The following is a 71,070-nucleotide window of genomic DNA, read 5'->3' as shown; positions in this document are numbered from 1 at the left end:
AAATTAAATCTCTATAATACTGATTGATAATTTGATAAAAAAAATTATTAATCTATTATCATAAATTAAACTATAATAATAATTTAAGAGAAATATTTACACTAGGGGTGTACATGGACCGGGTTGGTTCGAATTTTTTAAATACCAAATCAAACCAATTGCGTCGGGTTTTTAAATTTATACACCAAACCAAATCAATAAAATTCAGGTTTTTCAACCTCGGGTTTTCTAAGGTTATTCGGTTTTCTCGGGTTTTTCGGATTTTTTTTCGGAATAGTCTTGATACAAAACATATAACTTTTACTTCAAATATTTCTTTAGTCCTAGTGAGATACAACTATATAATTAAAGTGTTTCTTAAAAAAAATAACACATAATATGAGAAGAGTGATGACATTGTATTAAAATATTCAACAAAAGCTAATAAAATCGGTTAAAATAAATATTGCTAATTAACAAGCCATAAAGAAAATGACCATAATCTAAAAATACTAAGTCATGCTGAATAAGTACGACTAATAAGTATTAATTACATGACAAAGGAAAAAAACTTAAGTTATGTATTTTAAAAAAACTTAAGTTATGTATTTTCACTCTCCAAATCAATTATGCAAAATTAAAGAATAGATATCCAACATTATTGTCATTCCTAGTGACAAATTGAATTTCTTTTATTAGCATTAGTGTTGAGTTGGTTTTGATTCGGACTTTATTTGCGTTACTAACATCCATAGGATATAAAACTTATTGACATTCAAAATTCTAAGTTCAAGCTTGAATAATATGATAATAAATAAAAAACTACAAAAAAATTTAAGAAATATTTATAAATTACATTACAAATAAATATTTTTATGTATAAAATATTTTAAAAATTGAATACATGTAATGTCGGGTTGGTTTAGTTAAGTTTGACTTTTTTTAGTTAAAACCAAACCAAACCTATTATGATCGGGATTTTTTTTTTTCACCACCAAACCAAGTCAAACCAAACTACTAGTCGGTTTTTTTCTCAATTTGACTCGATTTATCGATTTGGTGCGGTTTGTCAGTTTACTTTGTACACCCCTAATTTACACTATCAAATCCTAATTCTTTTGTCCAACGACCTTATCCCACCCATGTGTAATTGTCTTCAGTTTCGTATCAAATTGAGTCACATACGCCAATATTACACAGGTATTTCCCACAAGAGTTGCGTCTATAAAAATATCACCATCATTGAACTTTCAATTCACCTTTCCTTTTCTAGGTTTTGTTGCGTAAAATTTGTATTCAAGAACCAAACTTCAGAAAAATTATGCAGCTTTCTTCTTATTGGACTTTATCAGTTTAAGGAGAGTCAAAGACACATAAATTCTCCTAATTGATAATGACTTTTGTGTGGTAAAAAAATTAATTTCCTATGTCCACTTATAATTTGAAAAAAAAAAAAGTTCCTATAACGATTTTTATGTTTTATTTACAAATTTCTGAATTATTTTTACTGATCTCCTATGAAAAAAGTTTAAGTACAATATAACAAAATAGCATTTGTAATGGAGCATGCGGTGTTTTATTCTTTTATTTTTTGTTTAAGAGTGGTGGAAGCCCAGATTAGAATTTAGATCTTGTAACCTTATCTTTGATCAAATCTCATCTTGTCACTTCAACAAATAATTCAAAGCAACTCAATCATTTTCAAGGATCTTGTCAGCTATACCCAAAATTTAAAATAATCACTCTCAAATCTACCTATTTGGCTTAACATGGAGTACTATAATTATGGATTAATTCAGTTACGTCTAGACATCTAGTTATATAGCTAGTGCGTATTACTTGGTTAAGAACTAATTTCGTATTAATTGTGTATGATCAATAAGAGGCCACGTTAAAAGTTTTTCGCACATAGGAACAAGATAGGAATCAAACACAGTACAATGATGGAAGTAAATTATCGATTTCCCACACTTGTAATAACGATCCTTATCTTATACATGTACTCCTATTTAACGTTTCTTTTCACGTAATGTGACTAATGCCATGATTTTACCCTAGATGTTCTACTCATTCTCCAAAATCATCAAGTACATGGAATCCTATAAGCGGATATACTATTTATGGTACGATCCAAAGTTTATACTCCCTCCATTCGCTTTTACTTGTCCAGTATTTCAAAAATAAATTTTCACTTTTACTTATCACTTTTAGCATATCAAGAGAAGATAATGTTATAATTTTTCTGTTTTACCCATAGTATTAATTATTAACTTCAAATCATTTTCAAATCCAATAAAAATATGCTCTAATTAATATGGGCACATTGGTAAATTATGCACTTCATTTATTATTTCTTAAACAGAGGGAAAAGTCCAAAGTGAACAAGTAAAAGTGAATGGAGGGAGTAATTGTTTTAAAAGTTCATTTAATATGTACTTATAATTATAAATTTTAGAACTCAATAACTTCAAAGCTCTAGAATCCATAATTTATAAATTTCAAATCATGGATCCACCTCCAAGAGCGGATGTACCATTAAAAGTACGGGTTCGACCGAACCTACTACTAATAACTTTGACTCACGCTCTATATGTGTTAAACATCAATCTACCATGTATGTACAACTATTAAATTTTGAACCCAATAACTTGAATGATCCATTAATTTACTAACATGCTAAACCTATAACATTTAAATCGTGAATCCGCCTCGGTCCTACTCCTCTAATTCTACAAGTGAGTCCATCTGTAACTGAAGTGCCAATTTACTTCAGAAAATTGCTTGGCATTGTTCACTTGTCAATTGCAGCATTATGATACATGTCTTGTGGAAGGCCCCAAAAGAGAGAATGCCAGTAAACAAGGAAAGGGAATATTTTCTCTTATTGGTGTTTAATCAAATATGCAAAAGGGGATTTCCCAGTTATTGGCAAGAAAAGCACATAGTTTCTTACTTAATTAATGACGATTTCCAAGTAATAACTGATCCTTTTTTGGACAATTAGAATGCTTGAAAGTTTTCTGCAAAACGTGACTGTTTTTCTACTTTGGTTGTGACAATGACATAAGATTGGTGTTACCGTTATAATAGATATGATAACAACATAATGATAATTCGTTCTCTTCATCAAACATGTATCAACAACATGGCGGATGCACCATAGGTTAAACGGTGTCACGAGACACCGCTTCATTTGAAATTTTATTTTTATATATAAGATGCAAATAAAAATATTAGAATATATAAAAACAATTATGACATCGTTTAAACATAGTACTTCACAATGTAGTGGTTCAACCTGTCCCTTCCCTTGGAGGTCGGCTGATTGTGCTCTGATTTACCATCAATTTGCAATTTTTTATTCATCAATCAATTTATGTCATTTTTCAAAAGAATAGTTTCAGGTAGGGATTGAACGGGGAACCTCAAATGAAGAACGGCAAAGACAAATAATAGTCGACTAAAGCGTATATTCATGTTTAATTACAGTTGCAATCATTATATTTAGCTCGATGAATTATTTAATTATCACTAATTCAGTAAAATAAAAAAATAAAAAAAATCGAGAAAGAGATGTTAGTAGAATATTAGTATACTTGAATTATGTTTTATAAATATGATTTAAGTATTATATTTTTCAAATAAAATGTTACTATTTGATCTTTCCTAACTTCTTAAAATAATAATACTGCTAACGAATTTTTTTACATAAGCTATTAATCAGTTCATGCATTATCGTCATGAGCATCACTTCACTGTGATGAAATAATTTGTTATCTCGATGTATATAAAAAGGGCAACTCGGTGTACTAAGCTTTCGCTATGTTTAGGGTTCGGGAAAAGTTTGTACCATAATTGTACGCAACCTTATTCTGCATTCTACAAGAGGCAGTTTTCACGGCTCGAACCCGTGACCTTCTAGTCTGCAACTTTACCAGTTACGCTAATTTGGTGAATATCTTTAAATACCTAGGCGTAAACATAAGCGAAACATTTCAAACTTTCGGACCAACTATTCACGCAAGCTGATAGAAAACTAAAATCTTTCTCACGGAATATTTATTTCCTGCGAAGTAAGTATTAATTAAGCATTTTCTTAACTTGAATAAGAATTTTAGTCACTCTGACTATCAGCAATCAAAGTTTCAAAATTAAGAGTGATTGTCTTGACTTTTCTTTTCTTTTCATTTTGTTCTTTTTTTGGGTTTTGAAAAGGAATTAAAAATGAACTTACCTTGCTCTTAACACATTCTTGACCAGTCTTTGTTCTTTTAGAATTGTACCATCAATTTATGGGGGAGTCCAGACCCATGAATTGTCTTAGTTGATAAAGGGTTTTCCATGCCTTATCCTGATATTTTATTCCTTTTTTTTTATTATTAAATGAATCTTGAGTAGTGGAAGCCCCACTATTTAAAAGTTTAGATCTTTGTCCCCTTTTTATCCATCTATAACTGGTCCTCTCACATTCATCAAAAAATTTCAAACAACTCAATCATTTTCAAACATCTTATCTACTAACCAATATTTGAAAAATGCATCTAAAAGTTTGGCTTACCATGATGAGTATTATCATTAAGTGCAAATGTAACTAATGCATCTTAGTTCTACCCTCACTTAAAAACCGATTGTTTTATGCAGTGACAGTGTGCTATCAAATTAAGATAATCTACAATAACATATATAGAGAGAGTCTGTTTCGATGAGCTTATAACAATGGCTTATAAACATAAGCCATAAGTTCATAACTTATGCTTTTGGCTTATTTTTGTTATTTAACTTAAAAATAAGTACTTAACAATACTTTTTTTTAATCTTACCTACACTACAAAAGTACGTAAAAGCTATTTTGACTTAAAATTACCTAAAATAAGCCAATTCAAAATTGGTTCATAGTTGTTTGTCATATATAATTTTGATATATTAAGTAGAAAAAAGAAGTAATAACTTGAAATAGCCATAGTTAAATTACACCATACGTAAAAGAAATTCTTTTATTGTCAATGTACGTTCGTCTCTAAATTAAATCATCTACTCGTGAAGTGTCAATTTCCTTTTGGAATGTTGTTAGGATCCAACGAAGCTACAAGGAGTAATAACAAATAGACAGAGCAATGTGCACAGGCTTTATTAGTTCGGTATTGTTCAGTCGTACTCATCCTCAAGAGGGTAACATTAACAAATAACCACTTTTATGCCTTTGTAGTTGAAAAATAATCACTCATGTAATTTTAAATATTATGGGTAAAACTCTAGGACATTATATAGAGTTTCACCATGTGGAATTTAAAATTTTATGGCAGTGATTATCTTTTAAAAACATAACTAAGAAGTGGCAATGGATGTTATTCCATCTTCAAGATAATGTGTCCTAGATTTTCATGTGAGGAATTTGAAATTATATGATAGTGATTGTTTTCCAAAAACTGGTCAATGGGCACTATTTCATTACCATAATAATATCTTGGAAACTCACATGTGAAATAATAAAATTCTATGATATTGACTATTTTTTTAAAATGCGGGACAAAAATGTGTCCAATAAACGTAATTCATCACCAAGATTGTAGCATATGCAGTAAATAATGGCCCAAAAGAGAGGAAACTGGACACTCACTAAAACTTACATATATGAGATGAGACATGAAAGGACACATTTTTCTCTCTTATTGATGTCTGATTTAATAATGCAAAAGGGGGTTGATCAATTTCCACATTATTGGAAAGAAGAGCACATGATGGGGTTTCTCTGTTTGGCTTAGACAATTGTAACACTTGAAGTTTTTAACGAAAGGAAATCTTCCTTTTTCCCCTATTTGGTTTATGAAAATGATATAATATAAAAGGGTAGCCCGGTGCACTAAGCTCCTGCTATGTGCGGGATCCGGGGAAGGGCCGGACCACAAGGGTCTATTATACGCAGTCTTACCTTGCATTTCTGTAGTATATAACATATGTAGTATAAAAAACTATTAAATATAAATATGGAAAAATATTTGCTAAAAATGTGGGAAAAGAATAATATAATTATCCCTTCTCATCATTAAGCATAATATTTATTCTCTTTATGAGATAGGCCAAACATAAATAAGGATCTATTGCAGTATATAGAATTTGTATTTAAGCTTTGTGTACCCTTTGTCCCTTTTTTTTTTTTTACTTCCTGAAAAAACGTTGAATAGATTGGACACCTTATATCTATTTATCTACTAGATTGACAAATTTATGAGGGAAGCTATTTTTCCACTTTGGATAGGAAATAACTTTTCCACTGGGATTATACTAGTATGTTGTTGTTGAATAGGAAATATTTTCCTTATAAAATATATTTTATATACAATTAAACACCATCAAATCACTTATTTTTCAAAACTACATTCTCCAAATAATATTATAAAACATAGTAAAATTGCGACATTGAAATGAAACATAAGCTTGTGGGGTCCAGTCCCCTATCCCATATTTTAAGGAAGGAAGATTTTTCTTCCTTTGACAAAATCACATTGGTAGAAATTGTGGAATTGGTCAACAAGTCAATTCTTTTGTTCACATTTTCGTGATGTAAGCGCTTACCTCATCATAGGAAATTCATTCCTATAAATAGGCAGCTTATGGTTCATTTGTAACACACCAAAAAAAAATCTCAGACAATACATCGGAGTGAGAGCAAAGTGAGGTATTCCATAAACTGTAAGAAAAAAGTCTGTGAAGAAAAATAGAGTGTGAGTGATATTGTAGTGAGGTGGGAAAATCAAAAGAGTGTTTTTTCCTTTTGAGGGTGTAGTGGTCTTTGGAGTATTTGTACTCGTTACTACACAGTGTAAAATTCCTCTATAGTGATATCAGCTGCTCCTCTTGGCCGTGGTTTTTCCCTTATTCAGAAGGGTTTCCACGTAAAATCTTGGTGTCATTATTGCTGCATTTTATTCTTGCTGATTTAACCATAAGTTAGTGTTCCGCGTTTATCACTAATATCGTGAATATTATTTTTGCAGGTCTATTTTATTCCCAACAAAGCTAGTTTAAATGGGAAACTTGAGATTTGGTAGAGTGTAGATTTTTAAGTAAAATTGCGACATTGAAATGAAACATAAGCTACTTTAAATTGGAAACTCGAGATTTGGTAGAATGTAGATTTCTAGACATAAAAGGACTAAAACAAAACCTGCAGGTAGCAAATTCAAAGGCATGGTAATAACACATAGGAAAAAACTAAACGGAAGCAAATGGTAGGTACAATCTAGTTAAAGGTGGAAACAACACCCATAAACAAATGAAAACCAATGGTGTAATGCTCACCAATATCTTTTATGATACTTAAACTAACCATTTTCTTGTTCGACGGTCAGATATTAGCATTTATATATTTGTCCTTTTTCAACTTTGTTTAGGTGGTTGGCCTATGAATATTGTGTAATGGGAATGAGTTTAAGCTATAGAATCGATTTTATTATCTAAAAAATAAAAAAGTTAGCTGTCTAAAACATATAAAGTTTTCATAATGGTGCAAAAACTATTATTAGACTGTACTGAAATCTCATCATATACTCTAACTCGTTTTGGGACTGAGGTATAGTTATTGTTATAATTTGGTTAGCGCTCTTTGTTTATCAAGATTAAATTTGATCAATTTTTAGAGTTAAATGGGACAGACAAAAGGAGTTAATTTGATAGAGAAAATTAGGGTTCAAAACCTAATCAATGGGCTATAAGCAAACTTTTAATCACATGGCTACATGGCAAGTGAAATTGAAGTGTTCCCTTTTCAAATGATAGCACAAGTTTAAAAATAGGCAAACGTCCTAATAAAGAATTAGGTGGGGAAATTTTTCTGGTTGTTACCAAGATTCGAAAGGACAAACACTTTTCGCCGCCATATATGTGAGCATTAATTCTTAGCATAATGTAACCCGTATATTTAGGTCAACAGAGAGATAGTGATGAACCATACTTTTAATTGATGATTTATTGATTTCTGTTACACCTTTTGTATGTTGGCTGGCTAGGTAGGTACAGGTACACTGACGTGCACATAGATTTTAACCAGCACACAGTTTTGGATTGTGATTATTGTTGTACTGGTTGACTTTACTCCACAAGAAATTTTCCCACAAAAAAGATTCAAAATTTACTCTATTTCGTATCGAGTAGGTTACTAAGGACTAGGGTGTACAAAGAAAATCGATAAACCGTACCAACTCGATAAATCGAGAAAAAAATTGGATTAGTTGTTTGGTGTTGAAAAAAAAAAAACAGACCATAATTGGTTTGGTTTGGTTTTAGTTAAAAAAAGTCAAATCGAACCAAACCAACCCGACATTACATGTATTCAATTTTTAAAGTATTTATTTGCAATGTAATTTATAAATACTTCTTAAATTTTTTCATTATTTTTTGTCTTTTATCATATTATTTGAAGCTTGAATTTAGAATTTTGAATGTCAATAAGTTTTATATCTCATGGATGTTAATAACTCAAATAAAGTTCAAACCAAAATCATCTCAACACTAATGCTAACAAAAGAATTTCAACTCTAACACTAGGAATGACAATAATGTTCGATATCTATTCTTTAGTTTTGCATAATTGGTTTAGAGAGTGAAAATACATAACTTAATTTATTTTCTTTGTCATGTAATTAATACTTATTAGCGGTACTTGTTTTAGCATGACTTAGTATTTTGGATTATCATCATTTTCTAGGCTTATTAATCAGCAATATTTATTTTAATCGATATTTTTTTTATTGAATATTTTAATACAATGTCATCACTCATATCACATTTTGTGTTATTTTCTTAAGAAAATCCTTAATTATATAGTCGTATCTTACTAGGACTAAAGAAATATTTGAAGTAAATGTTATATGTTTTGTATGAAGACTTTTTCGGAAAAAAAGCCCAAAAAACCCAAGAAAATCGAAAAACCTAAGGAAAAAACGAAGTTGAAAAATCCGAATTTTATTGGTTTGGTATTTGAAAAATTCGAATCAACCCAGTCCATGTACACCTCTACTAAGAGGTAAGTATTTCTTATTGAACTGTCTCTATTTTCAAAGTTCGAATTCAAAAATACTAGTTGAGGGTAAAAAACCTCCAATCATATTGTCACCAAAGGCGGATCCAAGATTTTGACTGCACCAATAACTATGCCTTAATATAGATATGCCAATTGTTACTGCAAAGTTTAATGTGCAACTTTTTAAATCTTAATAATTATGATAAGTTATTAGTAAAGTATAAAATATAACTTCAAAAATGGAAGAAGAAAACTCGGTTTAGAATGGTATTTTTCTTTCTTTTTTTATATGTACGTCGGAGGAGAAAAATTGAATTTGGGCCTTTTTTTCTATTGGGGTTTGGTTAGGGGAGGGGGATTGAGGCAAGACTAAAGAATTGAAAAGGCAAGTATGTGCACTTGTTAATTTATTTGTAGAGGATCCATAGAACAGACTCAACAAAAAAAGAAATTGAAGTGCTGCAAGCAAGACTCAAACTCAGGTATCATGCAAGAGCCTAAGGGGCAAAAGAAACAATTACACCAAATCAGTAGATATCTCTCGGGGGTCCTTTTGATTATATAACTGTTATTTTGAGGTATATACACTATATACATATTGGATTTTCCCGAGGTTAGCGGGGTCACCCTCTTAATATACATAGGTATTCTCCCTTTCCCCCGTTGTGTGTTCTTGGTTTCGTGATTATATTTTTCTAATTATCAATGGTGTCGAGTCTGGCAAACACCTCATTTGTGTAGCGCAGTACATTCATATTAGTTTTTATGCTCACAAATATCATATGTTGCTGAATTAAATAGAGACTAACTTGGATAGTAAATCTGAAGAGTCTCAAGGCTAAAATCTTTTACATTTATGTTTTATTTGTATTGTTAGATTAGTTTCAATAAAGTATGTTTATAGATATATTTTCTATGTGAAATACTTTATGAATCAAAAAATATTCAGAACCAACCGATCAAAAAATCATAGCCCAAGTCCAATTTGGTTGCTTACAACTGACGAAAACTGTTCATATTGTAAGAAATTAATCGCTAGATTCGAATTAAACAAGCTTGCATAATCATATTTTGTTAAAGAACTTATATAATGTAAATCAAATTTCATTTAAATATTCATTGGAACATACAGCTTCAGATTCAAGTCTATGTCAAACTAAAGTAATACAAGCTCGCGTATGATAGATTTTGCTTAACTTGATATATATGAATATTGTATACTCCAGTATACTGTTAGGTACATATTGTATATGGTGTTCTAACTTTATATAGTATATGAGTGATATAATATATGCATAGTCCGGGTATTCATGCACATATAGGCATAGCTATATGTATGTTGCAGATTTGTCACCGATATAGGACTTAGCATCTCTACCAGAAAGTTAAGGTCATCTATTTTCATTTCAACTAGGTTTATAGCCAGCTATGATTTGATTATATGCCAAGTCTGTAGTTTGGACAACCATAGTAATCTGCCTCCCAAATTGATTTTGTTTTTTTCTGCTTTTAGTTTGTGAGTCCGGAGCCAAAATGGCATATTTTTACACCAATTAAACCAAAATAGGCTGTTTTTTTTTTTTATACCCAAATGGGTATTTCGTTGATCATTCAACGAAATACCCCAGTTACTGTTCATAGCAGCAACTCTTTTTTTTTTTTTTTTTTTTTTTTTGCTATTTCGTGGATTGTTCCACGAAATAGCTTTTTTTTTAATTTTTTTTTGCATTTCGTGGAACAATCCACGAAATAGCTTTTTTTTTTTTTTTTTTTTTTTTTTTTAATTTCGTGAAAAAAATGATAGATGTTTTTTTATTTTATTTCGTGAATAAAAAAAGAAATAGAAAATTATAATTTTTTTTTTTATTTTTGCATTTCGTGTATTAAAAAACGAAATAGGATAAATTTTTTTCTAATTTCGTTCGTATAAAAAGGAAATTGGAAAATATATATATATATATATATATATATATATATATATATATTATTTCGTGTATTAATGAAGGAAATTGATTTGTTTTTTTATTTTTTTTGCATTTCGTAATCTAATGAACGAAATAGGTTTTTTTTTTTTTTGTATTTAGTGAATAAAAAAACGAAATAGGAAATTATATACATATATATATATATTTTGCATTTCGTGTATTAAAAAATGAAATAGGAAAATAATTTTATTTTCATTTCGTTTATATAAAAATGAAATAGGAATATATATATATATATATATATATATATATATATATATATATATGTTTCATTCATGTACCAATGAAATATTTCGTGGATTGTTCCACGAAATGCAAAATAAAAAATAAAAATAAAAACATATTTCGTGGATTGTTCCACGAAATGCAAAATAAAAAATAAAAATAAAAACATATTTCGTGGATTGTTCCACGAAATGCAAAAAAAAAAAAAAACAGTTTTATTTATATTAACGAAACTGTTTTATTTTTTAATTTAAAACTGTTTTTTTTTATTTTTTATTTTGCATTTCGTGGAACAATCCACGAAATATATTTTTGAAATTGATCTTATATATATATATATATTCCAAATTGATTAAAAGCCATTTTTTAATTTTTTTAAAATATATTTTTCAAAAAATTTAGTGTTTAACTGTAAGGTTATTTTAGTCAACTTTATATATCGAGAAAATTAGTCAGCTTTATTTTAAAAAATTGAAACCGCAGAACTGAAATTGACATTCACAGATACATTATCCCTGAATTTTTACGTTGAAATCTATTGCGTATCATCATCTTATAAGTAAATAAAACTGAAAATTTCATGCCAATTTGGGGAAAAATTGAAATTGAATGTGATAAAAGACGTTTTTTTAAAAATCGGCTCGGCCAAACCGCCTTATGGCGGTTTGTGTGCATAGATCTCGGAAAAATACCCAAAATCAAAAAACAAATCGCGTAAATCGGACGTCCGAGCGCAAAGTTATGACCATCTAAAGTTTGACGACTTTACAACTAGTTTTTCTCCCTATATTTTTTAGAATTATATTTATATTTAAAATAAAGTTATGTCTTGACTTTACAACTATTTTTTTTTCGTTTATTAAAAAACGAAATAAGATTTTTTTTATTTCGTGAATATATAAATGTTTTTATAAATGAAACACAAAAATATATATATATTCATCCTATTTCATTGGTACATGAATGAAATATATATATATATATATATATATATATATATATATATAATTTCCTATTTCGTTTTTTTATTCACTAAATACAAAAAAAAAAAAAAAAAAACCTATTTCGTTCATTAGATTACGAAATGCAAAAAAAATAAAAAAACAAATCAATTTCCTTCATTAATACACGAAATAATATATATATATATATATATATATATATATATATATATATATATATATATATTTTCCAATTTCCTTTTTATACGAACGAAATTAGAAAAAAATTTATCCTATTTCGTTTTTTAATACACGAAATGCAAAAACAAAAAAAAAAATATAATTTCCTATTTCTTTTTTTATTCACGAAATAAAATAAAAAAACATCTATTTCGTGGATTGTGTCATGATATGTAAAAAAAAAATCATTTTTTTCACGAAATTAAAAAAAAAAAAAAAAAAAACTATTTCGTGGATTGTTCCACGAAATGCAAAAAAAAATTAAAAAAAAAGCTATTTCGTGGAACAATCCACGAAATGGCAAAAAAAAAAAAACTATTTCGTGGATTGTTCCACGAAATGCAAAAAAAAATTTTAAAAAAAGCTATTTCGTGGAACAATCCACGAAATAGCAAAAAAAAAAAAAAAAAAAAAAAAAGAGTTGCTGCTATGAACAGTAACTGGGGTATTTCGTTGAATGATCAACGAAATACCCATTTGGGTATAAAAAAAAAAAGACAGCCTATTTTGGTCTAATTGCTGTAAAAATATGTCATTTTGGCTCCGGACTCTTTAATTTGTTTAGAAATCATATTTATATTTTTCATAGTAAACTCTTTTCTACAATTTTTTTCCGATGCCTATTTAATTTTACAAAGCAAAACCACTTTACGCTATGAAAGTTTGATATTGTAAATGTGTCAATGTCTTAACATGTAAAATCATGTTTTTCCTTGAAATTTAGTTCAAAGCTATAAACTTGTGCACACAAACATATAAGAATAATCTAGCTCCCTGGCCGATTGATCCCGCTAATCCTATGACTAGGAGGAATCGTTTTAATATCTTACGAAGACTGGTCTCTCTTTCAGTAGACTACAGGAGAGTGAATTAACAGAAGAAAAAAAATACTAGTGTCTTTGGTAAAGGGCTAAATTTAAGACTAATAAGCATCTGGGTTGGGATACTGGACGAGTCCTTTTTAGAAAAATAAGATGAAGAAATAAATATTTCAGACTGAATAGTTTCTTTAGTCACTTAATGGATGTAGATACTGATAATTCTAGATTTGAAAAGCATACAGGTTAACTGAATACTCAACTTTTATTCTTTTTGACATCATGGTTTTTACTAGATTTGAGAGTTCACTTTGACAAGAATAATTCTTATACCATACAAGATAAGAAAGCTCAATAAACCATATGAACTTTTGAATCTTTTTTTCACTTGGAAAACAAACCTATATGCTAGAAATGCCCACAAGGAATAGCAATTTGGGCCATCAACTTTTAGACAAGTTTAAATAAATTAAATTGCCAAAAAAAAAAAAAGGATTACAAACGTTCCAATATCCAATTTTGTAAACTAGTGGAAACAACTATCAATTTGCTCCCAAACATAAATATCACTAGTGAACTCTGCTTTGCTTCATTATTTGGAGAAAAAGGTCTTGCTTTTCACCTCTCTCCAAAATCACACATGAAAGAAAAGAAAAAAACTAAAATTGCTCTACATAAGAACTTGCACTATTTGTTGTACGAGAAAGAACCTCCATATATCTGCCTGGTAATCTTACCTTCCACTTTAGAATTCTCAGGTTTTCCTACATACTCAAATATTGGCACCGACTCATTCATCAGTTGGCGTGTTTTGGTCTTCATCACCTTCAACAAAATATTGTTTGACAGCAACAAAAATTTTCTCAGGCACCAAGGGTCCATCTTCATGATCTACTAATTTAGTTTCCCATCTCAGGCCCGCTGCGATTTTCCTAACCTTGTTCAAGACTTCAACTCCATCTCGAAGAACGACTGCCCCTTCAGGACGCAAGACACGGTCCATTTCTAGGAGAATATCTTCAAAATCACACCTGTTTTACAATCATATAGCTTTAAGAATCAGTATTCTCTTTTTTTCTTGTTTATCTTTTCTAAGGAGTCGTTCGGGCATGATTTCATCTCATGAGATGAAATCATGTTTGGACATGCAATTTGGATTTCTTGAGTTGCAGTTTTTTTTATAAACAAAAAAACCCCACAAGTTGTGAAAACCATCAAAATTTTCCCAATTCTTATACAATCTTACCAAATGAGTAAATCATAATTCATAATAAAATTAATACGTTACTAGAAGGCCTTTCTAAAAAATACAACATCAATTGATCAAACTTTAATTCAATAAAAGGGAAAATTTAACATGAATAGTAACATAACTACTCTTTAATAATTAATATAATCCTCTCACATGGTACGAACAATATATCTACCAACTTATGGGTCTTTTTTTTACAAAATATAAACATATAGGTCAAATTTTACATTTACATTTTTTGAAATCATGATTTCAAATCCCAAATCATGCCTTTTTGGATAATTTGGGATTTCATCTCATGAGATGAAATCACATGTCCAAACGCCTACTAAGTAATATATCCTACTAATAAATCCATTTCTTTAAAGAGTTTAAGAACGCTTACTTGTCCTCATACAGAGTGAACAAGCGATTAGCATGAAGAAGGTCATACGTCCTCGGGTACGTAGAGAAGCCTTCACACCTAAAAGGATAAGGAAATATAAATTAATAAAAGTTTCAGGAGCAATATTAGGGACTATTCCCAGTGTAAAACAGGAACAGAAGAATCACAATTGACAAAAGGATACATAATATCTCCAATATGAAAATCTTAAATTTTCGTCAAACATGCAAGCAACAGTAGGTCCTGGATGTTTCCTTTTAATCATCTCATTTGATGCTATAGCTGTTCACTAATAAAGGGAAGAAGAATTCTTGAAAGTGCTTTTTGCATTTTTGGCCCATCGGCCGGAATTAATTGCGGGTGCTAGCCAAAATATACAAGACACACACTGATTGTGTATATTTATGAATATTTTCTGTATACAATATGTATATTATATGTATATTTACACTTAATAATACAAAACATGTACATTACTGGCTATTGTTCATTTGAGTGGTCCAAATATGCAATTATCCCTTCTTGAAAACAAGGGTAGGTCAATAGAAATGCCCGCTTCAGTAAACTAGCTAAATTCTTTACCATTTGCGAAATAATTTGTTGATAAGAAACCATTGGCAGTACGTACCAGTCATGGTATATCCCAATCAACCCCCTCTCATATACGACACCAAGAGTGTTATCAGCAATAGTTGGCACAACATTCATCACCCAAAGTTTAGGAGAGTCTAGTGCTGCTGCAAAGCCTCCAAGTCCGGCATTCATGTCCATTATGTTGTGGTATCTTGTGGTGCCAAGTAGGCTAACGATCCTCTTGTACGAAGTGACATGTTTCTTCCAAAGCTTATTATCCTCTTGATAAGACTCAACTGTTACCCCAGGAACCATTTCATTGGCTACACGTGGTGGAACTGCAAATAGCCTAGCGGGAAACTTCTTCAATTCCCCTCCAGCTACTTCATCAGAGTTCTGGACGGCAGGGTATGGTGTTATGCATGCATCCATTTTTTTATACCTGAATCACCATTTTATACAAAGTGGAAAGACAAACACAAATTAGCACTTGCGTAATGGGATAAAAATATTCGGTATTTATGGTGATAACCCAAATGACCCAAGGTAATGTCAGTCACGAAACATAGGGAGAACCAAGTCAATGATAGGCATAAAACATTTTGGGCTTTTAACACATTTGGCCGCTTGGCCAAAAATAATCAGAGTCACTAGCCAATATATGAAAAATATACACTAATTATGTATAAAATATGTATATTGTACATTAAATCCAAAATTTATACATTTGCCCGCTATTTTGGTGGGCTGCTATATAGCATAAAAATCTCAAACATTTTCTCCAACACTTGCCATGACTCATGACTCATGACTCATGATTAGCTCTCACCTTTTTCTTTTATCAACCTGCATTCCATCTTATGCTCTAATTAGCTCTATTTACAGTTTTTGAGCACAAGTGAAAGGAAAACACCCATCAATAACTGTACATCTTTATTAATGTTGTTGGTTGGATACTATAACCTGAACTTTAGCCTGAACTTTGTCAAAGCAGAAAGTCACATCGAAGGAACTTGAAGTTCATAGGGATGCTTCACCCCCTTACCGTCGGTAACATATATATAGCATAGCGATAAAGTGATTATTTGCTTGGTGAAAGACAAATAAAAAGAATCGTAAGACCTCTTGTATTGGCTGGTGGCGTATAAACAGGCTACTTTTATGCAGTACCTCAACAGACATCAAAATACTTGATTTCAAACAGGTCTTATAAATTCTACAAACTAGAAAGATAAAGGGTCCCAATTAGGGGTGGCAAATTAGCCCATGAAAACATGACCCGCTGGTCACTGACCCGCCCATTTAGTAGCTCAGCCCATTTCAGCCCATCTAAAAGTTGGACTGATATGTAGCCCAAATTGACCAATAGAAACCTTGTCAAAATATTTTCAAAAAAAAACATTTTTTCAATTTGATACGTTATATATAGCCAACAACAACCCAGTGAAATCCCACAACATGGGGTCTGGGGAGGGTAGAGTGTACGCAGACCTTACTCCTACCTTGAAAAAAACATTTTTTCAATTTGATACGTTATATATAGCCAACAACAACCCAGTGAAATCCCACAACGTGGGGTCTGGGGAGGGTAGAGTGTACGCAGACCTTACTCCTACCAAGGTAGGATGGCAAATAAAGAAAAAAATAGTTTATTGGGTATTCAAATTTAAATAATATAAAAGAACAAACAAAGAAATTAAAACTTAGTAAGAATTGGGCAAGTTGGATTATGACCCGCTCTTTAGCCCTCTTTAGCCCAATCTATTTCAGCCCAATTAACTTTGACCCGACCCTTTATTAACTCAACCCATTTTAACCCGCCCAAATCCAGCTCAACCCGCCATTTGACACCCCTGGTCCCAATTGCCACAGAACACAACAATTTTCTCTATATCGACCTTCTTTATATGTGCAGCATGGTACCTGAAGACGCGCTCCAGTTAATATATAACTACTGGAAATTGAAAATTGAAGCTTGAGTTGAAACTCCCTTTTTCTTTTTCTTTCTTTCTTTCTTTCTTTTTTTTTTTTTTTTTTTTTTTGGAAACTAGTAAAGTTAAGCTTGAGTTTCAACTCTTGTGAGCAAATCACAATAAAACTAGAGAGAAAAGTTTGAACTCAAAAGCGACAGATTATCTTGTACCTTTCACAACAAAAACACAGTCAGAAGGGTCTCCGGATTATAAATAAAAGGAGTTTGACAAGTAGGGCTCTAGTAACTCACCAGACATTATCAGTATCCTTTGTTTGACATATGTTGGCAGATGTCCTTCTGCATGATTTTCCGTTTATATTTTTCCTCCATATAGCTACATCACCTCTTTCGTATTTCTTCTCCCAGCAAAGAAGCTCAGCATACTCTTCAATCCTTTTTTGCTCGGCTCTACAATCCGCCTTGGTCCTGTTCCAGACTTTGTGATAGGTCTTCCAATTGAGTGGAGGACCAGACAGTATCCAGTATCCACCAGGTCTCAAAACTCGATCAACTTCCATCATGTACATGCCCTCTGCACATACAAGCCAACTATCAGCAAGCTAGAAAATTCACCATTTAAAGTCAAAACTCGTCACCGACAATTTTAATTATCTTACAATAAACTAAATTCACAGTCACACCCCTTAAGAAAGTTAATTAATTACACAAATCAAAGGCATCTGACAATATCATCCTTTTGCTTTCTCCAAACTTTTCTTAAAAGTAGAAATAGTCAGCATTGGGATTTGAAAAACCTATTAGAGAGAAGGGTAACTTGGGAAAATTAATAAATAACCTCTTTGGACTTTGAAAAGTTCACTTATTTTGGACTGGAGGGACCGAGGGAGTATTCTTCTTGAAAAGAACTAATTTACAGCACCTAATTTTATTCATCACATGATTCCAAAAGGATCTTTCCCCTTAGGCTCTTACACAGGAATTTACAGTTTGAATGGAAATCTGTTATGCTAGTCTCATTCCAAAACCCAAATCTCTGTCAAATCTTTTCCTTGTGACTTGACAAGTACCCCATATGCCATTCTCCTATTTGGAAATTCCAATGGTTTTAGATGTCTCCTTTCCAAAGGTGTCGTTAATAGAGCTCATAATGCTCCGGATGGCACTTGATGAACAAAGGGCAAGTACAACGTAAAAAACATTTAATGAAGTGAGAAATTTTTATGTCTTGGGAATATACCATTTGAAGCCCAGGGAATCAGACACCGAGAACAATGAGACATGTCAAATGCTCTTGATGGGTATGGAAGGTGTATGGAACCAAAAACTCCAATAACAGCAGGTACGCCTCGCTCCAATGCAAATTGCACTTGTGCTTCATGATTGTCCTTAGGTGCAAATGACATTGCCAGAATATTTCTCTTCAGCAAGTAAGCACCCCAGCTTGCAACCTTTTTGCATGATGTGAATGCAACAAGTTGTCAGAATCCAAGAAAACAGGCCACTATACAAAAGCATGATACTTTATGGACAATTACAACCATTAATGCAGAGAGAAACCCTTTTTCTGTCGAATGTAATTACTTAAAAAGGGAAGGAAAAAAAACTCAACGACAGCATGAGAAGAACTCGCAGATGTTCCTGGCCATAATGTTGCCTTTTTCAAGTGAGATTAACAATTTATTAATTTAGAAATTTTACACCTGAACGCAAGATTTTACAATGTTTATCAAAGGTGGTGAAGGATAGACTACTTATTTTATAACCTGTAAGTTATATTAGACTCCTTTCAAAGCTTCACAGTACTAGATCAATTGGAATAGTATCCTTCCAAGCAACTTATCAGGGATAAAAGGTATTCTCACAGATAGATGGGAAGTATTTAGATAGGCGATTCAATGACTACAGCGATTAAATCTATTACAAGTAAATGTGAACTAGTCAAGAATCGATATGTTAATAGAGGTTTTCAAAGATGTGTTACCGACTTACCGTTAAAGAACACAGTGGTCTTAGTGATGCAGTTTGGCTAATTCACAAGAACTTGTTTAATATGTGCACGAAACTTGTTTAGACATGAATTAGGTAAATTTTCCTTTTTCTATATATAAAACATAACCAGTGAGAATAATTAGCATCATGGAGATAGCTTTCTTAATGGAAGCAAAAAGCAAAATAGAAGTCGTTGTTAGAATGGAGGTATCTGCAGCTACAATTTATATAAAAGATAAAATGTTGAATGACTCCACATGAGTAGAAACATTCCAGTAATATATCTGTTTCCCTTCTATGTCAGTTTCTGAAGAGTTGAGTCTAGTACAACTAATACCAGTATTACTTAAACACCTTATTCAGTATTATTCTTACACATAGTAAATAACGGCATTAACAATACCAGTATTATTCTTATAATTATACACCCTATTCAGTATTATTTTAGAAATTATGTGATGCATGTTATTGTTAATACAACAAACCAAACAGTTAATAAGAAATAACGCCAGCATAACTTGTCTTCGAACCAAATGACCCTTTAAGGGAAGGGAGGAAAAAAGAAAAAGAACACATACCCCACAACCAGTGTCAACAGCAGTTCTTATCATGCCACTTTTAATTGGAACCACAGAAGCAAGTTCATCAATATATGCATCTGCTCCTTTAGGGAACATTGTACCTCCTCCTGGAAATTTGAAAACATTTCCCTGAAACTGTACCCAGTTTTGGACCGCCTTCTCAACTGTCAAGTGTTTGTAAGGAACATTAGCATAATAGGCATAATCACGGCTTTTTGGCCATGGAAATGGAGTTGTGTATCCTTTGGGTGCCAGGATCAAACAACGAAGCTTTTCATCATCTGGAGGGCAATGCCTTTCTCTATATATCATATTTTCCCGTGGGAACTTCATAGCTCGGTCTTGTTCTTGGCAGGGAGTATAGTCACTGTATTTAGGATCACATGATTTGAATTTTTTAGTTGTTAGTTCTGAAGTTTCAAGTGTTTCCACATAATTATGGTGCGACTCAAAATCTAGAGTGGCCGGTGGAAAGACATTGCAGTCAGCAGTTTGCTCGGTCACTGCTAGTGCTAGCTTATCTCCCTTTCCGGACCCACTTTTCTGCCAAACTCCTATTAGATAACAGAAACAGCAAAGACCAATTACAATCAATATAGAGATCGGTCGCCGTGTTTTGTTGGTTGGTCCATGATACTTGGACGCCATTATGTGCTCGCAGCAGCACCAGAAAGTTCCCTGTAGCATAAAAAAGTTAGAATTTCGAGCAATTTCCAGGATACAATAGATACTTTACTTCAAAAATAAGTTTCATATATCATCTCAAGCCAGGGAAACAGTAACAGATTGACCGAAATTCTCAAAGGATGCAAACACAAACAGACCTAATATAATCTAAATGCAAAAATGAGGAATTTATACTAGGTATTTACAGATATTCAAGACTTAATCATTATATTAGAACATAAGTGCTTCTTTAACTTCCACGATTTACTTCGTGTGCAGTACAACAGTCGGGTGGGATGACTGAAGTCAAGATCTCCTCAAAGAATCAGAAAAATACTACATTACCATAAAACCAACTTCTGATTGAAAAAAAGAACAAACAAAAAGTGCTAAAAAAGGAAATTTACAAAGATCTTTTTTACAAAAACTAACAATTGAGGAGACAAAACAGTTAGTGCATCAAATGATTCAAATATAACAAACTAAACTCCCTGAAGTCTGAAATACTAAATCACCAGTCACAGATCTCGGATACACATTGATCTACAAAGTTATCCACCATAAAGCCAAACAAGAACTCAGTGTCTTCATACTAGGGAACAGATCATCTTTATCAGGTCACTTACTTCATATTCACCATAAATCCAATATATCATCAAAGAACTCATTAAAGACTACATCACCATAATTCAGACTACTCTTTGAAAACTAGAAAGAAGTCAGAAAGTGCATCTAGTAAATAACAGACTAAGAACTCTTTTCAGATAAAATCACACCCCAATAATCCACAGAGTTAAAAGAACAAATGGGTACTAGAAAAGATTAAAACTTTATCAAACAACAAGAAATCAGTACTACACAGAGACCTAAAGCATAGCAGCAAAGCACAACAATGAGAAAAAAGAACAAGTCTTTAGCTGATTACCAAGTGACAAATCTGAAGTGAAGTTGCTCAGTAAACACTAGACAAGTGAGAGAGATCTAAACAGAGTGAATCAACCTCCACACACTCTGCTATAAATGCAATCTTTCTTGAAAAAGATAGATTTTTTTATTTATTTTTTAAAGTGGGGATTGAATAAATGGAGTGGATCAGTAGTAGTAGAAGTAATAATATAGTTAAAGATAACAATTGGGAAATTGCCCAATTAAACTTTTGGAGCAGTAAAAATGAGCAGATTCACCAGAATCCTAGTTCTAGTAGGATATAATGTGAAAAAGGTGGAGAGACCGCGTTAGGACTCTCCTTCTTTTATTTTATTTTATTTATTTATTTTATTTTATGCAAGTAGGAATCTAATTGTCAGCCAAGGCGATGATTAAAAGAGGACCAAGTTTATTTTTTAAAATAAAAAAAATTACTCCCATCACGTCACATATATTTTTCTTTTTAATTTATGTAAAAAAAATGATACATTTCTATATTTAAATTAGCTAACTGGATGATTAAAAGAGGATCAAATTCATTTTTGAAAATAAAAAAAATTACTCCCATCACAACGTCACATATATTTTTCTTTATAATTTATGTAAAAAAAAAAAAAAAGGTACATTTCTATATTTACAAATAATTTAACTTAAAATTTTCTCTATAGTCAAACTATATCACATAAATTGAAATGGGAGGAGTTAACAACTTCTTTCAGTATTATAGAAAACCAGATATGGAGAAGTTCAAGATCTGTAATTTGTCTTTCTTTTAGTTGGATGAAATATTTGACATTTCAATCATACATGATAGTGTAGTATAAGGGAAAAAATAAATTATACGTGTAGTGTAAAGGTTAAATCAGTCCACTTTATTTAATTAGGATGTGTTTGAGACCAAAAAAAATGTTAATATAAATCCAAAGAATAATAATGATAAGGTAAGTTAGTCTAAAAAGGCAAACTTGAGCAAATTAAAATGGCAAGATTTTTATTTTATTTTTGATTGGTAAATAATAATGGCAAGAATATAAAGTTGTCCAATTTCGCATAGTTCAGAGACAATTAAATTTTTTCATATTTTCTATCCAATTTTGAACATAGAAACTTGATATCTTTGTTTAATTTAAAGTAGCGTTTTACAGCTCCCTTTATGTGAAATAGAACCTTTGCTAAGTTATTTTAATTTGGTACTAAAAATATTTTACATATATTTAGTTAGTCAAGTGATATGTGAAAAAAGGCTCAATGCATATGCGGTCTTCTAAACTTGTCCCTTTTTTCAATTTTGACACCTCAATTAGGTGTTGTTTCTATTGAACCCCTGAATTCGTCGTCAAGTGTGTCTATCAAATCCTCTAATTCTGATTTTTATTACGAACAGAAATAAAATTGAAAAAATGAAGATAGAGTAATATTTTAAATCTATTTTTCCATTTAAAGAACACAGAGGCATTGACTCATCAGTCTACATCGTACCAAATCTGGTTTTCAAAAGGTCTAATAAAACCATTATAGGTGGGAAAGGACAACTATTATACTAACAAATATGTCTACATTGATAGGAGCATTACAAAGAATTTAGATCCACTAGTTTTTAGATCTGCCAAAATTATTTAATATGACCGACAACAATTATTTGTGTATGTCTAAAAATGGAATATTGGATTTTCCGCTGCAAACTCTAATAGTAACAGTTTGGTACTTATATAACTTAGATCTGGATACTCAGATCAGATTGGCCCCAAGTTATGCTTCAAAAAAAAAAAAAAGTGGTTTTATTTACTATATTAGAAGCATGTGTTTGGAGGTGGTTTCGTCGTCCACCTCCAACTCATGTTAAAAAAAAAAAAACGTGGACAAAATAAAAAAAACATGGACCCCATATTAAAAATCAAGCACTATAAAAATAAAAATAAAACGTGGACCTCATATTAAAAAATTAAGCAATGACAAGTGAGGGATGGCTCAGTGGTTAAGCACCTCCACCCACGACCGGTAGGTCCTAGGTTCGAGTCACACTGGAGGGGAAGTGTGGAAACACTATAAATCCTCCTAAATGGGAGGGGAAAAAAAAATAAAAAAAATTAAGCAATATCCATGTAATTTCCAAAATATCCCCTATTAAGTCAATAATGGTGCATTAATTCAGTTGTATTTCTATACTATGCGCTGCATTTGTAGCATTTTGAATGACTGTCCAAAAAGAGTGGCCCCCATTAAACTTTAATGTGACATTCTCTTACTTATCTCTCCCTTCAATCTCCATAGCTTTTTTTGTAGTCCTGTAGTACTAATATTCAATAGATAGAGAAAGTACAGGTAAGGATTAATTTTTCAAAAGTAGTTCTGAATATATTATTATCAAGCTTCATTTTTTAAAAAGTTACTATTACAACTGATTACATTTTGTAGTTCCATGAGTAATATCTTACCTCAGCAACTGTAATTCTATAATCAAATTAATTGAATATTGTTACAACTGATAAAATAAATTACTCGGATGTTTATTGCAGTACTATTTAATATCCTAAAAAGAAATAAAGATGGGTATTACATTCTCAAAAGGCATCTTCCAATGTCTTAAGTTTGTAATTATATACGGAGCACCAAAATAACCAAAATAATTTATTAGTGTCACGACCCAAACCGATGAGCCGTGACACGAGTCTGACCTCTAGCGACCAAACACCCCTAACTACTTATCTGAAACATACTGAACATCAATAGCCATAAATGGTACAAACTAATCTCATAAAGAGGAAACATCCGGGCTCTGTACAATCTGTATATACATATAAACATAACATGCGGAAGAACGGTGCAAGCCAGCTAGGCTACCATATATATACTCTACACAAAAGAATATAAGCCGACAAGGCTACATCGTCTGACTACTGCATACAACTGTCTACAGACCTCTACTGGAATGAAGTTGTAGAAAGGACGGGACAGGGCCCCGTCATACCCATCTATATACATCCCAAAATAATGGCCTACCAAAATAGACTGCAACTCCGGATCGAAGGGAGTGCACTGATCGCTGTTGTATAAGGGTCCTACTAAGCCGGACCACCTCCCTGTCTACCTGTACCTGCGGGTATGAACGCAGCCCCCCGAGCAACGGGGAGTTAGTACGGATAATGTACTGAATATGTAAGGCATAAAGACAACATGTATAAATACGTACAGAGATCATGAATAAGATCTGAACTCATAAGCAGTAATGACTATCTGCATAAATCTGTATGAATTAGTATATGTCTGCATCTGGCTGAATCTGTAGGTCGGAAAGTATGGACATGCATATATATATATATATAACTAGTAGGTACACACCTCCTCGTCACATCACAGGCCACACCTTCACCCCCTGTCAAGTGTGTTTTTCTCATGTATATACTCCAACATCATAGGCCACTCATGGATCACTCGTAGGCCACACCTTCACCCCTGTCAAGCATGCCTTTCACATATAAAACGTAATATCACAGGTCACACCTTCACCCCCTGTCAAGTGTGCCTTTCACTGTACCTCTAAGGACTGAAAGTGAATGCATAATGCAAGTAAGACTGAACAACAGGATTCTCAATAATATGATGACAATTTGCCTCTTCATGGGCCTTACTAAACTAGTACTACTAGGACAGGAAATCATAAGATCTGTATATGGGGAAATACCATAGCCGGGGTAAGGGAACGTCGAAACTGCATCTCTCTTAGTACTTATAAGAATAGAGTAATAGGAAAACTCTCTAACTCGTTTATTGATTCATATTATAGGATCATGCTAAAAAAAATAAGGAATAACCTTAACATACCTTGACGTATATCAAATCGCCCAACTTCTACTTCTTGAACTTTTAAATCTACAATTAAGATAACATAAGCGTTAATTAGGCTACTTTCTTTGCTTACTAATCATCCCCAAGCACGTATAAAGCTTAACGAATCATAGATGACCATCTCCTTTATAAGCTTACAACGATAGCGCCTATATATATCCAAATACACGTAAATTCATCCCTAATCATTTCTCTAAAATAGGCTCATGTCACTACCTTGCCCTTCATCAATCTATCACTTCCACAAGGACCTTCTCTCTACCTAAAATCACTAAAACTCTCGATGGTCAACTCAAACACAAGGGTAGGAATCATTGACATACCTTGAGGGGTCAAGAATTCCAAGAATCACTTTAACTTCAAATCCTTAGGCCTCCCATCCTTGGGGAAACCCTAGAAACAACCTTCTTCTTCACAAGCTCGGGTTTACGGGATCCGGGTCTTGTCTAATCTTCACTAATATGCCATAAATGTTGGGAGAGCAAAATATTAGGGTTTTCTGATTTGGGAATGAGAGAAATATGAAATAAAGTCGTGGACCATGTATTTATACTCGGAGAATTAAATGCTTCAGTGGTCCGGTTCGATGAGCGGGTCGACGACCCGTCGACCTGCGCCTGCAGAATGCAGGGCTGCGCAACCCTGTCGACGTCGCACAACGACGGTCCGTCGACAGGTTCGACGACCCGTCGAACACGACTGGTGTCTGCAGACTTTTCCGCTTCAGTTCGGATTGCGTTGATTCGATTTGTTCAACTTCTAATCCTATAAATCACCAGGAATACCTGCTGGTACCATCGCACACGGGGTAAGACACTTTCTATCTCCAAAACCCAGGCTTGGGTCTCAATTCCCAAGGCATACTCAACTAGAAAATCATAAGTTCTACCACTACGAAACGAGGGGTGTAACAATTAGTACTTATTATGATAGGTTAAGTAAAAAAATAAAAAGGATAGAAATCTTATACCGCATCTATGCCCATGTTATATGACACAATATACATAATCACTATATGTATAAAAAAAAATCACGTTTTAGCCTAGGGGCATGGTAGTTCAAATGACGTTTCCATATTTAGAAGTAGTTAAAAATTCAATAGGTTTTGAAATTCTGGTTTAAATTTGATTAACGCGTAGTTTAAAAAGTGTCTATTAGCCTTTTTCTTAAATAAAGTCATATAAACTGAAACAAAAAAATAACATCATCGCACAAATTATTGAACCCGTGCTCCCAAAATTTCTATCTTTACATACGTGACTTTCAAGAAATGTTGTAAAATATATTAATTCTTTTTATAATTGCATAAAAATAAAATTATAAATATATGTTGGGCCCATGCTGACACGGGCTCTGATATCCAGTATGATTAATAAAACTTAAATTGTGAGCTAATTGAGCAACCCTTTACCCCAATTGAAAGAATATAAGATAGATTTGCCTAGTGCAGCACGTTACAATGAGGAATAACGAATTTAATAGGAACATAGTTAACTAATCTATATTTTCCAGTACTCTTAAGCAAATACCAAGATATATCAAGGTCAGTTCATTGATTACACCCAAATTTGTCAAAGATCCATTTTAGATGCAGCCTAAAACGACTCTCTCTCATCTTTTTTAAGTTTTTTCTTCTCATTCTTTTTTCCATTTGTAAGACAAAAGTAAGAAATCAAACTCATAAATTACGATTCGAACTATGACTTCTCAAAAGTTTTTTATTCTTATAAGTTGAGGTATCAAAAATCTATTGCAAATATCAACATTAAGAAAGACGAGTGAAGTTTATGCTAGTGATAAAATATCTCTACTAAACAAATAAATTGAAAATTATTGATTCACCTAGGTGGAGTGAGAGTTTAAAAGAAAAGCCATTAAAGGCGCTTATAATGGACCGTTGGGGGATTGATCTGAATGTGACATACTATCAAGTGCCATTGCATTAGTGAGTCTTACACTCTGCCGACACTATTCGATCCCAAAAGTGATTATTTAAGGTTTTTTTTATTTTTATTTTTTTATTATTTTTTACTTCAATTTTTCCCTCGAACCAATTTTCAATTGCACTGCGTATATCAATCTCCTATCACCTGACAATGCCTTTCTTTTTTTCCTTTTTCTTTTTCTTCTAATCTTCACCTTCAATCCCAAAAGAACCTTTGGCCTAACTTAACTCTAGGATTAAGTTATAAAACTGTATGAAAGTAGAAACATTTGCGAAACAAAACGAATCACAGACAAAAGCATAGAGTATTCGCGTTCAATCTATTTTCATTCTCATGCCAGCTGGGGTAGCCTCTAAAACCACAGTGATTCTTGAGATATCTGGCATAATTAAAGGTACATTATGTGATGTCTAGGAAGAGAACATAGTATCTAATCATAAATCAAACACCACTATACAGAAATGTGACATAAAGAGAGCACATTTAAAGGACCATGAAGCTTCCACATGAATTCTGTTATTGTGAAAAAAAATTGTGTTTTCTGCTGCACACTAATGTGATTAATGCCATATGAATAACTAGATTTACAAGGCTACTCTGAGACGTGTATCATGGACCTAAGATCATGACACTGGGAACTGCATTTTGCCAGATAAAAAGTACTACTATTATACAACAATTCAAAGCAGGCGGGCGAGACTGTAAATTAAAAAGCTCAGCAATTCACAGGCTCCTTGGCCTTCCATGGCCAGTTTCTTTGCTGAGGGGAGAGTTCTGCATGTTGACCTGATGCTAGCTTGCTTTCCTTGGCCTTCTTCCTCTTGCCCGAAGAGCTTAAAGAACCCTCAACTAGAAAAACAGAAAGACTACAGTCAAATTCAAGAAATATGGAGAGAGAGAGAGAGAGAGAGAGAGAGAGAGAGAGAAATAATAAGAGTTCCACGGCTAAAGCAAATCTGGCATGGGTACTCTTATTGTTCTCCTATGTTGTTTCCTCCCCCCCACAAAAAAAAAAAAAAAAAAAAGTGGTATAGAGCTTTACCCTTATCAACGCAAGGCATAGGCCTTGTTCAAAGTATCGGTCTTTGTCTTTGACTTTCAGTTTTTTTAATTGTCATATCAAAGGTTTAGAATGGAATCACTAGACTGAAATCACCATTCTAAAAGTTTCTGCAAAGGTCAAACAAAAAACTGGGAAGTGAAGCCGTACAGATGTTAGGGAAGGAATTTACCTTACGAAGAAAATACAATTCCCAGTTGCCTTGAGGCAGTTATTACACCACGAGAATATTGGTTTGCTATGTTCATGACTATTGATGAGTGTGTGCAAGGAGTCTTGACCTTACTATAAGTTGCTATCATATACAGTCTATTCTCTTACGCAATCTATGACTCTCATTAATGCACTGGCTTGAAAACTTTCTTCACAAGTTCCCAACTGATCTTTTCTAATATAGGTTACATTGACAGCCTCTGGTGGTGGTACCGTGATAGGCAACCCTGTATCGTAGTATGCTATCATTGGAAGAAGACATGCAATTTGATTTTCTACAAAACTTTAGGAAGGAGAAAAAATATTTAAAAATTAAATAAATAAATCAGAAACCAGTTAACAACTATACCACATCACAAACAGTGTTCACCATTTAGCGCGAAAAAACCTGTTTCTTAACAAACATTGCTAAACAGGAAAACAAGTGTTTCTAGAAGAAATCCATAGGAGTAAAATTACTATTATGTGTTTCAATACAATATGGACATTTTCAACGTGAAATTGTATGAACTAGTGTTCCATGCATTAAGTTTTAACTGCAAATGTCTTTAAAAATGATTTTTAGCTGGGGAAAGAATCAGCAACTGCTTAGAAAGAACATGTTAGCCAAAAGATGAATTGATCAACAACAGCAAGTGTAAACTCAAGATTAAGGCAGTAAAATGCCTTACATACCTTGCCATTCCCATACCACCTTACATTCACCTTTGACCATCTTCGGGTATCTCTCTAGACGAGAGTCTTCTTGAATCAACTGCTCAACCTACAAAATATAGAGTAGTATGGTAAAAGATAGAACGTTACATTTTCTTCCCTTTTTTTTTAATAAATAAATCAAGAACGTAACACTCTGAAAGCATTTGAACTAGGCATAGGAAAAGTACAATGCATAGTACCGTCCCTGAACCAAAAATGCAGAAGGAAAAAAAAGAAAAGAAAAGAGGAGGGACATGGACACCTTTTTCCATAACCTTGGATCCTTTCTTTCCTTGGGTGAAAGAAGATGATCCCGTAACAGTGATGCCACCACCCATGGTTCATGCGTGCCACTTCTTGCACCCAATGCCTTCTCTTCAAGTACGTCACAAGCCTATCATATCAAGAGAGATCAACAAATCCAAACTCAGCCCAACTGGCAAATAAATAAGACTAGTGATTTACCTGGTTATGCAACTTGGGATGGACATAATACTTTTCTTGAATTTATCAGTCTTGCTATTTTTTTTTTCTGTATTCCTTTTCCTGATAAGCACTCTAGGTCCCTATCTAAGATAATTCACTCTTCCACAAATTGAATGTCTTACTATGTTCGTCGAGGTCTACTTGATCAACTTCCACAGAAAACCAGAACTGTCATATTATTTTCTATTAAAAAAAATTTACACACTTGAAACTAGAATAATACAACACGAAGCAACTATCTTATTTTTCAAAGTATAAGAATATGTTTCATAAGATGCAAACAGTAATGATATTCAACTGTTGAAACGCAAAAAGAGATATTCAATTTGGAAACAAAGAAACTACTATTGCAAGTTCAGGACTAAGTTTAAACTTTGAACTTGTAATTAGGAATATGTGAATATTAGTTGAATTTTCTGTGGCACTGTTTGTTAAGTTGCACACTTACACCAGTGTTAATACCTAGTTATTCAAATTAATTACGTAGCTGTTAATTTGAGGCGCTAGAAATTGAAGACTAGTTCGATTCATGGATTTGGAAGTCAAAACTTCACTCATGGCTTGAGTTTGTTTGAGGCAAGTTTGAGGCCTAACCATGTGAGCTAAGGCCAACTATAAACCATCTCAGAACTTAGGAATTTTGGGCGACCTCAGTGTGAATGCATCCTAAGCTCGGCTTGGAGAGCCTAATTAAGGGGTCCAGACCTAGGATCGTTTACATTAGTTGTTCCTGGGACAAGTTCCGCGCAGTGGTTGGAGCAAATAGGATCTCAAACTAACTGTTGTAGCTCGGTTTCAAACCTAGGATCTTCCTGTTGTTACTCCCATGCCTTAACTGGTAATCCCTTGGAGATGAAGCATTGTTGGAGAAGCATACACTTTATACCAATAGTGAATGGACACAGGATCCCTTAAATATTACACAGGTTTGTCTCATCCTCCAAAAATCACATGAATCGTGAGGAAACATATCTTTTTTTTTTTTGATGACATGGGAACCCGCAGCCGCTACCCTTCGGGTGCGCACAGGGTAAACCCAGCTCCTGTGCAATAGCTCGCAAACCACACAGGAGAGGTAACCCGCACTAGGCAAGCCCTATGCGATGAGCTCGACTCAGAAGGCAAATCCCCTGCTGTCGTAGACAGAGGGTTTCGAACCTGAGACCTCCATTATGAAAGCCCCATGCTCAACCAACTGAGCCACCCTTGCGGGTTCATGAGGAAACATATCTAACAGTGCATATAATATCACAACAGAATGGCAAACATGATTAATTCAATAGGGAGGTTGATACATGGTTAGTAGAAGAGGGACTTCATCTATAAATTCATCTATGCTTTATTTTAGAACTCAAATGGATTATTTAACTAGATCAAGAAAGCAATTTCCTTGTGTATCTATTCAATCAAAGGTCTGACATTACTTGACTGAAATTAATGCGCTTTGAGGTAAGTTTTGGAGTAATATGGCGGAAGAAAAAGAATAGATACCCACATATGTACTTAATGAGAACATTTCGAGCCCAGGTTAATATCTACAACTGGCCGTGAGGCTTAGAATTGTCGTGTAAATATGCTCCCTTAGCCCTGAAGTTCTCTAGGCATATTGGTTTTCATTCCTTTACTTAAAGGAGGTGAATTTAGCATATTCAAGTAGTATAACTATAGCCAGTCACAAGTCGACATTGAAAATAACCAATGTCACAGTATAGATTCTCCAAGGAAAGAAAACAAGGTCACATACCTCATTATATATCTGTTCAGCTCTAACTGACAAGTAGTATCTCTGATGGAGGTTTAACAGTAGGAAAGTGCATCCCAGGAGCTGCAAATTCCAATATTGTCAACAAGGTTTAGACGGTTATAATATATTAATATAAGCTTTCAAAGGCTGCTCTTACTGTGGAGTACCAATGCACAAGCTGGAACCAATAACAAAGCATGCTCAAGAATCCACTGCTGGATGCGACAGGAAACTGGTGTGTAATGTAGTACCAGCGAAGCTGGACACTTCAACTCTTCAATTCTAGACAGAAGATGAAGAAACATTGATTAAAAAATATATGATATACTTTCATCTGCTTGCTATAAATCATGGTTAATAAACCTGCAGAGCATACCCATGATCATTCAGTCTTGTCTCTAAATCCCTGTGAAGTGCCTCCATGGCTCTTTTCATGGCATGAGCATAAACAGCCTCATTCAAGCCATACTCATCCATTATTTTTGATTCATTCACTTTCTCCCACAATTGGTTACTTTGAACCTAAAAGGCAAGCATCAAACTTATGGAGAATGTTAGTTCAGTAGCTTTATAATACAAACTCATTTTGAGGATATCTTTTTGAATTTGTGCGTGTAAAGAGTGTGTGTGTGTGTGTGGGGGGGGGGGGGGGGGGGAGAGAGAGAGAGCAACGTACCCAAACAGTGCCAGTGCCAGTGCATGAATATTGAGCATATTCTTCACAAAGAAGAGCTTCTATTAACTTTGACTGCACATGTAATTACATTATCGTGTAAGCATTCAAAACCCAATTTAGCCAACAATCAAATATTAATAACCAAAAGGGTTAAATAGGTGTCACTCACAAGCTTTTTAGCTGCTTCGTTTATATTTGAATCTTCAACACATAAGTTCCCAAGCCTCCGGTAGCCATGAGCACACTCTAATTTGCCTTCATTACATACTCCATTAAGTGGACAGGGCTCGCAGAAGTCTAAAGCCAAGAGGAATTATTAAAACCCAACACAGCTATTTATATCAAAGACCATCGAAAAATTTGAAAGTTATTTAATATGCCAGCACTGTAGAACATAGTGTTCCACAGCTCCGCTTCTCAAAAATGAAGTGGATCACACAATTTTGAAATGCTCTAAGAATAAGCAAATGCAAACAGAAATACATAGAAATAACATATAATAAACCACATCATTGATTAGGATTCGCTACCATTGTTCCACATAAAATTACTAAAGAAGCTAACATCTAGCTGTTTTCCCGTTTAGAACCAGAATAATAAATTTAACCTGTGTTATTTAAATTCTCTAGCTACCCTGATATGGATACCAAGAGACTGACCAACAGATGCCTCAACTGAGACTCGTTAAGATGCATGGAATACTTAATAGTATGTTGATTAAGTTGTGTCTGGTAATATGAAAGATTGAAAGTTCAACAAACAGTCAGCCATCATCTACAAAATCTCTTTCTCTGGAGGAGATAAGAAGATAAACAGGCAGAGAAAAATAAAGAGGAAGGAGCAAAGGTGCAAAGAGAAGGAGAGGCTGCATTTCTGGTGATCTTTTCAGAGGAATCTAACAGAGGAAAATAGATGATCATGTGGTGAAATTCCCACTATTTACATATTATGGCAGTTTTATCTTTCTTTTACCCTCCTTGCTAACAGCGGTCTCCCATAAGTAATAGAAATATACTAAATAATTAGGGTCATTCTAGAATCTGCATACTGATATAGTTGATGCATAGACATAGTGTCTCATAAGATGCACATTCCAAAAATATCATGCTTCATAAATGGAGGTGTTGCATACAAAGATGAGCAATTACATTACGTGTACCATCAGCTTGACATATCTTAGAGAAAGTAATTCATGTTAGCTTTGGTATTATTGATCCAATGTTTGATAGTGCTTTTCAACCTACCCTATTCAGTATTATTCTAACACATAGCCAACCACGGTATTAGCAATACAAGATTAATACATGGATAAACATGGTTAAATACAAAACTGCCCGCGATACACCAAACCAAACCGTGGATAAGAAATAATGTCGGCATAACTAATCCCAGCATTACTACTACATCATATTCAGTACTATTCTTATACACTCTACCAAATGACCCCTAACGGTATTATGTGAAGCACTGTGAGACGTTCAAAAAAGAAAAGATTGACAAATAAATTGGGATGAAGGAAGTGATCAGGGTTAGTGGTTGAAAGCAGTGAAAGTTTGAATAATTGATGAATAATGGTTGAAAGATGTGAAAGTTGTACTCCCTCTGGATCAAAAAGAGTGTCCATTTAACTTTTTTTTTTCTTAGGTAAAAAAAAGTGTCCACTTGTCAAATCAAGAAAAAACTAATGTTATTTTTCCAAATTTTTCTCTATTAAGTATTATGTAATCAAATCTCAATACTTATTTAATCAGGGCAGCTTAGTTTACGAGTTATCCGATCCGAAGGAGTATCGTAACATGTTAAAACAAAAGAACAATCGGGAAACGAACATAATAAAATAAAATAAAAAATAAGATGGGACGAACCGGAGAGAGAGTCATGGAAGTGGGTATTGCTATCGCAGAAAGGTATGGGTTGCTGATTGAGTGACGTGAAAACATAGTTGCAGGAAAATGCGACGGTGGCTGCAACAACAACCACAGCTATGAGCCGAAAGAAGTCTGATATAGAGGAAGGGAATAAGTTTAAGGAAGGTTGTAGAGGAATAGTGATTGATGATTTACAAGGACGAGAGGACGTGTTCTTGAGGTTAGGGCTTAGAGAGGAGGGGCGTGTTCGAGGAGCGGAACCCATTGATCATCGCAAAGAGGTCTATGGAAATTGGGAAAACAAGAAGAGGGAAAAATAGCATTGAGGTGTTGCTCGGTTTTTGCACTAAAATAATACACAATTAGTAAAATGCGATTATCTTTTATTGGGCGTTGCGATTATTTTTTATTGGTGCGTGGTTGATTGCACTAAGGGTGACTCGGTTGGTTGAGCATAAAACTTTTATAATAGAGGTCTCAGGTTCGAAACCATCTGCCTATGACAGCAACGGATTTGCCTTCTAGGTCGAATTCATCACACTAGGCTTGCTTAGTGCGGGTTAACTCTCCTATGTGTTTGCGAGCTATTACACAAGAGCTGGGTTTATCATGTGCGCACCCGAAGGGTAGCGGCTGCGGTTCCCATGTCATCAAAAAAATGAACAAATATTTATTTATTTTTAAAATTAAAAAAAAAATTGTTACAATTATAACCTTGGATGTTTGGCCTTTATAGATTTCTTGTAACAGACTAAGGTTAATTTTGTCATTTTAATCTTTTGTCCATGTATAAGCTATTCGTGGATAAGTTAATCATTATCCTATGGTGGTGGTATAAGATAATACACAACGGGTTGTTTGGTAGCTAGACAAGAGACAAGTTATTTATGTATTAATTTCGACATTAACTTATATCACGTTTGATAACTAGTAAAGAGACACCTGTATTTGGTAACTAGTAACTCCTCCGGCAAATCTGTGTCACCAGAGTTCATATAAACACCGTAAAATCATCAGCTCTATAGTCGCTTGGTACAGATTGCTCGGCCAGCAAAGGCCAATTTCAGTTGTCCATAAACATAGATTTTGCAGTCAGGAGATTCAGTTCATAACTATTTCTTCACATAATATGAACATCAATTAACGGGGACTAAATTACGGCTGGCCACACTATAAACTTCAAAAACACAGCGTTTCTCCTCTTTAAAACTCCTACTAGGAATGGCATTCTTTAGCAAAGCTGGGAACATTCTTAGGCAGGCTGTTAGCAAGCAGCACATCAATCATGAAATATCTGCATCCAAGCCTTCAATTTTTCAACTTATTAGATGCATGTCTTCTTCAAAACTTTTTGTGGGAGGAATCTCATGGAACACGAATGACAACACTCTTCAAGAAGCTTTCAGCAAGTATGGAGAAGTCGTTGAAGCAAGAGTCATTTATGATCGCGAGTCTGGAAGGTCTAGGGGATTTGGCTTTGTTACTTTCAATAGTGATGAGGATGCCAGCGCTGCTATCCAGGCTTTGGACCAACAGGAGCTTGATGGTCGGACGATTAGGGTAAATGTAGCTAATGACAGGACTAGAGGATACGGTGGTGGTGGTGGTGGAGGGTTTGGTGGTGGTTATGGCGGTGGTTATGGTGGTGGTGGTGGGGGTAATTATGGAGCCTCTGGTTATGGAGGGGGAGGTAATTATGGAGCTCCTGCTGCTGGTTATGGTGGCAGCACAGGTGGTGGTGATGCTAATGTTGCTGGTAATTACGGAAGTGGAGAAAACAGTTTCGGCTTTGGGACAGGTGGTGGTAACAACTTTTCAAGTGGTGGCGGCTTTGCCAGCAGTGGAAACACTGATGCTGCGAGCAACAGTTTCACTAGCAGCTTTGGCAGCAGTGATCAACTTGGCACTGACAGTACCAGCAACCAAGCTGAAAGTGGTGATCTTAATAGCCCTGTTGGTGCAGGTGAAGATTACAGGGATGACAATGGGGAGCCCAATGATTATGCCAACAGAGCCTAAAGGTTGTCTTCAAAACCTTCGCTTCCCGATGCTATTGATAAAGGAGAAGAAATCGATGGAAGATGACCTCTCTTCCTTCGATTATTTAGCAGTTCATCTCTAGCTATATTTCTGTCTTCCGTTTTTGTCATGGACTTGAGAATTTTATTCGCATTTTGCATTTATTTTACCTCGATTTGGATGGTTCATTTTGGCATTATAAGAGCCAAACATTGTGTTAACTGCCGAGGGTCTCTCGGAAACAGCCATCCTACCTTGGTAGGAGTAAGGTCTGCGTACATTATACCCTCTCCAGACCCCAAGATGTGGGATTTCACTAGGCTGTTGTTGTTGTTATTGTTGTAAGAGCCAAACATTGTGTTAACTAATTAGAAGTATTCCGCACCTTTAGGTGCTGAAACTAATTTTATAAACAAGTAGTAGTTACATGTTAAAAAAAAAAAAAAAAAAAATTAACGGGGACTTAACATAGGCTAATCCAACAAATTATTATCTACAGATTATATATGTCATGCCTAATTTAAATGAAATTTAGGATCACGACAAAGAAAGTGGTTGTAAACTTATAATCCAGAACGAATATCCATATTATTTAGGACAAAAAAGTATATGTACATAGTAAGAGAGTATATTTACGGAACATGACGATACTTTTCAATTTACAAAATATACTAATAGTTTTCTTACAAAATATATACTAATCAGGTAAATTAAAAAGCAGAGAATAAAACACATTAAATAAATTAGGCGCCAATCATGGAAATAACTTAAGGAAACTGATATTTCCTTATTTTATCCACTTTTCTCTCCCCATTCAAAATTAATAGATATTGGTTCCATGGTTTTCTCCACCTTGATCTTCCCTTATTTTATCCACTTTTCTCTCTCCATTCAATATCAAGAGATATTATTCGCTGCTTTTCTCCACGTTTTGCTCTAAAAGTCCATTCTAATTAGTAATTCTGGGTTGTATAAAATTTGTATAAAAATTATATTAAAATTGTATTCTTCAAAAAGCTACAACAATATACATCTTAAAAACAAATTTCATAGAACTAATTATATAATATATGTAACTATAAAATACAGTTATAATACAATTCAACATAAAATTATAATACAATTTTAATGTAATTTTGCTACATCTTCAAACATGGAGAGGAGAAGTAGCTTGCTGGTGCTAGATGAAATCGAATTCAATTGCAATGGAGAATTCAATATATATATATATATATATATATATATATATATATATATAATAAATTATGTAATTGATACAAACAGCATTCCATACACATTTCACACATATCACTTTTCAACATTTTTAAGACTAATTTATATCGAATTTATTCGCATTTCATACACACTATGATTACATATATCTCAAAAATGATATATATCATATTAATACAAATTTCATACATATATTCGTTTTCAACATTTTTAAATACTACAGTATATATAATTTATACAGACGATACAACAATTTTTATATACATTTAATACGCAGGTCAGTAATCAAAAGCTTTATCTATCAACATCCGTAGACATAGAGGGGAGGGAGAGAGAGAGGGAAATATTTTTGAAAAGAAGAAAAACTAATTGATAAAAATCCTAAAATTAAGCCCATATTTAAAAATCAGATTCTATTCCTAAAAAAAGGCCAAAATAGTAGGTATTCCATTAAGCCCAAATCTGATATATTTTGTAAATAAGAAAAAATATCCTTATGTTTTGTAATATAGAGTCTTAAATAGTATTATGTCATTTTCCCTATTATTTATTAGTAGGTCACATCTTGTACGTATCAAATATATATGGTTAACGTCAAAATATCAATATTTATTTTCGATTTCTTTTTCGTTGTTCGATATTCATCTGAGATCTAGATGTCTGGCTCATTTAGGTTCGTCTTGGAAAGTTCTATTGAGTAGTAAAACATTTCATATAAAAAACGACTTCATTCACAAAATTCAAACTCGAAACCTTTAACTCAATATGAATGAATACTTATTGCGCCACCACAATTAATACATTAATATTTATCTCAATCTCAGGAACTTACCTTTTTACCAATTCATTTGTGAATTGCCAAGACTCTAAGAGTGTCAACTCGTGTTCAATATCTTTAATCTAATTTATTTCTTTTAATAATTCTACAAGTTTGACGTTTGATTGGATTTCCATTTTGCCATCAACATAAATCCCAAACTGGCACAATTTCAAATCATTATTTAACAGTAAAAAAATAACAAATATGTCCAAATTACGTTGCCAGCGCGCAATTTCCATTTGACAAAAAGACAAGAAAATGGTAATTTCCTTAATTAAGAAGCAAAGAAAATAAGTTAATTCTGAACCATATAAAAACAGAAGTATTACAGAACGGCCCTCAATATTCTCAGCTTCTACATCTTTGTCGCGCCTTTCCGGCGAAAATTCCGGTAGAATCTTAGCCGTCCACGTGGCCGCCGGCGATCGGAATCTTGAAATATTCTGGTAGTTGATCAGTGATTGGTTACCCTAAATCTACCATTTTGTGGTACATTTATATTTCTCGTTAATTTTACTGCAATTAATTTGTTCTATATATTGTACAGAATCTATGTGATTGCTAATTATATTTGAATTTTTAGGGGAACTATTATGAACAGGACTAGAAGTTTTAGTGTTGAAATTGAGGGTTTGCTACAGCTAATTTATCTGCCAAAGTTTAAGGCTTTTTTCATTGGTTCTGTAGTTCTTAGTAGTATACTTTTATTTTCTATTGACCTAGTGTTGGTTCTTGGATTTAACATTGGTTTTTTGAGGGTATTATGGGTTCTTTTACTATTTTCCACATTGGTATCTTCTTTGTTTTTTCTCTTGCAATCCTGCATTGACTGCGTTTCTTTTGAGCCGAGGGTCTATAGGAAACAACCTCTCTACCCCATAAAGGTAGGGTTAAGGCCCAGGCCCCACTTGTGGGATTACATTGGGTATCTTCTTTGTTACTTTGCCTTAATAATGGTTGAATTCATTGGTGGGCAATGCAAGTACCCAGTGGAAAAGACAAAGCGGGTGAAAGCTGGCCCGGATATCACTATAATAAAAAATATAAATAATCATGATGGATGAATCAAACTGTTTATTGAGCATCAATGCGGAAATATAGGATTAATGCAGATTTGAAGTGATTGCATAGAAAAGTTCATGCTTGTTAATTAAAGGCTAGAGAAAATGTGAAATCTTTTCGAGGTTCTCAGTATTTAAGAATAGAATAACTAGATCCTTTCTCTCTATTCTTTTGGATGTCAGAGTAGGATCACCAGAACCTAAAAATACAATTATCTTTTTTAGCATTTGCTTGTTAACAAAGTATCTCTAACTCTGAGTATATGCTAAACAAAACTTAAGGAGATAGCTCAATATGGAGAGATACCACTAATTATGGGCCTAAAATCTGAGTTAGATAGCATATGTATGCCACCAATTATTCGTCACTCTCTAAATTATAGGGGCCTACTCAAGTAGAGGGGCAATTAGTAGGTTTTGTATTAAATTTAAACTGATACCTAGAATCCAATCCGAGGTTGTTCCTATCCCCCATGAGATCCTTGTTAAATAGCAACGTGATGCTTTCAATCACGTTACTTGTTCTTGAGGAGATTTTCTGAGATAGTAAATTATACAGTCAAAGTTAGGGCACAAAAATGACGTTCTTGGATCTCCATTGACTCACCGAGCCTGTGCAGCAATTTGAATCTGTCATGGACAGCCTTGTGATATTTCAAAAAAAAATTCTCAAGTTTCTGAAATGGTAGGTTACATTACATATGCTTGCTATTAAGAGGTCTGGCAAATACATCTTCATCTTTAATAGCATATAGAGAGTTGTCGTGTAGAGCTCGTGTACACTCTTCCCTACTCTAGCTTGCGCTAATATGCTCTATATTAAGATGTCTTTTGCAAAATCTTCATAATTTAGAGCATATAGAAGAGAAATCATGTAGATCTTGGGCGCTCTTTTCTGTTTAGTCTGCAAAATAAACTACCTGCTATACCGTGTTTGATCATTTTCTGTTGATGCTCAGTCTGATGATAAATCTTTGATGTAGCTATTGGCATAAAATTGTGTTTCAATCGGTTACAGAATAATGCTTCCTAGTTCATGCTATACTAAAGCAACTGTGTGGAGTTTTTGACTTTATAGGAAATGTAGTTAAGGAAACAGTGAGGACTGGGCTGGGGGGAGGGGGGGGGGGGGGGTTGTTGAGAGGTAGAGGCAGACAAGACTATCATTCGACGTAGAATTTCAAGGTGTAAACTTCGATCTGCTAAGTTTTTTGTTCTGCTGTTTCTGATTAATTGCTCAAATTACTTATTACTCACATCATATGGTCTGAAAATCCTAATTTTGTAACTGGGCTTAAAATCTGTACTGCAGCTGTTCTGTTGCATGAGTTGGGCAAGATAATGGGGGACATGCCAGGTTATTTCAGAACATGCTTTCACACAGGGAAGCTTGCGTGTTTGGCAATGTTAGTATCTACAGGGATTGTATTGCAAATACTGGTCGGCGCCACTGTCCTTTGATACCCTATGAACTATAGGGACCTTTTCTGTTTCTCGTTGTAATCATTTTTTCCTGATCTGACTTTCCTTGTGTTGTGTTGTAGGCATGTGCTTTGTACAATAACTGGTGGCCAATGTTGACAGGTGTGTGCAAAGCATAAATATTGAATTAAATTCAAAAGCATATTAATATGAGATTTAGCAATCTGAGACAATTTCATCCAATCTATTGTTTTTATCTTTGTGGATGTGGTGCCTCTTTCAAATTTATTTTGTTGTGGGAAGCGGAAACTGAATTATGTAATGAATTTAGCTCAGTATTTAGTTGCTTCAGAATGATCTAGACGTTGATAGTTGACTACTCTATATGTGCCTCGGTGTATTAGTAGATTCTTTCCTTGGCAAAGGCTCTTTGTTCTAATACTTATTGCCTCAGCTTTTTGTTTCTCTTTTCTGTTTGTTGTAGTGGGGGAACATAGTTGCAAAAGCAAATATAGTACGTGCTAGATCAGCCATTTGCTCTTACTCCTAGTCATCCCCCCTGCGCAAATTTAAACTAGATCGTCCATTTATCCTTACTTCCATTCATCCCCTTGTACAAATTTAGAAACTCTGTGCTAATGGATGTATAAAATGATTCCAACTTGGTAGAAAGGAGTTTTACTGCTTGTTAAGTTGGGGTGTGTATTATAATTACGTAGTTTTGTGCTTGGCATGGAGATCTTGAAAATTTTAAAGGCATTACATGTGTCTTTCTCATCTGGACAAATCTTTTGTTATATTTGAGACTGTCATAAATGCTGTATATATCATAGATCCTGACTATTGTTGGTTTTTATTACTGTAGTTATAATATATGTCATTCTACCTATGCCTTTGATGTTCTTTGCCGGTTCAGATATCCTGACTATTGTTGGTTTTTATTGCTGTAGTTATAATGTATGTCATTCTACCTATGCCTTTGATGTTCTTTGCCGGTTCAGATACTTCCAGTCTCTACTCCGAATCTCAAAGCTGGTGAGGCTTGTTTCTTTTATGCCACATCATGTAATAAAAGCACTTGTTCTCAAGAATCGGACCTTATATTTGCTTTAAAATGACTGGTGTAACAGTTGGCTAGATGCAACTAAGTTCTTGACTGGAGCATCCACTGTTGGCAGCGTTGCAATTCCGATTATCTTAAAGCATGCTGGTGTAATTGGTTGGGGAGCCATGGCATTGGAGCTCTCATCCTTTTTCGTTTTTGTACTGTCCATCTTGTGTTATCTTGGGACGAGTGAAAACGATGGATATAGTATGTTCTGAGATTGGCCTTATACTACTTCCTGCTTTATTTGTGTGCAACATAATATGGAGCCTCAACTTTGCATACTCGCGCACATGGTCGTTGCCTCTTGTTGTGTTTTGTAGATAGATAGAATTGTAGAAATATTGTGATTATAAATTATTGGCTGTTATAAGTCAACAGATCCCGCGAGCTGCATTTGATGTTTTATACTTCTTCCAAGATGAATTCATTTTTTCTCATTGAAATTTCGGTTGTGTAATATTGGAAATTGAAGTGGAAGAATGAAAAAGTTTGATCCATTTGTGTACAGAATTTCTTGACAGAATTTTGTTCATGGCTGAAGAGAACTTACTGATGTTTAAATCCAAGGAAGTATAGTTGATAAATCATCATAAACACTCTTGGAACCAAATGGCCCTAATAGGCAACACTTGTTAGTTATCGAAAAGTTCAAAAAGTTTTACCTTTAGTAGGCGTTTGGCCAAATATTTTTCTCTTTATTTGAACTTTATGAAATTGAAGTAGTGTTTGGTTATACTTTTTGCAAAGGAGAGAAGGGAGCATTTTATTTGGAATTACGCAGATGGAGTTGAAAATAGGTTAATAGGTTGTTTTTCAATGTCCAACTTCAAATAAAAAATTATTCCCAAAATAAAAGTGAATAATTTTTATGGCCAAACTGGTTCTAGTGTTCTGGGAAGGAGGAGTGTCATGGTTGCTGAAGAATACTAGATTAGGATTGTTGCTAATACCCATCATTCGATTTATAATTGTAAATTCTTGTCAAAAACCTTTTTTAAATAATGGTGTAATTGGCTGGCTTGGGAATGCCCGACTTATTAATTTATTCGGTGAATATTAGGATATTCCTACTTTTTTTCACTCGTAGATAGTGGGTGCAACTCCTTTCCAGTACCAAATCTGTCAAGTTTGTCCAGTGCCCTTCTTATATTAATACGTCTGTCACTTTAGAGATTTAAGGGTCTAGATTAATTTAATTAAAAGAGCTCCTAAACCATGGTTAAAACAGAGGTGGCTCTTCGGATGATTACAGCTTCCAAAAATAGTGCCGTATCAGCTTCTGAAAATAGTGCACGGGATCTTCAATTCGGAATTGGAAAAAAGATTGTGTTACCAAGGATAGAATTCATTTGAGATCCATAAGAATATACTCCTCTGTTGTTCTTTGTTGGCAGCAAAAAAAAATAAAGAGTAAACTCGTTTCATCGGTTATTTCTATTCCTAATCTTATATATTCATCAAGTTAGGGGGCACATGTCCCCCCACCCAACACGTTCGGGTCCGCCGACTCAGAAAGTACATAACCATTGGACAAACGAATTCCAACATCTACTGGTAGGTCGCAACCTAATAGCATAGAAGAATGCCAAATTGCGTACTATTGTAAAGTCTATTGAACAAAATCAAGTTACTATGTCTTCCCACAAATAACAATAATGAAGCGCACATCTGAATTTTGAGATCATGACTACGCTCGCATAAAATCATTATCACCATGTACCATCTGCTTTCTCAAAGTTGCCACAATCAATGTTGAGAATACTTATTTGAATCATGAAATGAAACATCCTGCAATTTGGAGAAAAAAGAGTCATATCATGTAACATACTTATTAGAATGAAAAAAAACGTATATGAGAAGTAACATAAATTGTGTTCATTAACTTTTAGGAGCTGAGTCAGACTTCCACCGGATAATCCTTGAGATAATTGTATAGGACACCATGTAGGAACACTTCCTTCTGACACTCCCTATTATTTAAAAGATAAAATAAATTGTTGTGTTATAAGTGATAACAATAAACAAAGAAAGATTTAAATATTGTGAGATACCTTAGTCATTGATGCATTCGATAAAGGTGGACGTGAGACTTCAAGATATGGAAATTGGTGGTCTAGTTGTTGGTCTATTTGACAATGAGAAGATCTTGGCCATGAAGTCTTACTTTTTTTTTCTGGGCCTTTTCCAAAAAACTCTTTGGTCGAGTATTAGAGCGACGAGTCTGTTGCTTCTTTTTTAATCCAGTCACCTTCGTCACATTTACAGTATCAATAAATATTGTCTCACTCGGTTCATTTTGAATACTATTGCCTGTGGCTGAATTTTCATGTGATTCATCTCTGTTCTTTATATCTTTCAACTTCGCAATTATCTCATTAGCACACCTTGCAACCAATTCATACCCTTCTCTGGATTCTGAAGCTTGACTTAAAATTTGGACAAAAGTTTGGCCTAAATGCCTATACCTCGCAGTAACTTCAACCTTTGGATTAGAGTCATCTTTCGCTACTAGATTTGTAACATCTTTTGTCCATCTCTTTAATATATAATGTGCAGGAATCATATCCTTTACATTCAATATATCCAGAATCTTTAAAGCATGTCGACATAGTATTCCCATAAACTCAAACAATTTGCAGCTGCAAAAAACTTGAGTTATTGACCGCTTAACAGTTACCGCATGCTCCTTAACACTTCCAAGAGGGCTAACATTATATGTACATAATTCTTCTTTATCACAGGAACTCTTTATAGAAACTGGCAATGACCTTTCCTACTCATTCTGGAACATGTCAGATATAGTTGGGGTGTATACTTTCCTAGCATGCATCAATAAAGGAAGTTTAACCTTTAAAATGGGTATTCTTTGAGTCATGGCAAAATTTGACTTATTTTCACTGGTACGCTTATCATCAACTGACCTCTGGAAATGTTTACAAAATTGAAAAATATTTAAATCAGATTTTAAATAACCCCTCAAAGATCCATTAAAACTTTCACTTAATTGTGTGCTTCGGATACCTCGTGAGAATGTAGTCCTGCCATATGTCATCGACCATTTCTCCCTTATAGCAAATGTATTTTTCAATCAGCTATTATTCTCAAGGTCATATTTCTCAATCATTTCCTGCCATGCACTTAAAAAATCCTCCTCATACTCATATTCATAAAGCAATTTGCTAAAATCTCTTGGAAATGATGCATTAGCTCTAAAGTTATGATTAAGATGTCTAAATGCATTCTTTTCCAAGTGCCATACACAAAGGCGATGATAAGTGTGTGGCATTACTAATGAGACAACAACAGCTATAAGCTATAGTGGGACCCTGATCAGTCATGAATGTTTGTGCTTTATTTATAGACATAATGCTAAAGAATGCATGAAAAAGTCATTCAAACGATTTAGTTGATTCTTCGTATAGAAAAGCTGCATCAAATATAATCATTCAAACGTCTTGGTAATTTAGTTAGTTGGCTAGCCGAACTATCACTTGATGAGGGTTAACTATCACTCGATGAGGGTTATTCCCCCATCTTGTAATCCCCTCCCTATTTTTCCTTGCTCCCAACTTTTTTTTAAAATACTTTTTATTTTTTGTGATACCTAACTGAAAATGAAAAAGAATAGGGTGATACTAAGGTAATAATACAGTGAGAATTGAACCATGCCCAAGTTCAAAGGTGGCCACTCTATCCTACAACTAGATTCTCATTTTAAGTTAATGAGGTGAATTGTAATTTTTTTTTTAATATAAACTAACCATACAATTGTCCTCAATTTACTTACTATTTTTCAATCTAACTTATCCTTGAGAAGTATTCATCTTTATTTCATTATAACTGCTCAATGTCTCCGTAATCTTTTGTTCCCAAAGATTGTCAAAATACAACTTCCAAACAAGTTAAAGTTAAAACTAATTTTATAACTCCCTCTGGAAAGAAAATAAAGAAAAGCAGAAAGGCATAATCACAAAATAAAGAAAAGAAAAGCTAACTTAGATACAAGTATCAACTCTGGAGGTAGAGAAAATGATCAAAATGGTCCTTAATGTATGAGGGTTGGAATGTTTTGGTCCTTGATATATTCACTTGATTGAAATAGTCCTTGATGTATGCAGAAAATGATCAAAATGGTCCTTAATGTATGAGGGTTGGATTGTTTTGGTCCTTGATATATTCACTTGATTGAAATAGTCCTTATGTATGCAAAATGTGGATGGTTTTGGTCCTAAATCCTAAATATAATGTCGTAACATTATTCAAATGTTTGACACAAAAAATCCATCAAATGTAAGTGAATTTTTTTTAATTTTTACTTTTTTATTATTTTTATTTTTAAAATGTATTATTCTTTTTATATTATTTATTTTTCATTTTCTTTCTTTTCATTCCCAACCTTTACTTCTTATGATTCCATGTAATTGCTCGTATTTTTTTATTTTATTCATTTAGCATAACCGTGTTATTATTCTAATATTTGAAACTACACCTTTTAATATTGAAAAGAATGAGTTATTAACAAACTTGACATATAACGGGTGACGTTATTAAAGTAGAATTTCATTGTGAACGGGGTTATAAACTTATATTTTTCCTTTCTTTTGAATTATTTACTTAAGTTACGTTAAAACTTACTTATGTAATGTTATGAATAATACTCATATGTCAAATTCTAACATTACATAAGTAAATTTCAACGTAACTTAAGTAAATAATTCAAAAGAAAGGAAAAATATAAGTTTATAATAACACGGTTATGCTAAATTAATAAAATAAAAAAATACGAGCAATTACATGGAATCATAAGAAGTAAAGGTTGGGAATGAAAAGAAAGAAAATGAAAAATAAATAATATAAAAAGAATAATACATTTTAAAAATAAAAATTAAAAAAAGTAAAAATTAAAAAAATTTCACTTACATTTGATGGATTTTTTGTGTCAAACATTTGAATAATGTGACGGCATTATATTTAGGATTTAGGACCAAAACCATCCACATTTTGCATACATCAAGTACTATTTCAATCAAGTGAATATATCAAGGACCAAAACAATCCAACCTTCATACATTAAGGACCATTTTGATCATTTTCTGCATACATCAAGACTATTTCAATGAAGTGAATATATTAAGGACCAAAACAATCCAGCTGGACCATTTTGATCATTTTCTCATCAACTCTGCTCAAAGTTCCACTCTTTTCTTCAATTTTTAAAAAAAAAGGAAAAGGATGAATGAAAATCAGCAATCACTTCTCCTCCAATCTGCTGCTCGTTTCCCTCCTCCCAAAGGTACAATCTTTCATTCAATTAGTTTCCAACATCTCAATTTGACTTACTTTTTTAAAATATATATATTTTTTTCCCCTGAAAATTGTTAATTTTCCATAAAAAGGCAATTTTTTTTTTTAAGTTTTGAAACGAAATGGGTCCGAACAAAGCAGCATTGATAAAGAAGATTTATGTAACAAGCCTTAAGTAATTTTGGATTAAGGCATAATTGATTGACTGTTGATTGATTTTTCTATGAAATATAATAATAATAATAATAATGTATGAACCAAATGAGTCCAATTAGGAAACAGAACCAACTAGTTTGGATCGAGATGTACTTGATTGATTGTTGATTGGTTTTATCAGAAATGTATGAACAGGGGTTAAACTTATTCTCAATTATTCTTTTTGTTTCGGAAAAGCTATCAAGAATCACTAATTTGGTATAAAGATTACTTTTTTAGTATCCAAATGAAAAAAAGGGTTTACTGGAATGGAATGAGTTATTTGGGATTGAAGTGTAGTTGGTTGATTTTTGATTGACTTTTTTTTTTATTTTTTTTTTTATTTTTTTATTTTTAAAATGATATGAACAGGGGTGAAGTTGTCTTATGGGACAGCTGGATTTCGAGCTGATGCATCGTTGCTGGAAGCGACGGTGTTTAGAGTGGGGATATTGGCGGCGTTAAGGTCGTTAAAAACGGGATCAGTGATAGGTTTGATGATCACTGCATCACACAACCAAGTATCAGATAATGGAGTCAAAGTGGCTGATCCAAGTGGTGGAATGTTGACTCAGGATTGGGAGCCTTTTGCTGATGCCATTGCTAATGCTCCTGATCCACATTCCCTCCTTCAGGTCCCAATACTCTCATTTTTTTTCCCACATAGATCTGTCAAATTCTCGGAAAAATGGAAAAGAAAAAGCTACTAGTATCATTTGTCTAGTACACTTATAATCGTTCAAGTTGAAAAAATGCATGTTAATTTGATAAATCTGGATATCTTTGAAGATTTTCTATGGTTACAACATGGGCCTGGATATAGCAAAATTGATTTTATGATTAATCTATGGTTAAAGTATATTGTTTACAAAAAATGTGTGTTACTTCACATGTATCCTAGTTCATCACAAAAGTTATAATGGGTGTTGCAAAATAAGCCTTTTTAGAGGAATTGGGAGATATGGGACTTTTTGGGTGAAATTGTTGTTGGGAAGAGAAAGAAGGGAAAATCTGAACTAATAAAGTAAAAAGAGATGATAAACTGTAATTGCAATCTTTCGAACTTTCTTGATTAGACTAACTGGCTAAAGAACTGTGTAGAGAAACTTTGACTTACTACAGCGTCTTGAGAAGTTTAATACCTTCTTTATCGAGAAAAAGTCCTTGCTTGTACTTCTCTTTATTTTTTGAGATTGGGTTGGTGTTCAGTCTACTAATAAATAAGTACTCATATGTGGAGGCGTGGCTTGATAGGCACAGCTCACGTTAGTAGTTTACGTGAGGAAAATATGTTGACATCATGTTAACAACTCATGTTCTCTCATCCCGCCATTATCTTTATGTGGAAATGTATTTTGCTTTCTTTTATGTTGGGGGTATCTTGCAAGATGTTTCAAGCTTTCCATAGAATTTGACCAACAGAATACCTAGAAAAGATTGGAAATCCCTAGAAAATTAGAATTCATCCAAAAACGATAGACAGGCTTGCATATTTGTCTGTGCAGATTGAAGAGTGGGAAATGGTTCTGAGACATGAAAATGTGAAATAAACCCTCGTTAGAACGAGTCTGAATGGAATGATCACAATAATAAGATAACGGGCAAGCTATGTGGTGTTACTATTAGTACGATGGCTATTCTTTCTGCTGTTCTGATAAATATTTTTAAAGGCGTAGACTCCTACATACCACTTGAACAGAAGTAGAAGAACGGAAACCAGAAAATAAGTGTACGAAGAATATTATAACTGGCAAGTGTGAAACAAATGTAGAACATTTCTTGTTAGTGGCCTTTTTAATTTTTTCAATTGGTTGAACTTCACATAAATAATATCGGGAAGGTGGAAAACCAAGGGGGGGTGGGGGGGTTCCTTTTTCTAGATTATTGAAAAAGAAGTTCAACATTAAGAAAATAATGTGATTCTGGACTGTTGCTGTTGATTGAGACTCCAATAAGTTGTTTTACTTGTGCTGCATGAATGTGAGTTATTTCGTTGCTTATAAAGTATTTTAGCTATGCTGATAAAGTAGTTTGACATTTGCAAAAGCTAATACAGATTTGATGTAATCTTCTCTCTTTTGCACCTCTGCATGTAGTCCTTTTCGAAAAGTGATGGATTGGTATTCTGTCAATTAGCTAAGTTCTGATTGATCATATCTTGTTCTGGAAACAGCTAATAACTGAATTTATGAAGAAAGAAGATATTAGCTTTGAGGGAAGACAGCCAGCAGAGGTGTTATTAGGAAGAGACACAAGGCCTAGCGGAGAGGCTCTCCTTGAGGCTGCCAAACAAGTATGTCTTTTGTGTAGCTTTCATGGGCTTTGTTCACTTCTCTTTAGTCATGTGTTTATTTGCTTTACTGCAGCAAAATTCAGGTGGAACTCATACTCCTCTGTTATTTGTTTATTCAACTTTCATTTGTTGGCTGGCAAGATTATTCTCTAAAAACCTTTTTACATCTATTTCCATTGTCTAGCTTTGGTTTGACAATTCGCCTCCTTTTTTCTCCTTGTCTTTTAATGACCCTTATACCTCCTATTGGCCTTCCATTTCATGCATAAACTTGCAGAATACAAGCACCAAAGAACTCCTAGTTAGATAAACCACCATGATTTGCAATTCAGTTGTATTTATTGGTATTAAATGTGAATTGAAGGGAATCGCTTCAATTGTTGGAGCAATGGCCACTGACATGGGAGTGGTTACAACACCACAACTGCATTGGATGGTCCGAGCAAGAAATAGAGGCATGGAGGCATCTGAATCTAGTTATTTTCACCAGCTTTCAAGCTCTTTCAGGTCACATTAAGTAGACAATTTGTTGAAGCCTTTAAATTATTTGAGATATGTTCTAATAGAAATGCTGCCTACTTTTTTAGGTGCTTGATGGATTTGAAGCCTGAGGGAAGTAGGAACAATGGTGATGATGATACATTGGTGGTGGATGGGGCCGACGGTGTTGGTGGAGAAAAGCTTGAACATTTTAAAAAGATGTTGACTGGGTTGTGCATTGAAGTTCGTAACCGGGGAGATGGTATGCTTAATGAAGGTGTTGGTGCTGACTATGTGCAAAAAGAGAAGGTTGCTCCACGTGGATTTGGTCCTGCAGATGCTGGGTTAAGGTGAAACACCTTCTTGTCCATCTAGAAAAGTGTTTGTTGAACATTGTCTAATCTGAGTGTTTGGGTAAGTAGGCCTAACTGTAAAATGATAGTCACTAGGTTAATTTTCACTTGGGTGAAAGTTTAGTAATATGAACCTACTATACCTATCCAAGAAAAGGAGAAGTAATACCGACCTACTATCTAGATATAAACCAGAAAAGGACATCTGATTGTATTCTGTGTGATTTCTCTCACTGGTGAGTGGCGATGATGATTTGGTTTAACTTGTTTACCTCATATGGATTTGGTAAGACCCCTTTTTATACCTGTGTTGTTGCACTTCTCTCGTCTTTTTTGGCCTTATTTAGGATGCTGTATTTATGTAGGAGCTACTAAACTGATAGGGTCTCTTAGATTGCACTTGTGTCTGTTTCAATATCCAACTCGATAGAAAAACGATAAACAATATCGTATTTCTTGATAATTTACTGTATCAATTGTTTCCAAGAAACATAACTTTTAGGAAGATCTCAGTAATAGGATTGTTTATCATATACTCATAACTAGTCAGAGTAGATACAGGTTATGGTCAGCATCATCTGTTGATATTGTAGTCTTACTATTTCTCCAGTAGTTGTTGAAGAGAAATGGAAATTGATTACTTCAATGCTCCTAGTGGTTCAGGTGTGCCAGTTTGGATGGGGATGCTGATCGGCTAGTCTATTTTTCAGTCATATTGAATAAAAACAACAAGATTGAACTCGTCGATGGGGACAAGATATTGTCTTTGTTTGCTTTATTTATCAAGGATCAACTAAGTACTTTGAATGAGGGTGAAGGCAAGAAAGAAAATGGCTCTTATCAAGCACGTCTAGGCGTTGTGCAGACAGCTTATGCGAATGGAGCATCAACTGATTACCTTAAAGAGATGGGTCTAGAAGTTGTGCTTACTCCAACAGGAGTCAAATACTTGCATGAAAAAGCTGCTGAATTTGATATTGGCATATATTTTGAGGCAAATGGGCATGGAACTATCTTGTTTTCAGAAGCTTGCTTATCCTGGCTGGAGGCTACTCACAAGACGCTTTTATCAACATCAGAAGGTCTGAGCCAATCTCCTTTGTTACTGTAACAGCCCTTAACCACCTAGTTTTGAACACCTATATTATCTAGCTGTTTCTTATTTTAGGTTCAGCAAAAAAAAAGGCTGCTTCAAGACTTTTGGCTGTCGGTCAGTTGATTAATCAGGCTGTGGGAGATGCTGTAAGTGGACTGCTTCTGGTGGAGGTTATCTTGCAATACATGGGATGGTCCATAAAGAGATGGAATGAGCTTTATCATGATCTACCCAGCAGACAATTAAAGGTCAGATTCTCCCATTTTTTGAATTCAGTAACAAGTTCAGCAAACTCCGCCTGTGTGAGCTCGCTCACATTGCCGGTCCCAAGCCCGGATAAAGGAGGAGGGTTGCCGAGGGTCAATCGGAAACAGCCTCCCTACCCAGGTAGGGGTAAGGCTGCGTACATCTTACCCTCCCCAGACCCCACTATTGTGGGATTACACTGGGTAGTGACCAAGACCACCAAGTAACAAGTTCAGCATATTTGTTAGAGAAGATGCAACTAATCACACTGGTTTGACTTCAACTCCGTCGATTAGGGACTTCAGTTTCGCTGTTTTAGTTCTGTAGATATTTTGATTGCTGTCACTCCTATCGGCGTACACTTGAAAATTCGCTGGTGTTCTCTATTGATTAGCATGATGGGCAGTAGTACTGATTACTAATCGGCATGTGATGAATTGCCCATAAACAAACACTGGGATTCCTATGTGAGACTTCTGTGTCAGAAATTCAGTTGTGTCAGTGAAACATCTTAATTTGGTTTTGGTTTCAAATATGGATTTTTCCACATTCACGCTATGTTGCTCAGACTCTTAAGAAACGTCAGACGGTTGGTGTCGGATCCTCCAAAAATGCAAAATAGTGCATTTTTGGAGGATCCGCCACGAGTACGGCAACATTTTTGGAGGATCCGCCATGAGTACGGCAACATTTTTGGAGAGCCCAAGCAACATAGCACTCATGTCCCTTGTACAGAATTCTGAAAGAGTGAGAACCAATGCACAAGACATGTGAATTCTTATAAGTTAGTTACATAATCCCCTTGTTTTGTTCTAGGCTAAAGGATGGAGCTCCATATGTTTCATTTTCTTAATAGAAATAGAAAAGGTCAACCATATGCAATAAAGAAGTGGGTAAACATTCAAGTCAGTGCCTTATCTATCAGCCACTTGGGCTAAATTAAAAGCTGAGAGAAGGAGAGTAAACAAAGAAGGAGAAGAAAACAGAACTACTCATTAAAAATAAGAGTAGAAGAACACAAAGAGAAATTCAGCTTAAGCGGTAGCTCAAATGCGCTATATCACATTCGGGATTAAGTAAACCAATAGACACTGGTTGTTAGGCTGTAGAAGCTAGTGATGTCTCAAAGCTACAAAAATTTGTTTCTGCTCCTGTTTCTCAGCAATTCATAATCTTGTTGGGAGCACTGTCACTAGAAGTGGGTGACTTCAATACAGAAAAAGAGTGATTTCAAGTCCAAATTTCTAGTTTGCTGCTCACAGAAACTAGTGGACCTCTTCCCAAGAGGAAGAATCAACTTGACTTTTATATGTACCTGCGAAAGTTCTCCAAATTAGCTTTTCAGTGTGGCTCTAAAAAGTTTTCTCCATAGTTGGAAGTTGAATGTGAGTTTGCTCTGTTCATAGTTCATCTCATTTCAAGGAAAATTTGCTTTGAAGATAAGTGCTTCAATTCAAAATCCTCCTATTTTCAGGTAAAGGTTGTCGACAGAACTGCAGTTGTCACGGCAAATGCAGAGACTGTGGCTGTTCAGCCTATTGGTATTCAAGAAGCCATAAATGCTGAAATAGGTAATTCCATCAACTTGCTTACCATCGTGGATGTACAAATTGGTTTCAAAGAAGCTTAAGTTTTGTTCTATTCAGTGAACTGAGTGTTTTCTTTCTGTCTCTCCTTTGCTCCCGCTCTCAATCTTGCTTCCCCTCTCTCCCTTGCTCTCTCTCTCTCGTGGCTGTAGCAGGGATTACTATCTTCGATGTTTTCCAATTGCACAAAATTCATGTTGCAGCCTCCATAACCAATGTAGAACTTGAGTATTCAGCGAAGAACTATTAAAAGTCATGGCTTGGCCTGTCCAGCTGCCTATTTCTTGTGGCGCCCTAGAAGTTCATGATTTGATAAATTGCATTTGTTACAAGTGCCTTATCCTGATCAGATAAATCAACTTGTGCAATTTTTTGTCGTTGAGTGCTCCCCAATTAGCTATTAAACCCGTATTTTTTATTTTTTATCCAGCAAAATATCCCCGAGGACGATGTTTCATTAGACCATCTGGGACAGAGGACGTCGTAAGAGTATATGCTGAAGCAACCACCCAAGATGCTGCAGATGCGCTAGCCTCTTCAGTTGAAACACTTGTGAATCAGTATCTGGGTTCTGGCACTGCTTGATTAAATCACTAACGAAGTAGTAGTCAATTTTTTTGAGATTTTAACCGCTTTTTAGCAGATTGAATACTGAACTCTGAGAAAAAATCATTGCTTTCTGTCTGTTTTGGGTGTTAATAGATGCGTTCTATAGCTCTTTGTTAGGCCGTTTTGGATCATGCTATATGGCCCTCGAGGCCTCTCTTGTAGAATTGTTGGAAAATCTTGAGAAACATTGAAGCTAATAATTATATACTTGAGCATATTTTTGTAACTGCTTCTGATAATAGTTTTGTGTCTTCCATTTATGTTCTCAAGCTTTGTATTTGCATTTTCCATTTCTGTGACTTGCAGTGGGATTACTTTCTTCGTTTCCTAACATCATCATCAGTTTTGAATCCCTCTCACTCGAAACAAGGAACAACTTTTTCCACTTGAAGATCTTATCTGGTAGAAGTATTGAACATGCTGTATTTTCAGTTTCTCAGAGCCTGGGTCCGGAGGCTCTCACATAGACTGCTTCTATGAACTCACGAATTAAAGTCCTTGACAAATGCTGGGGCATGAACAATCAACAATGGCCATAAACATATATTTACAACAATATAAACCAAAACATGACCTAACAGTAATCCAGCTCGTGCCTAATGGTTTAGAAATCTATCTTTCATTTATCTCCACACAAAAGGAGCCATCTTCTTTAATAGTCGCATATCCACTATGAACAGGATTAGCACCGAGTACATGTCAATTGAGTATTATTTTTGAACCGTAAAGAGGCTACACACTCCCGGGCGTGTGAGAACTTGCTCATATCGGCAGTCGTATTTCTGGATAAAGGAGACTGTTGACAACCAGGAACAAGTCAATTTTCTGAACCGTCACAATACAAGAAAATATAGAAAACTTCTACTAGTATTGAACTGACATACTTAAATTGAAAGACATGGACAGTGACGATTCACAAACTTGGAATAGAGGTGTAGTATTTGTTGTTGTAATTATATGATTTATGACCACACTTCCAGAATCCAGTTTGGTAACTTCTCAAAGAGCATGATCCTTGAACACAGAGAAGCTCATTACCACATAAGGCAGAACTTAAAGATTTACCTTAAAGCTTTTGCAATGCCAACTTTACCTACTTCTAAATCTAGTAGTAACGTGAAAAATCCATTACTGTTAACACACTAGCGATAGCAGCACCATAGTTCTCCTCCCAATAAAGAGAAGACAATTCCCAAGCCAATGATTACCGCGAATCACCTTTTTTAGACTCTTATCGTTAGTGCATCTATTAAGTACATGCAAAAGAAATGAAACTACATATACTATGTCTTTAGATGAGTTGTTTCAATTCCATAAGATGTGAAATGATATCCTCCCTTCGTAGTGAAGCCTTCTTGGATAACTTATTTCCGACCAGTCAATCCTCCCAGGAGAGGAGAAGATTAATTACTGAAAATCACATTCAATATACTCTCCTATGGAATGTTCAAATATTTAGCTAAATGACGATTTGTATCCACATGGTCCTGAAGTCATTAAAATTGAATCTTTCATAGTAAAACACCAATAACTAAAGCTATCAAACATGCTAACGCAGGAAACCAATGAGATGTAGCTAGTTATTTGCCAGACTCAGAACTTATACAGCAAAACAACCACTTGGGAAATCATGGCAAACTTGGAAAGCCCCAATTATGTTGTAAAACACCTTTTAAAGTATCTTGTAGAATCATTATCAAAAGAAAATCTACAAGCACTTGACTCTTATGACAGGAAAAATCATCTTAAGACTTCACAAACTATAAGCACATCCAACTCAAAAGAGGACCTGCTATGAAAATACTCAAATGGCCAAGAGAAATTGTTGTTGTTCTAGAAATTGCGAACTTATGAAGGATGTTCCAATATGAAGCACATTTGCACTAGGCTGCACCAAATTTCTTCGTCTAAAGAAACTTTGCCATACTGGTTTAAATAATACAAACAGAAAAGAACCACATGAAATAGGTCGCATTTTGTTTTCAGATTAGAAAGCTCTCTTTTTTAATTGCTCTTAACTGTATTTTTACAAAGACTTCCCATTGAAATGCTCATCAGATCACAGTGCCATAAAACTGAAACTAGTAGCATTTACCTTCTGCTTCAGCTTCTTCTAGTCATACCTAAGCTGCCTCAATAAAGAATATTAACCATGCTCCAATTAACTAACATCAATCCCTCACTAATTGGGATGGGCTGTATAATTCATTCTGCTTTATTCGAGCTCAATTTATTATTATATTTAATGAAGGGTTTTTCTTAAACAGCTAGGGGGTCGTTTGGTAGCGGGTCAAGAGCTAAATTATTCATGTATTAGCACTCTTTTGCTATATATAAAATTACACACACCTAATACATTGTTTGATTTACAATTTAAAATAGTACATAGATTAACACATAACTAATCTTTGTATTACCACTGCATAACTCTAGCCAGCTACTAAACAACCCCTAAGTTTTTTTTTTTTTTTTACTAAAACTAAAAGTTCTACTGAACCAAACATACAGAATTCAGAATAGTAGCCCAAACAAACTTAGAAACGAAAACATAAAAAAGCATCGAAAAGCTAGAACCAAGAAACACAAAACCAGTAAATTAACCAACAAAATTAGGGTTTATCATTACGCCATGTTCAGTAAAATTACACTAAATTCATTAAAAAAAACAAAAACCCCCTTTTCCCCAATTTTCTCAACTAAGAAAACTCAAATGCACAAGTCTTCTCTTCCACACAACCCCAAAAATCAGAAAACCACGCGAAATTGAGGCGCGTCGGACCCACTCGCGGGCAAAACCTCCCAACGGCAAGGCTCAAGCTCATCAGAAACAGGACAATATCCAGCAAGTGTAACCTTATCAACTGAAGCCGCAACCGACCCGAATTCGAATACGGTTATGTCCGCTGGCGGCGGGTACGGCCTCACAACCTCAACTGCTCCGTTCATACCCGGAACTTCCGCTTTGTCCGAACTGATTTGGGCTTGGGCTTGGGATTTCGGGTCGGAAGATATTTGGGTTTTCGGGTCGGGTTTTTGAGCGGGTTTAGGGGTTTCTTTTTTGTTGTCGCCTTTCCACCATGACAGAATTCCCATGGCTATTACCTACAAAGGGTTTTGAAGTTGTTGCTACTCTTTTTTGTGCTTCGATATTTATATTAGAGTGCTTTCACAATAATATCTATTTCTTGGAAATGTTATCAACATTTTCCTTGAAAAAAATGTATTTACAGTTTTATACCATATACTATAACTTCTTTAATTATAAAAGCTAATACTGATAAATTACTAGAATCTCACTTCAGTTTGCTTTATGACACTAATTTTTTCTGGGTTTGTAATATTACATTCGCCTTCATTATTTATCGTTTTTCGTAACAATTATTTTAAACTATTTAATATTAAAACAAATAAGCGATAAAATTTAACTAATTTATCCCTTCTAATGATACGCTCTTTTATTAGTTTAATTGTTATTATTTTTAAAAAGATTCCACCTTTGGCAAAATTAAACTAAGCTAGGTTCTTGACGTGAATAAGGCTTATTTTGGTTTGAGCAAGATACATAAATGGAAGATATAAAAAATGCTTAAGCATATAATTTTAGCTTCCAGATTTTCCAAAGATTCGAGAGTAATCTAAGACATATAGCATAATCCAAAACGGTCTAACAAAGAGCTACTCCCTCTGTTTAGAAGTAAGGGTGGCAGGGGGGACTGGACGGGGACGGTAGGGGACTTTGGGGAATTTTTTGGGGGACCCGTCCCGTCCCACTCTAAGGAGGGACGGGACGGGCCTGGAGGGACGAGGAGGGACGGGGGGCGGGGTTTTTTTTTATAAAACTTCAAACTTAACATTTAATTTGATAACTTATTAACTAATATTAAATTTTCAAGTCTTTATAAAAAAATTAAAGACTTGGATTTATTTTTAGGTATTTATATTTTATAATAGGAGAAAATAATTTCAAGTAAGAACCATTTATTTTTTTAAATTCTAAGGTGTCACGCCCCGAACTATGGCCTAGGCGTAACAAGGCATCCGGTGCCTGACTGCATGTGACCGAGCGAACCACATGGTTTGCTGAATCATCATGAGGCATACATGAGCGGGAGTATAACGTGAAGTGCATGATGAGCTTTTATAAAACATAGTAAGTCATAATATTAAACATAAGTACTCGATTAAGTCATGAATGCGGATAATATCATAAATGAGCCAAACTGGCTAACCAATTCTGGAAGTCTAACATGACACTTGTCTTGTCTATGAAACCTCTAACATGATTCTAAAACACGTAGCATACTTGCTGGGACAAGGCCCCCAGCATACCTTTAAATGCAAAACTAAATAAAAAAAGACAATGCCTAGACCCCAAATGAGATGGGGCTCACCAATAAGCTGGTACGTGCAGATCCTAATGAGCAGAGGCATCGTCCTGTAAATCCGTACCTGCATCGTGAAATGCAGGCCCCCGGGCAATAAAAGGGGACGTCAACACATTGAATGTACTGGTATGTAAAGCAACTGAAAGAAATAACATGGGACATGAAATAGCATGATAAGAACTGAAACTGAAAACCTGGACATGAACATGAGCATGAGCATGAGCATGGGTATATATATATATATATATATATAACATAAGTAAAACATGATAAGTAGGGAGAGCATTTCATAAACCGACCATGTGATATCACCACGTGGGTACGTGGAGTCTGGTACCTCGCCGGACCAGCAGAGCCCCCATACCTTGCCAGGGTATAAGGTGGTAACGTGCCTGATGGATCCATTCAGTGTAAATTAAGGAATCGTCCTAACTGGGCGGAGCGATCCTTTTCCTACGGTGGCTACGTAGTTTTAGGCTATCTGAGCCTTCTCGGTAATTCGTGCAACTCCCAAAAACATGAGCATGATATAATTGGCTAAGAAGCCCCTAATTTTCGTGAATTAACTTGTACTTGACTTGTAATCATGATTTCACGAAATAACTTGTAAACATGGTTTCATGAAATAGCTTATATTTAGCATGTATGTATCTTGTATCATGACATGAAAGTAATTATATAATATAGTTGCATGAAAACTTGTAGACATGTAGGATATTCATGAAATAATCATTCTTAGTTAAAAACATGCATGCAAGAACCCACAGAATACAAGATATGGGTTTTCATGGATTACAGACTGATTCTCAATAATCATATGGAGTTATTAAGAACACAATGATAGAATAATAGCAATTCATACATAATCTATTCATGGACATGGACCTAGGGTTGTCATGAACATGGTGTAGAAACCCTAGTTTTAGTAGAGAATCATAATTTATGGATTATGAGGCGTGGGGAAGAACAATGATGTTCCCACACGTAGATAGTAACTCTACATACCTGGTAATGCTCCAAACTTGAATTAAAGATTTTAACTTTGAAAAAGATTTCCAAAATCTTGAATTTTTGAACCTTGAGATGGGTTTTCTTGAAAACCCTAGTTTAGGAATAATGATTTCTTACTTAGATTATTAGAGTATATGTTAGAATTGAGTTGGAAGGGTTTGGATTGACTTACCTTGATGTTTTGCATTGTTGCTAGGGCTTGGAATTGTGAATAATGAAATAAAAGAACTCAAGGCTTGAATTTATACAAAAGTGAGGCGGAAATTATATGGACATATTATACGGTCCGTATAAAGTTATACGGTCCGTATAATATGACCATATTTTATCACGGCTAAAAACAGAACGTCGATTTGAAATTTCATGAAGTACGGACGAGTTATACGGTCCGTATAAAATTATATGGGCCGTATAACAAGTTCGTATAACATGACTAGTGAACGGACTGCTCTGTAATCCTTCAGTAAAATGGCCATAACTCTTTGCACAGATGTCCCCTTGACCCCCATAATATACCGTTGGAAAGGTATTTCAAAGGGCTACAACTTTTATTTAGGAAGTTTTCCCAAATTCCTAATTAATAAAGGGGTTATGGTCGTTGGAAATAAGACCTTCTACAAACATGCCCCGTAGAGTGGCTTCCAACTTTGCTTTGCCCAAGGACATTCCTTATGACTTGATTAGGTTTCAAAACACTTCCTATAACCCTCATATTGGTTTCATTATATTATCATCTTATGAGTCAAACTTTCGCCCGAAGCTACGAGGTGTTACATAAGGGCTATTATTTTTAATTTATTACATAATATTAAATATACTTTCAAGTCTTTATAATCTTTATAAAGAATTGCATTCTTTTTTGTAGTTATGTAAAGAAAAATAATTTCAAGTAATAACTTTATGTTTATTTATTCAAAATAGATCTTTTAAATTTCATAAAACTTGACTCAAAGTCTCAAATACAAGAAGAGCACCTAATCTACACAACCACCTTCTAGGAAGGGTTTTGTTTCAATTAGGCCTCTAAGTTACAATAAGATCACCTAATCTACACAGCCACCTTCTAGGAAGGGTTCTGTTTTAACTAGGCATCTAAGTAGTTAATTATAAATTATCAAACTAAAACTTATATGGATCTATGTACATTTTTTCTAATTGTCGTATCGCTTCCGTTGCATTCAATTATGGAATTGGTATATCTCCTTGACGGTCCATAAGTTTCATGCCATCATCGCTATTAGTGTTGATTATCTCTTCATATTCCTCTTCTTCTTGACGGGTCAATTTTGGTAGCCCACGATTTCTTCTTTCTGCGTTGATCCAATCCCTGAATAAGACAGAAATCTCCAAGCTATCTTGTGCTAATGAATGTCTATGATCTCCAAGTTGAAATCTTGCAGCGCTAAAAGCTGCCTCCGAAGCTACTGATGATGATTGAATAGTTAGGATATCTCGAGCCATTTTTTAGAGTAATGGAAATGCCTTGCCACGCTCCCTCCACTATCCTAAAATATCTTCATTGTCGTCGTCGTCCACAGTGATGCTTTCCAAACTCTGATCAAGATAAGATTCAAGATCACTTTCATTTTGAGTATTAGCAATACCAAGCTATGCAGCATTCATTGATCTATCAAATTTTCTATTGCCAAATTTAGCCTTATTTTTTTGTGAAGGACGTTGATTTCCACTTCTACTTTCTTCAGATTTATAATTATTATACATTAATTTAGCTTTTAATTCTATGCTACGTTTACACTCTTCAACATTTGGATGTTCATTAGGAGGAATATCTAACTGCAAATAAATTTTGTCAACAAGTCCATGAGCACCTCTTAATTTTAAAGACGGGTCAAGTATACAAGCAATCAAATAAATATCGGGAATAGGAAAAAAATACTTTTTAAATTTGAAAATCATTTCATCAACAGCTTCCTCATGTTCGTTTGATTCTCTATATTCCGCAAATAGTTTTGTAAGCCCACAAATATAAAATAACATTTGTCCAATTGTAGGATAGTATTTACCGGAAAATGCTTGTCACGACCCCGCTAGGGGCCGTGACGGGTACCCGGGGGCTAACCACCGAGCACCGCTCGTTCTATGACTTATCCTACTCATTTAATGCTCTTTTATCAAATTTATACTCAAATCGTAAGAAAAATCAGTTTCCATTTGAAAACATAAATACTTTTATATACATAAGCCTCTCGGCTATCAAAATGATAATATACACATATATACAGTAATAACCTTGCGAGGCCATATAACCCACACTGCGCATCTACGAGCCTCTACTGGAGTGCTAGACATAAGGACGGGACAAAACCCCGTTATGCCCAAAATACGTATACATGGATATACACAAAAGTATAAACCCGATTAGCACCTCCGGAATAATGGAGTGCTCCTGAAAATCTGCTGATAGCTCCTATAGGTCTGCGCCGTCTCCCTGTCTACCTGTGGACATGAACACAGCGTCCAAAGAAAACGGACGTCAGTACGAACATTGTACTGAGTATGTAAGGCATAACAATGAAAATACGTTAATGAGATAAAGGAAGCATCGATAAAGAGCAACTGTATATGACTGTCACTTATAAAAGAAATAGCACATGATGACTTACTTCATATTCATCATCATATCATATATTGCTGCGGAACGTGCAGCCCGATCCATATATCATCATATATCAATATATTGCCGCGGAACGAACGACCCTATCCATCACCCATACATCCCGCGTCCGGGATGATATTAACCGATGTGGGATTCGCGTAAACCAATGTGGGATTCGCCTAAGGCAAGCCTTACACTCACCTCCCTTTGGGACTCAGCGTTCTTGCTGAGGTTTGCCCCACCACTGGGTTTGCCCCACCACCGGCTTTGATAGCAACTGATCAGGTGGTTATGCGTCTATAGCGCCTTACCTTTTCCCCATGTCCCCTATATACATACACATATCATATACACATATAATATACGTAGCATGCATTAGAGCCCAAACAAAAGTGCACTTTATCGGAGTGACGTAAGGTCGGTAACCTCCGATTATATTATGGAATAATCATCATGGCTTTGTCTTACCTTGAAGGAACAACTATTATAAGGTGAGGCTATCAATGAAGAATAGCATTAGGAAAACATAGAATAAGGTCATAAACCTCATAGGGCGTCAATTCATATGCTTTGGAATCTTTAAACCTGGAATCATCATCATAATCAAGTAGGAAAATATTCTCGTCTTTGACATCATCGTGGTCATTACAAAAACATGTCCGTCATTATAATCATAAAAGCTTACAAAATCATAAACCTTTATTTTGGAAAGATACAAACATTCTGGAAAACATTTACGGGTTATCAGGCAAGGAATCATGCGTTGGAATCATAGACTTTTAATTTTTGAAAACAAAGAGGTCATGAAAGCATTTATGAAATCGTAGCATAGGAATTATGCCTTTGAAAGAAAGGGACGAGTCTTAACATACCTTTATCGTTTACTAATCTATCGCTTGCTTGTTCTCCTTTAATGCCCACGTTCTACCTTCAAGAGAATTCGTATCGACATTAGCTAACAATTATAGGAACGGATTTACTAACGCTAAAGAAAATTGGGCAGCATTTCTTTTGTTTATACTACTTTTCCCATGTTCGATGTCAGCTCTCAACGTTCATATCAACATTCACAATATTGCAACCAACAATCATCATTTTTCTACATTTGCCACAATTCACCATTTCCTTTCAATTTCTTCGCAATTATGGTTATAGCTCACTATCGCGTTTTCTCATATACAATACTCATTCCATGTTCTATAGGTCATTCATAACATGCATACAATTTCAACATACCAATATTCGTAATTCAATCCAACTATTGTTCAACAATGACACTATTCAATCCTTTATGACCCATTTCTATACTCTTCTACAATCCAAGTGTTTCCACTTATCAATACTTTAAACATCATGAAAATACCATGAAACTTACCTTAGATAGCGTAGAAACAAGCCTTGTGTTGAAATACTCTTCTAGCACCAAAACCCCATTTCACCTCTTTTGGAATTTTCTTGGCTTGGATGACTTTAATGGGTTTCACACTCTTGATTCTTATTGGTTTGATGTGGTTGATCATCAATTTCTCTTGATTTCTTGTGAGTGAAGTGTGGAGAGGATTCTAGGGGTTTCTATGTCTAAAATGGTGAAAATAATGAGTTAGGGTCGAATTTGATATATATATAGTGGTCCAGAAAATTTTGGACCGACACAACATGCGACACACTTTGCGGGACGCAAAGCATGCTTTGCTAAACGCATGTTGTGTCGCAAACCATGCAGGACCACAAAATTTCACTGGCACACTTTGCGGTGCAACTGCGTGGCCGCATGTTGCGCCGCAAAGTGCGCCAGAATGTGATATTTTGCTCAAGCAGTCTGTCGTAGAATGGCCATAACTTTTGATCTGGATATGCTGTGAGGGCCCACGACCTATGGTTGGAAAGATCTTTCAATTATCTACAACTTTCATTCTTAGTGTTTTTCCAAATTACAAACTTATAATGGTTCTTTGGCCCCTCCAAATCAGATCATCCGAAAATGTTTCCTTAAATCGCCCTTTTGGGATGGCTTATGCCCATATCTGGCTTATGGATCCTTCTCGAAACTTACTTAACACTTCATTACCAATATAAGGGACATTATAACTCTTCTCCAAAATGTCATTAAGCCATCATTAATTCAATACTCGTAATTCTTGCCCGACACAACATATACCTTGCTTCCCTTAACAACTTTCGTCTCCTACCTCAAATGTCTTTGAAATCTCGTTTAGAATCATTAAATATTATTTCTTACTTATAAAAACATCGTATGCATCATGCCCTTCCTCAGTCAATTCACTGTGCATGAACGAAATTTTTTCCGAGGTGTAACAATGCTTTTGTTGCAATATAAAATTTTTCTAAAAAAATACATAGTCCTTCAATTTCATTCCAATCACTATCTTGTATTTGTTCATGGGGATGATAATGATGTGCATTAAAAACATGTTGAAGGGGTTTTTGATATTGGTGAGCAACAAGTAGCATTTCATATAAAGAATTCCACCTAGTACAAACTTCTTTTGGAATTTTTCTAACAGTCAAATTTTGCTCAACACAATATTTTTTAAACAAATTAATTCTACTTCGCTTATGAGCGCTAAAAACATATTGACAAGCATATCGTATTTTTTGTAGAGAACCCTCAAATAAATCAAGACCATCTTTTACAACTAAATTTAAAACATGGCATGCACATCGGACATGAAAAATATCAAGGTTAATTGGGCAAATTCTTATAGCCATAAGTTCAGCAATCTTAGTCATGGAAGAAGCATTATCAAATGTAACAGTTAATACTTTGTCAACAAGACCATATAATTGCAAAATGTCTAGAACATTTGTAGAAATATAAGAACCTGTTTTTTTGTCATCAATATATTTATAACCAAATATACGCTTTTGCATATTCCAATTATGATCAATCTAATGTGCCGTAACACATAAATAATCATTGCCATTAACACTACGACCTATATCAGAAGTGACAGACACTCTAGTATCTAGGTGATGGAACACACAACGCATATATTGACAATAATCACTTTGAAATTTAAAAACGTTGGCTCTAACAGTGGATCTAGAAATGCCTTGAAAAGTAGGATTATACATAGATCTAATATAATGCACAAAACCGAGGTTAGAAGGAAAACTAAAAGGCAAGCCACAAACCGCAGCCATTTTAGCTAGTTCTTCACGATCTCTATCTTTATTATAAGCTATTTGAGTGACAGCGGGGTTAGAAGGATTTAAAGTTTGTTGGACCATATTAGATCCCCCAACGGATCCACCGGGAGCAGCACTACTAGTGCCGGTCGGTGTGTTTTTAAGTCTGGCTGCTAATCGAGCATCTAAGTATGGTTTTCCAACACATGTTCTCAAGTGTCTAGTTAAACCACCCGTCCCACCCGCCCCTCCACCGCTTCCGTGTTTTAAAATTTGCTTACATTTGTGACAAATAGCCTGAATTTTAGTACCATCTAAAGTCATGAATTTCCATACGACACTAGTTCTAGGACGTTGCGCCTTAGTCATACCCCGTGTAAGAGGTATAGGGGGACAACCAGCTCCAGACTGAGATATAGTCTGAGTTAGAGCTTCGGTAACGGGACTAGTAGGTGTCTCATTTAAATCTAATTCCTCGCCTTCTTCTACTTCTAAATTTTCCAAATCATCAAATTCTAAATTAGCATAAGCTCTATCCCAGGCTTCAGTTTGTAATTTTAAATCTTCTGGAATAGGAGGAAAACCGGGGGAACAAAAAATTCAGTTTCATCAACATGAGTGAAATCTTCCGTATTGTTTCTAAATTGAATTTTAGATTTACTAGAAGAACCAGATTTACCCTTACTACTACGACTAAAAGGGTTAGGGATTTCGACAGTTTTACCTAGTACCGGGATCTTAACTTTTTTAGACATATTATCAAAGTATAATAAAATAAAATATGAAAATTAATTGAAAAAAAGACGCAAATAAAATGCAAGATTTAAATAAATTAAAGGATGGAACGAGTGTACCAAACGTCTGCGTAAAAGCAGACGTAACCGTAAATGTTGAAATTGAAATTATGTTACTCGAAGCTTGAAAGTTGCTCCAAAATTCAAATATTGCCCACTTCACCAAAATAATAATAATAATAATAATAATAATAATAATAATAATAATAATAATAATAATAATAATATTGCACCAAATATTAGAGAGCTATATAATTGATAATAAATATTAGAGAGAGAGATAATTGGTGGATGATTTGTGTGAAAATGAATAAAAATGAAGAGATATTTATAGTTTAAAATTTGGATTAAAATGCAATTTATTAAACTTTGGGGGTATTTTTATTTTTTGGGGGAAACGGGGACTCCAACGCCTGAAAATGAGACCGTTGGAGTCCCAACGTAAACTTTTGTTTCCACTTTCCAGTGGTCAAACAGCGACAGGGCCCCACCACCTTTAAAAAAAAACTAAGAGACTAACGTATTCAGGCGGGGCGGGACCGGTCAGCCGGTCCGGTACCAGGCCTGACCGGATCGGGCCTCGCCGGGACTTTCCGCCTCTTCCGTCCCCCTTCCCCTTCTGCCCTCTCCCCATCGTTGACCGGAACGGGGACGGTTCGGTGCCGGACCGGGACTGTCCCGTCCCCTCTGACACCCTTATTTAGAAGTGAGCACTTTACTATAATATCCATAATTATTAGCCTTTGAAAACTCTTGGGAAATGACTTGAGGAATTAGTAATTAATGTTGGGTAAACCATGAATAAAAAGATTATCTTTCTCTTGATATGCTAAAATGGATAAGTAAAAATAAAAATTTATTTTTCAATACAGAGAACAAATAAAAGTGAACGTAGGGAGTCCATAACGGATTTCTTAAAACCCAAAACAGACAGAAAACAATGATTTTTTGTCACATAATTCAGTATTCAATCTGCTACAATGCAGTTTTTATGACTACTACTTTATGGGGGGCGGCTCAATAGGGTAGGTGGCCTAAAACTGAAATTTAGAAAAGAGACCTTGTATTTATTTAGCAAAATTATATTTTATTTGATATTTATTATTATAACTTTTTAAAATGAGAGGTAGTGAATTATATTTTGATAATATCATTTTTTAATTAAAAAAATAGTCAACTTTTGTGTAAGTTTTCGTGAGACTTTAATTGAAGTATTTAAAACAGAAGCAAGATTTTAATTGATTGAATATGCCAATTAGAGTATCACATTCTACTTATATAATTTATCCTATCACTTTAATCATAAAAATATATTAAAACCATCAATATTATGGTCACTATGCTTTAAAAGAAAATGTACAGAATATACAGATCATTAAAATGCACCAGAATAGACCTTTTCCAAACTTAAAAGACATGTACAGAATCATCCCTCAGTCAAAGGTTAGTAGTAAAGCAACAGGCATATACTGGAAGAGAGGAAATTAATTGCTTTAACACTGAGAATTGGACAACATCTGCTCTAGAAATTAAGGGGGAATAACACTTTTCCGGTGTACATGTCCAAATAAATCAGAGTTAAGAGAAGCAATCTCTTTTCTTCATGCCTATTTTCAGATGAGCAACAAAGAAAAACGTTATGTGTGGTAGTTGTAGGTATCAGGAACAAGTCCAGATGCAAGAGGGAGCTAGGATGTTGGCTACGGGCAAAGTACAATAGCAAATGACAGTATAAAAAGGACATCGAGATGGATTTCGCTTGCAAACAATGAAGATTTCATTTGATGTTAGTTCGTCGCTTCCAAAAAGCATGCAGTTTTCCTCATTTCTTTTACTATCTAATCTGCATAGACTAGTTTCTTCCTACTTTTTCTTTCATTTCATTAAAAATAGGTAAGGGAAGCATCCTTGCTTCTTACTGGCAGTTAATGACGACCCAGCTTAAGGGATGCAATATGAATAAATCTAAAGTTACAAGGATGCTAGGGTTCAACATGATGATCTCGAACTAACCTAAAAGGTAGCCCATAGCAACTTTATCTGCTGAATTCTTGTCACGTAGTTGTATTTATGGAGAATCAATTTCATTAACTTTTGATGCGTTCCTCAACATCAGCCTCACTTCCACTGTTGATTCTCTTTCAGTTCATTGCAAACAGCTAACAAAAAGATACCCTTGCTTCTTATTAGCAGCTAATTACGATAAATTTAAGGGATGCAATGGCTAAATCTAAATTATAGGGATGCTAGGGTTCAACAGGATGATATCAAGTTAACCTAAAAGGGTACCAAAGCAACTATATTCTGCTGACTTCTTGTCACTCTTTTTTTTTTGGAGCTTCATTTTTCATCAACCTTGTGGATGTCTTAAAGTCATGTACTAAATCACTACCCAGTCAATGTTCACATAGCAGCAAAAGAACCGTTATACTGGTAATAGTGATCAATTGCTTACAGTTTCTCAATAATTAAAGAGGGGGGATTTGCAATTTCAGTATATATGTCCTCTGGGCTATGAGCAGAGAAAAGAGATATAGATTTCTTGCATAGCTGTCTGCTTAAGTTGCAGGTATCAGGAAGGATTACAGATCAAAAGAGAGGCTAGAATTGTTAACAAGTAAGAGAATGCACAGCTTGCTTCTCATTGGCTTTAACAATTATGAGGTTGAGGTGTTGAGGGATGCACATTGCTTACATCTAAATTTAGAGGGACACTAGGACTTACGGGAAAGGTTCAACAAGATGATTTTTTTCCAGAGACGCTAGGACTTATGGCAAAGGTTCAACATAATGATTTTGTTTCAGAGACGGTGACCAGACAAGCTTGTGCGCACCTCAACTAATCTTTCAGTTGGCCTGTGCATTCTTATTATCAAGTTAATCTTGCCAGTAACCAATAGTCAAGTAAATATTCTCACCAAATTGCTCCAATTCTACCTCCAACCCCTGCTGCTAGAGCATAATCAGAAACGTTAAGTCATGTTTTCTTTTCTGCATCAAGCTGACTATGCTATACCACGTAATGGTCACACAAGCGACTTATTCTAGCAATTGGCAAAACATCAATTAAAAGAGTGACAATGTAAAGCATCACAAAGTACCAAGATCAAAGATTTGACATCAAACGTCAAGATTATCTTTAGCAAACTGCAACTCAAAATTCAGAAGGACGATTCTACGCTTAACATATGCATAGTGAGCTCAATCTCCACAGAGTGGAAATGTATTTATTCATACAAATCAATGTCAAGTTACATATTTCAAAGAACAACATAAATTCAAAACTTTTTAAGTAAACCCCGGTTGCCTATCAATTTCTTCCTCAACAAATCACAGTATCCCAACTAATTCAGGTAGTCTTTTCTAACAAAATAATAAGTATTGTATATCTGAAAAATATGTTACCTAAGCTTCAGCATTACCAGACTTAGAACTTCTAAAATCCTTCTTCAACTCAGCCATTCTTTTCATACAAGCTGCCTTATTCTTCCCAGGCACAGCAGCTGCTATTTTCTCCCACCTCATCGCCACTTCCTTCGGAAACGTCTTCAATGCATTAAGCAATGCCAAATCCTCACCACTAGTCCAACTCTCCACCGCCTTTTTCGCATCCACATTATCAAAATCACCTTCATTTCCACTCTCACTTCTCTTATCCATTGGTTTTCTATCCTTCAAGAACCTCGAATACGAATCCTCATCACTCATTTTCTTCTCACCCAATTCTTTAGCTTTCTTTATCACATTTTCCACTTTATATCTCCCATTAAACCCTTCCGCTATCGCTTCCCATCGACCCGGTTTCCCTACCGGGTTCTTCCCCATCATTTTCTTCAACAATTCCTCATCCCCTTCACTCCATACACTATTTTTCGAATTTTCCACCAACCCATTACTTTTTTTCGAATTTGGAACCGACCCATTAACTTTCTCGGGTTTCGGGTCATAATTGGTGGCGAGAACCGGCTCAAAGTCAACGTTTTTTTTAGGTTTGTTGGATCTTCTGTTTGACTTTTTCTCGGGTTCGGTATCAGAAAGATCTTCTTTTGGCGGGTCTTGAATGGGGGATCCGAGTCCGACCCGAATATCACCAGCTGTAACGGAAATAGGAGCAAAAGGACCAATAAGGAAAGAAAGAAAGAGCCATAAGAAAATGGATCCAATTGGTTCAAGATTGAAGTAAAGGAAGGAGAGAGTGAAGAAGAGAAGAGAAAGGGAAATGGAGATGATGATTCCGGGTCGGTAAAAAGAACGGGTTTGGGTTACCGGATCGGAATTGGATTGGGGTAATGGTTTGGATTGAAGGACAAATCTGGGTTTGGCATCTTCGTCTAAGAACTCCATTGACAGAATTATACATTTCTCCATCCTATTTTAGGAACTTATATACTATGTGTAAAATAGAGAAAATGCAAAAAATGGTCCCTTATGTTTGTAGTAAGTTCAAAGTGGTCCCTTATATACTCTTGTATTATTTTAAGTTTGCTAAAGTGAGCAATTTTTGTTTTTGTCTATATTTAACAAACTCTTATTTTTATTGGATTAGCCAGACCTGTGAAAGAAGGACCAGTATTTAATATGAACTCATATTTGGAGGTGTTATATTTACGTTTTTGAAATGCAACAGGACCAGTATTTAATATGAACTCATATTTAGAGGTGTTATATTTGCGTTTTTGAAATCTGGTGCAACATTTTGAGGTACGACTTGTGTTACTATTTTTGTTATTTATTTATGATGTCCTATGTAGTTTTTACTGTTGCAATTATGAGATTTGACAGGTTTTTGTGGAGTTTGTAGTTAAATCTTTTGTTTCACCTTTCCATTAAATCTAACAATTAGACCTTGTGAAATATTTGACCAAAAATGCTCACTTTTGAGAAAATTCAAAGGATTAGATCAAATCAAGAATACTCCATATGTTAAGAGATCAATTTGAATCTACGTCGAACATAAAAAGGTTCTTTTTTCTATTTTTTCGTGTAAAATAATTTCTCCTCCTTTTACTTTTACTTTGTCCACTATATTAAAAATAAATTTTCACTTTTACTTGTTTATTTAATATATCAAAAGAAAATAATTTTTTTACCTACTTTACCCTTAATATGGGTATTATTATAAAATAATAACCATTATTCCTTAAGGAGAGTGCAAAGTCCATCGCGGATGAGTAAAAGTGAAGAGAGAGAGTATTGTATTGCATAACTACTACTTCCTCCATTTCAAAATGTTTGCC

At 34.5% G+C, this 71,070-nt stretch overlaps 8 protein-coding genes across 11 annotated transcripts; 3 read left to right on the top strand and 5 right to left on the bottom strand.

Annotated features, from left to right (window-relative positions):
• Positions 1-13,731: 13,731 nt before the first annotated feature.
• On the bottom strand, positions 13,732-21,810 carry LOC132635250 (probable methyltransferase PMT14). The gene is made up of 7 exons (XM_060351568.1): positions 21,515-21,810; positions 19,921-20,601; positions 18,591-18,801; positions 17,642-17,924; positions 15,473-15,859; positions 14,845-14,922; positions 13,732-14,238 (listed from the first exon to the last, which is right to left on the bottom strand). The coding sequence occupies exons 2-7, from the start codon at positions 20,569-20,571 to the stop codon at positions 13,998-14,000; spliced, it is 1,851 nt and encodes a 616-aa protein (XP_060207551.1). The 5' UTR covers positions 20,572-20,601; positions 21,515-21,810; the 3' UTR covers positions 13,732-13,997.
• A 5,952-nt stretch (positions 21,811-27,762) lies between these two features.
• LOC132635249 (uncharacterized) lies at positions 27,763-34,409 on the bottom strand. Of its 2 annotated transcripts, XR_009580477.1 has the most exons (10): positions 34,049-34,409; positions 32,353-32,480; positions 32,184-32,255; positions 31,884-32,029; positions 31,675-31,789; positions 31,508-31,588; positions 29,540-29,671; positions 29,257-29,344; positions 28,351-28,478; positions 27,948-28,157 (listed from the first exon to the last, which is right to left on the bottom strand). XR_009580477.1 is itself a non-coding variant. In XM_060351567.1 (9 exons), the coding sequence occupies exons 1-9, from the start codon at positions 34,314-34,316 to the stop codon at positions 28,024-28,026; spliced, it is 1,164 nt and encodes a 387-aa protein (XP_060207550.1). In that variant the 5' UTR covers positions 34,317-34,408; the 3' UTR covers positions 27,763-28,023. The 2 variants fall into 2 exon arrangements, 1 of the variants encoding a protein (XP_060207550.1); XM_060351567.1 differs by lacking the exon at positions 28,351-28,478 and having other exon boundaries at positions 27,763-28,157; positions 34,049-34,408.
• A 796-nt stretch (positions 34,410-35,205) lies between these two features.
• LOC132635247 (glycine-rich RNA-binding protein 3, mitochondrial-like) lies at positions 35,206-36,258 on the top strand. Its single transcript, XM_060351566.1, has one exon. The coding sequence runs from the start codon at positions 35,273-35,275 to the stop codon at positions 36,068-36,070; it is 798 nt and encodes a 265-aa protein (XP_060207549.1). The 5' UTR covers positions 35,206-35,272; the 3' UTR covers positions 36,071-36,258.
• A 2,160-nt stretch (positions 36,259-38,418) lies between these two features.
• Positions 38,419-42,224, top strand: LOC132635246 (vacuolar protein sorting-associated protein 55 homolog). Of its 3 annotated transcripts, none has more exons than XM_060351564.1 (5): positions 38,419-38,569; positions 40,497-40,624; positions 40,729-40,768; positions 41,557-41,641; positions 41,737-42,224. In XM_060351564.1, the coding sequence occupies exons 2-5, from the start codon at positions 40,526-40,528 to the stop codon at positions 41,927-41,929; spliced, it is 417 nt and encodes a 138-aa protein (XP_060207547.1). In that variant the 5' UTR covers positions 38,419-38,569; positions 40,497-40,525; the 3' UTR covers positions 41,930-42,224. The 3 variants fall into 3 exon arrangements, with proteins under 3 accessions (XP_060207547.1, XP_060207548.1, XP_060207546.1); XM_060351565.1 differs by having other exon boundaries at positions 38,442-38,612; positions 40,497-40,590; XM_060351563.1 differs by having other exon boundaries at positions 38,450-38,612.
• A 1,615-nt stretch (positions 42,225-43,839) lies between these two features.
• LOC132637164 (protein FAR1-RELATED SEQUENCE 1-like) lies at positions 43,840-44,759 on the bottom strand. The gene is made up of 3 exons (XM_060354301.1): positions 44,736-44,759; positions 44,530-44,637; positions 43,840-44,487 (listed from the first exon to the last, which is right to left on the bottom strand). The coding sequence occupies exons 1-3, from the start codon at positions 44,757-44,759 to the stop codon at positions 43,840-43,842; spliced, it is 780 nt and encodes a 259-aa protein (XP_060210284.1).
• Positions 44,760-46,854: 2,095 nt separating this feature from the next.
• LOC132635245 (phosphoacetylglucosamine mutase) lies at positions 46,855-54,115 on the top strand. The gene is made up of 9 exons (XM_060351562.1): positions 46,855-47,007; positions 47,586-47,848; positions 49,387-49,506; positions 49,871-50,013; positions 50,094-50,336; positions 51,003-51,421; positions 51,508-51,683; positions 53,156-53,252; positions 53,698-54,115. The coding sequence occupies exons 1-9, from the start codon at positions 46,947-46,949 to the stop codon at positions 53,850-53,852; spliced, it is 1,677 nt and encodes a 558-aa protein (XP_060207545.1). The 5' UTR covers positions 46,855-46,946; the 3' UTR covers positions 53,853-54,115.
• Positions 54,116-56,472: 2,357 nt separating this feature from the next.
• Positions 56,473-57,068, bottom strand: LOC132635244 (uncharacterized). The gene has a single exon (XM_060351561.1). The coding sequence runs from the start codon at positions 56,967-56,969 to the stop codon at positions 56,622-56,624; it is 348 nt and encodes a 115-aa protein (XP_060207544.1). The 5' UTR covers positions 56,970-57,068; the 3' UTR covers positions 56,473-56,621.
• Positions 57,069-69,029: 11,961 nt separating this feature from the next.
• On the bottom strand, positions 69,030-70,199 carry LOC132635243 (transcription factor MAMYB). Its single transcript, XM_060351560.1, has one exon. The coding sequence runs from the start codon at positions 70,175-70,177 to the stop codon at positions 69,239-69,241; it is 939 nt and encodes a 312-aa protein (XP_060207543.1). The 5' UTR covers positions 70,178-70,199; the 3' UTR covers positions 69,030-69,238.
• Positions 70,200-71,070: the final 871 nt, after the last annotated feature.

The sequence above is a fragment of the Lycium barbarum genome, chromosome 4 (assembly GCF_019175385.1).
Source record: "Lycium barbarum isolate Lr01 chromosome 4, ASM1917538v2, whole genome shotgun sequence".
NCBI lineage: Eukaryota > Viridiplantae > Streptophyta > Magnoliopsida > Solanales > Solanaceae > Lycium > Lycium barbarum.
The sequence above is the reverse complement of the archived record's forward strand: the minus strand, read 5'-3'. Positions and strand labels throughout refer to the sequence as shown.

Excerpts from the sequence above, each read along its gene's own strand:
- LOC132635250 (XM_060351568.1), bottom strand. The coding sequence starts at position 20,571 with ATGGCGTCCAAGTATCATGGACCAACCAACAAAACACGGCGACCGATC. Across the intron at positions 17,925-18,590 it reads GATTCCCTGGGCTTCAAATG|AGGGCATGTACATGATGGAA; the intron begins GTATATTCCCAA and ends TTGTATGTGCAG. Across the intron at positions 14,239-14,844 it reads TTCACTCTGTATGAGGACAA|GTGTGATTTTGAAGATATTC; the intron begins GTAAGCGTTCTT and ends ATTGTAAAACAG.
- LOC132635249 (XM_060351567.1), bottom strand. The coding sequence starts at position 34,316 with ATGGGTTCCGCTCCTCGAACACGCCCCTCCTCTCTAAGCCCTAACCTC. Across the intron at positions 32,481-34,048 it reads CTTCCATGACTCTCTCTCCG|ACTTCTGCGAGCCCTGTCCA; the intron begins GTTCGTCCCATC and ends TCTTGGCTTTAG. Across the intron at positions 32,030-32,183 it reads CTGGCACTGGCACTGTTTGG|GTTCAAAGTAACCAATTGTG; the intron begins GTACGTTGCTCT and ends CTTGCCTTTTAG.
- LOC132635247 (XM_060351566.1), top strand. The coding sequence starts at position 35,273 with ATGGCATTCTTTAGCAAAGCTGGGAACATTCTTAGGCAGGCTGTTAGC.
- LOC132635246 (XM_060351564.1), top strand. The coding sequence starts at position 40,526 with ATGGGGGACATGCCAGGTTATTTCAGAACATGCTTTCACACAGGGAAG. Across the intron at positions 40,625-40,728 it reads GGATTGTATTGCAAATACTG|GCATGTGCTTTGTACAATAA; the intron begins GTCGGCGCCACT and ends GTTGTGTTGTAG. Across the intron at positions 41,642-41,736 it reads TACTCCGAATCTCAAAGCTG|TTGGCTAGATGCAACTAAGT; the intron begins GTGAGGCTTGTT and ends CTGGTGTAACAG.
- LOC132637164 (XM_060354301.1), bottom strand. The coding sequence starts at position 44,759 with ATGGCAGGACTACATTCTCACGAG. Across the intron at positions 44,638-44,735 it reads CAGGACTACATTCTCACGAG|AGGTCAGTTGATGATAAGCG; the intron begins GTATCCGAAGCA and ends AAACATTTCCAG. Across the intron at positions 44,488-44,529 it reads TATTGATGCATGCTAGGAAA|GAAAGGTCATTGCCAGTTTC; the intron begins GTATACACCCCA and ends CAGAATGAGTAG.
- LOC132635245 (XM_060351562.1), top strand. The coding sequence starts at position 46,947 with ATGAATGAAAATCAGCAATCACTTCTCCTCCAATCTGCTGCTCGTTTC. Across the intron at positions 50,337-51,002 it reads CCTGCAGATGCTGGGTTAAG|GTGTGCCAGTTTGGATGGGG; the intron begins GTGAAACACCTT and ends CTAGTGGTTCAG. Across the intron at positions 51,684-53,155 it reads TACCCAGCAGACAATTAAAG|GTAAAGGTTGTCGACAGAAC; the intron begins GTCAGATTCTCC and ends TCCTATTTTCAG.
- LOC132635244 (XM_060351561.1), bottom strand. The coding sequence starts at position 56,969 with ATGGGAATTCTGTCATGGTGGAAAGGCGACAACAAAAAAGAAACCCCT.
- LOC132635243 (XM_060351560.1), bottom strand. The coding sequence starts at position 70,177 with ATGGAGTTCTTAGACGAAGATGCCAAACCCAGATTTGTCCTTCAATCC.